We start from the raw sequence: 72,089 nt of genomic DNA, 5'->3' as shown, positions 1-72,089 counted from the left end.
CATCACTATTCACAACTTAGAGAAAAAAAAACGGTTTTAACTGCCAATAAAGACTGATTAAGAACTAAATTTATGATGGATTAACAAAACATTTCAAGACATCAAAAATAACGGATTTTATTGACATCTTCCGTTCCTATAATGTTTTCTTTCCATATGTTACTGCAATTACATCTCACATACACTTACGCCATAGGTTTTATTCATACCATTTGAAAATTACAGACGATTGCTAATCGACAAGGCATTAGTCAAGTGTTTGATTGCAACCGTTATCGGTGCTCTCGCAACACTATCATATGTTCAAAAGGACATCAAAAATTTCAAACATAACACGCGTAACCGTGCATATTAATTGTCTTAATTTGCAATGTTTCATATTTGACTATTCCTCTCAGCTGAAATTTAACGTAATGTTTTTTTTCTATTTGCTAATATGATATGTAAGTAAAGTTCTAAAATTATTGTTATCATGAGTCATGATGGAAATTATTCGTCACAAGAAATAGAATAGTTATCACAAAAACATGTTGTATTTTCTTTTTGTATAAGACTGATTTGCGATGTACAATGGCCTTTCATGTCCGAACCAGCAACTTTCTTCCCGATTCTCTTATTATGCATTCATTGGAAAATGATATATGTTATGCCTTAGCTTAGTAGGGTGTGGCAATACGAAAATTGGCAGCTGATAATTATAATCTCCGCTTGAAAATAACGTTTAGTTAGTTATTCCCTTATTTTATTTTGCTAGAAACAAAATGGTATTGGTCTGAGCCGTGTTTAACTTTGCTCATTACTTTTAAATGATAACTTAGCAATTCATTCATTTGAAATACTCAGATGTTTCAAATGTATGCAAATATCATTATTGTACACAACATTTCCTATACAAACAGAGGAATAATAGCGGTGAAATGAATATACTCGGAGCTAATAGTGAATCATTTCTATCAGTTTATTTGTTACTTGACATGTTTATGGAACGTGTACATGGTTCGTCTTGTCAGAACTGGGATTTGTGGGTAAATACCTTAATTGATTCAGCTATAAGATTAATATGCTATAAATTTAATTATCCTCTCTCATCACATAAACAGTCATGATATGCTTCTAAAAAGTGAATAGCCATGCATATTTAGAAATGAATTGAGAAAGAACTTGTTTGAAATTTCGTGTAATAAAATACGCTGAAAGACATGTATTGATGTGTTAATAAAATTAAATATAAGAATGAAGAGCTTGAAAAGAATTTTTTGTTGGTATTCGCTAATATTGTAGGGTCCTTTGCGACTGTCTGCGTGAGATATATTTGTAACGAGTCTTGACCTATGCTCATTCAGTCATCAATTCGATGAAAGTTTTCTCGTTTTAATCTTTAATATGACATTACGTCTCTGCAATGTCATATAAAATATAATTCAATTATACATATTCAGTGAAATACACTGTCTGTCTGACCCTTGACAGTAACAGACAAACATGTCCACTAAATATTGGTAATTACATTTTCTAGAATAAATTAGTCAAATTAGTCAATGATATATAACACCTGGCTTTACATTTTCTAGGACAATATCAAATATTGGTTTGAACATTTCCTAGAACAAATTAATAAAATATCAAATATTAGTCTTTACATTTTCTAGAACAAAAGAGTCAAATATATCAAATGTTATAGTAAAATATATCATATATAGGTATGTACATTTTCTAGAACAAATAAGTAAACCATATCAAATATATGTAGGTACATTTTCTAGAACAAATTAGTAAAATATATCAAATATATAGTAAAATATCAAATATAGGTATGTACATTTTCTAGAACAAATTAGTAAAATATACCAAATATATAGTAAAATATATCAAATATAGGTATGTACATTTTCTAGAACAAATTTGTCAAAGATTGGTAGATTTGCAATAAAAGCGTTCATGACATGATTGCTTTATGTGCCTGCCTTATCTTAATATATAATACAATACCTGAAATGTAATTATGTATTAATATCATAAACATTTTGTTCTAAATATTTGTTTTTGTTTTTTTAGTTTAAGTGCCTTTTTCGTTTATATAATTTGCATTTGAATGACAGTACACTGAATATTGCCCTGATGTTTTTCTATTTTTATATAATTCAGATTTAAGAAAAGAACCCAAGAGTATTTGAATTTCATTTTATTGAACATAATTAGAAATGTTAATTGGTGCTTGATAATATAAATAATTTAGATGTAGAACTTGTACTCTAGGTTATATCATTTTCAAAATTTTCTGACAGTGTCCATTATTTTCTTACAAGGTTTACCTGAATGTCCTTTGATGCTTCACGGCGAGACTACTTCAAGTAAATGGTCATTTATTCCTTGATTTGTTCTATTCATGACCAATTATTATAAGACTTGCAATCAATTATTGATAGATACAATCCTTTTTTCTCTCATTAGCTTCAATTGTTCAAGAAAATGTCAGGGAACAAGCCCACAATCAAGTGTAATAAAGGGCTAGCATTAAATGTAATTATACCATAGAAAGTACAATAAATTACGAAGAGATAAAAAAACACTGACAACGCATATAGGCGGAGTGCATTGAAAGATCGTTTTGTAGAGTATAAATATAATGTTATTTTACCAAAATATAATGTTCTGTCGATATTTCAGCTGTAAAATCCCTTTTCTCGGTATTCCATGACGCGAAAAATGTATATCGTATACTGACAACATGATCACAAGTGTAACTTTCAAAGTGATTGCTTGATCATTATAATTAATTTCACTTTTTTTTAAGAAACAAAAACGATAATTCAGTTAATACCATGACCGTAAAATAGAAAAGAATAAAATATTGACTATTTCTTTATTTAACTGTAAATGTCACTAAGTACAATAAAATTCGAAATTATGCAGACACAACTTAAATGAGTTTTTTGCAGTGCTTAATACAGTTAACCGTTGTTGCCACATATCACATGCTTCATCAGAATTCAACCGATTCATATTTTCTGATGGCATCGATAAGTGAGCAATTCAGAATGTACTATTTAGCAAATGCATCGCCTTTAAAGGTCATATCTTTTTGATATGGTTTCTGTTTACTCTACTTTTAATTTGAATTTAACCACATGTTTTACTTAAATATTATCGTTCAAAGAAAGGCATTTTTCCAAACACTTGTCATAAATGTTGTAGCAAGGCACGCCCAAACATTTGAAGTTCGTAGCACTTTGGACCTTTAAGTACGAAAAGGATCTCGAGGTCAGCCTAATCTAAGGCCTCGGTTCGATGTTTTTTGATGGCCTAACTGATCGGTCTGAACAGTTTCACAAGGATCCCATTTGTGTGTACAATGTTTTATATGTACCATGTACTTGTTTATTGGCCGTTGCACAAAGATAAAATTTAACCAGTTATAAACGTTTATACTGAATGAAATATGATGTTTATTATGTACTCGTATGTAATGACTTGTTACATGTATTCAATTATATTGAATGTACCAATACAGTTTGTATGTTAATTATAACCAGTTCAGATATTAACCTTTTTATATTGCCTGTAACAAAAGAAAGAAAACACAATAAAATACATAGTATTATTCCCATGTATATTGACAATATATATTTGTGATTATATTAGAGATCAATAAGTTTAGTTTAATTTCTTACCTATAATAATGTCTTTGTTATTAGAACTTGAATATGAAAAACATTAAATTGCGATAAGTTAGTGACTATTTTGTTAAGCATCAAAACATGAATATAAGATTTGAATATCAGCAGACATATTGTCTCACTTATTATTTCCCTTAAATCGCCAAACGTATACTAACAAAGCCAATATACAATAATATGTCTTTCTTTCATCGGTAATGGTACACCAAAGAGTGCCAAATAATTACCCTGAAACAACCCTACAATAGTACGCTTTGATAAAACTTCCGTTTTAAATAATACCTCTGTACTCTCTTAAAGGCGTGTAGAATATTATCTCAGCTTACTGACAAAATTAATTGAAATATTTCTGATTTACTGAATATCCTGAAAATATTCATGGAGGTTAATATAAATTGTATAGATATCTGATATGTTTTCTTTTGAAAATATTTGCAAAAGCATATGCAATGATTTTTAACCACAACAGCTAATATTTTAATATAAATTACAATGATTATCTAAATATCGTAACTGTTGCTTTTCTTCCTTAAGGCGCGTTTGATTCATATTATGTCTTTGCTCGTTTTATGTGCATGTTTGTGCGATTATGAACAAATGCCGATATCATATTAGCTTCTTGTGTAACGGTGGTATAAGTTTTTGTTTCAAAAGACCATTTAGACATAAAGTATTAAAACAAATAATATTTTATTCAGTTATAAGGATTTATTCTTCTTTTGATTACTTACAATCATTATACTTGAAAACAAATAAATTATTGTATATATATAATATTTTGAAGTTAACGTTATTAATCATTGCACCAAATTGTACCATCATTGAAATTGCCCATTCAGATGATATGACGTGTGCTTAATAAGTATTTTTCTGTACGAAATCTGCTGTGGTCATAGTATTATTTTTACAATAGCTTTAGCTTGCAATTTCTAACCATGGTCATGCAACTACATAGTTAGGTAAAGAAGCAGACGCTTGTTTTGGTTGAGTCTATTATGTTTTGTTTAGGGGGTGAGTTGTCAAACACTAATTTACAATTTATGTGCATTTATTTTTTTCCAATGATTGTTATTATCTTAAACGCGTCTTGGATTGTTGTTTTTTCAATTCATTTGTAAATAAGATTGTTATATGTCTATTAACGGAATAATTTTAATGAACACGAAATTAGTTCACACCTTTATGTGTATTGATAACGTGATGGTTTAAGCCAATGAAAACACATCAATATTATTATAATCAGGCAGAGAAAAGGAGTAAATCGATAATCTTTATGTAGCAAACAAACTTTGAATTGCAAGTATTTTTCATATCTTTTCGGCAGGATAAACTGTCCGAGGAGGACCAGGCATTTTCGTATCGTAAAATGGCTGCCATTTACAGTATCAAGTGAATATCCCAAGCACCACCGCGACTTAGCGCGGGAATTATAAATATAGCTAACCTCGGTGCGTCGCATAGGATGGAAAATACCTTTTTCATATTTTATTGTAATAAATATTTAAAAACTGTGTCTTTCGGTTTTTTTATCAATGTATAACCAATAATGATGTTAATATGAATAAATAATCATATCTCAAATCTGTGACTATGACTTACAATGAAATTCTACCTTTAGTGTATTAAAAAGGTTTTTAATTTTCTGTAATTTTATTCTGTGATTATGCTTCAAGGCAGTCAATTGACCGTGAATTTTCTTTTCATATTTTGATTTCCTTGAAATCATCTTTCTCATCTGAGGACTGGCAAGTTTAATAGATCTATTAGGATTACATTTATTACATTCCATTTAAATGCTTAAAAATGTAAAATATCTGATGATATATTTGATCATTTTACAATACACCTTTCATGCAGCAAGCATAAAAAATCTTCACAGAAGTTAGTATGCAATCATACTTATATTACATACGAATGTATGTAATATTTGTCTTGTTTATGTTGGTAGCTGACAGATTGTACAGCTTCGTTTGATTACTTTTGCTTTGAACTATACGAAATAATGTATGAGTTTATCAAGTAATGAATTGTTAAAACATTGAAAAAACTAGTAATAAAACACAAATGTAATTTACACTAAAAGTGTTAAACGTTTCTATTGGCATTAATTTTATTGCCCATAGAGATCGTGTTATTTCTGTCAGGGGAAATTTTTATGTTTCCTACATAGAGAATAGATCCAGAGATATTATGGGTCATTGTATTTGCATACTTAAATTGACAGTGTTTGAACTTCTCAGTTTAGGGAATTCTCAAGCTGACTTCTTCACCAGGATACTGGGATGGCAATGACCTATCTTCAAATGATATTAATGATCGACATTTCAAGCGAACAGTTAATACTTGTTTTTATTGAACTGATTATATAGATTACAATATAAAAATATAATGTAATAACATGTGAATAAAGTCAGTATAGTAAACAAAATCAAATAAGATGGGTATGAACAATTGACAATAATATCATGTATTGATATTGATCTTTCTTTAATGATATTTTTGACACCTGGTATTGCAGTAAATAGTTTTTGTCAAATTGTCAAAATATAAGAAAACAAGTGTAAAGGTTTGCTGAAAAAATCGTTTCCTTGGTGAATATATACTATTATTATATAATCTATAAATAGCTTTAAAACGCCTTTCCCTGATTGGCTAACAAGCAACATTTTGTAAAAATTAACAGGTCAATATCAGTGTATATTCACTGTTTTTCCTAAAAATAGATTTTCAGAGTATATTCACAGGTTTCTCTTCTAAAAATAGATTTTCTGGAAATCCCCGAAAGACCCGAGACTATAACGTGACGTCACGCCAAGTTCATTGATATTCATCTGGAAAGAAAAACGTTGGGTGACGCGTAAATAAGAGTCAAATTAGTATATTTTAGTTACCGTCTTTACATTTTAAGAACATTACGAATTAGCATGCCAATGCGCTCATTTAAAAGGTATGGTCAAATTATGGAAAAAGTAGACAAGCTGAAATTCAAAATTTTCGATTTCCGTCGTACGCAATGACAGATTTGATAAGCCATATAAAAGATATTTATAAATTATATAATAAAACAGATATGGACTTTTTAGCTGGTAATTATGATGTGATATATACTGAAAAATAATATTGACCGAGGCGATACTATCGCCTCGGTCAATATTAATTTTTTCAGTACATGTTACATCGGACGGTAGTTTCCACGGTACTGCACTGGCCAGTACCCTCCATGAACAGGTTCAATCAAACCGAACATTTTTAATTTTACCGTGCTGTGCCTTCTTTAGAGATTCTTATTTGCCATTTCGTAGAGCAAGTTACTCTTGTATGAATCATTTTAGAAGTGAGATTTTATGTGGCATTAAGATTCTTCTATAATGTACGTCAATAACTACTTAAAAAATCATATTTTGTAAAACACTTGATTGAACATTTCAGAAGAGAAGAGTAAGTTTGCGTGTTAATTACATCCATTCCTTTCTAAAATAAATATACGTTGAAAAAACAACAACAAAAAACATAAGTATTTTAACAGGTTGTTCATACTAAACACGTTAACAATGTGCCTTTTAAACATGATGTTATGTTTACAGCCATTTATATCAGATAACGGTCACAAACATCAATTATCAAATGCTAACGTACATCAAAGACTAGTAAGCATGACATCACGGAAGCCTTATAAAGGACACATGTTATTGTATTGTTACACGCCATTTGTTGTCATATTTTTGTATCATTTTCCGATCGCCTATTATCAAGATTGCTATTATAGAATTAAGAGAAGTTGCACACACATGAATATATTGGTGAGAGAATATAATACTTTGTTTCTATTCTACATTCTGTGGAAATATAAAGGTCCATTTTGGGGGTCTATACAAATATTCGCGATATTTTGAATTCGCGAAGGTAATGGCCGAAAATCATAAATTCGCGTAGACCGCTCATGTTAAAAAAAAACAAATAATGGTAGCGAAATTTCAGACCCTGTTGTGCTTATTTGCAAAAACCGAAAGTAGTCAAAACTCCTCGAAAAGTTACTTCCCTTTATAGTACACTAACGCCGAAAAATAAGGGGAGATCACTGCGTAAAGATTGGCAAATGACAGGCGCATTAATTTTCAAGCCTTCTCGGTGAAGAAAAAAGTTCCCGATTGGACGAAGATTTCTAATATTGTGTTATTCTTTATAGTTATACATGCTTATATTAAGCTCCTTGATTATTTACATCAGCGTTAAACAACAGCTTTACCGTGAACAAAATATATCGAAATAATGGTTACAAACCCTATTAATTTAGATTTGTTACTTTATATAGTAACAAAATCTAGGGTATTTCAGGGCCATTATGGCAAGATCCAGTTCTATGCAATTTCGGTCGCCTTGCTACTCGGCATTATTTTTCCATAATGGGCGAGGGAATGAGCGCACGTGCAAAATGACGTAATCAACTCTCAGTGACTTTCAAGATTGCTGCTGACGTTGAATGAACTGTAGTCACTTGCACAAAAAAAAATCAGTTTAAATGACGTAATCAGTCTCAATCAACAAAGCTTAACATTGAAGATTTATAAACTCGAGAAAAGAATACAATGACTCTACCAAAGCCTCTGAATTTCCAAAAAAGATTTCAGTTTGACTGTAGAAATAAGATCGGATCGATGACAAATGGAGCTAGACATCAGTCTCGGAGGCACAAACGTTAATTTAAACTGGCACTAGATCTATATGTTATTCTCACCAAAAATATATAAAGTTTTTATCGATATAAACAACAATAAAAAAACATTGTCTCATATTTGTTTTGTTTTCTCGTGTTTTCAAATGTAATAAGAGGGTTAATGCAGCACGTCTCCAGATTCATGCTAATTTATATGAAAATTTTAAAAATGTATTTGAATGTATGTAAACATTATCAATGGTACTTACAACCCATGTAACCAAAAAGTGGTCAAAATATGCATAAATAGCCCTTACTGCGTTAGCAACGCAGTAGAAATATACTTGTAAATACCGAAAAATCAGTCATTAACCGCACATAACATGTAAAATATTACTTGAATCTTGATTCATTTTACATTTCCTAAAATCGTAGTACATATTTCTCGAGTTTGATATATTAAAATATTTTGACTCATCTGGAGGCATGCAGCTTTAAACTGAATGACATATTTTGTTTACATTGACAACTGTCTGTTTCTTAGTAAGGGCGACAACCAAAATAAGCGGCGAAGTCTAAATGCCGTATTTCGGATATAGGTATTAAAGACGGCCTACGACCCTCTGGCCATTATGCACTCCTTCGGGCCATTATCGCGTAATGCCGAGCAGCAACCAAGTATTAACCTCTAATGAATGTGGTTTTCTTCAGACCATTACCTTATAACTTCCCAGTGACCGAGTTTAATCAATGTCAGTGTCAATTATAAAATTATAGGCATATCTGTTTAAAACAAAACAATGCATAATTAGCCTTTTTATGAATAAAACTAAATTTCTGTACATGATATTGAATCGTCATTTGTCAAGACCTTAAACGTGATATTACACTTTGATTTGCACCGGTTCACCAGGATTATAAACATCATTATAAAATGACAAGAACTTTCGAATTACATGTACAAATTCACTTAAGTTACTTACAAGAAAATTATCACCTATTAGTTAATAAAGGGAATTTCCAGATCGTACACACTGTCATAAAATACTTTGTCTTGAATTAAACTCTCTGTAGTGAAGGCTTTGATTGCAACATCATAAAATATGAATATTGAATAAAACATGGCATGTGTTCTGACATTATAAAATCATCTGTAGGTAAATGATGTTTGGCACATGTTTATTGTTTTGTACATTCATCAATTACCTATCAATGATATTTGTATATTTTTAATTAGCAAATGAAGCAATTGCTGAGTGACCTCGCACAAAGCGTGTTAGTTTACTATGATGGTTTGTTCCATTTGTTGTATCAGCTTTTGCATGTGGTCGTTGACAAATAAAACGAATAGGATTACAATTATGTGTTATTCTGCTAATAATTTCACTGTATACATTCTGCATTCACCATCATAACAATCATGCCAAAATATGTATACATTGTGAATAGCAGCCATCTTGATATAGCGTGATAAGTCACATGACACTGTATTACAATAGTTGCTACACACGTGACCGCTCTTATCTTATTATTAAACAAGATACTATAGTGGGAGGTAAAATAATTCTGCATAAACTGCCTCACTTTAGAATATGTTGTATAAGATAACCTACCCTTTACACGTGTTAATGACAATAATACGTTAGAACGATTATCTTTTTAACACACGAACAGATATAAGAATGCATGTAAGATGTGACTTACTTGAAGATAGATGATAAGGATGTTGGCGGGTTAGAAAAATGCGTACAACGTTGACAAGACAACCGTGCAAAGCCAAGCATTAATTAGTATAGGTTTTAACAAAATAATATTCGAAACATTGCATATATCCAATGTTCGCCTAAGTAATTAAGTCTCATTTAAAAAAAATTAAAATTTATTGTTTTTCATCCATGTACTTAAACATCTCAAAAAAAATAACTGCGATAAAAACAGATTAATAATGTAAACAAAGATTATTTTCGTGATAGTCTAACGTCCAATGTTATCATGCAAATTTGCAATTTTTGATAAAGGATATGAAATTATTTTAAAAGTGTTATGTATTTAAGATGTGCATGATTTGTAGGCTAGAAGTAAATGTATTTTACTTACTGCTGAAATAAATTGTTGTTGTTATTGTTATTTGGTTATTGTACTCTCTAAGAAAACATATATCTAAGAGTGACAGGTTTATACTATTTCATGTTTAAATGTTGAATTCTGCTTAAGCCGGTGCTAGGGGGCGTGGACGGTAACTTGCACTTTCCAGTACCGTTCATGAACAGGCTCAATCAAACCGCGCCTGCAACATTTTCAATTTTGTCGTGTTGGGCTTTCTTTAGGGATTCTGTATTTATCTATTTTATATATACCCCGGCTCACACACTAACGGAAAGGGACATCTATATTTTATCGTCCAACAAATAGTTTTGTCACTTAATATATTTACCCAAGGGATTCCTACCTTGTATTGTGTGCAGCAGCAAATAATTTTGAGTGTGTGATTTGACGACAACGCTGATGACGTTGTCACGACGAACAGTATTCACACCGATTCTGCATTGTTATCTTTGCTTAGATATAGAGAATACGTGGTTGATATCGGAATTAAGAATGACTTATCCTGCTTTTGTTTTGTTTAATCATGTTTTTAGATTATTAAAGCAGTTTCGTTTTTATTTTTTTCACGATAAAACAGCGTTTATATGTATTTTTTTCTTTGGTGCTAAATATGTGACGTAATGATAGGCTAATCACGTGACGTAATGGCTGGTGATAGATAAGTTTACCCGGTAAGGCATCCAAGTTGATAGTATAGACAGTAGCAGGATAAATGCATGTTCTTATTTCGACATAAAAAAATAAGCAAATGAAGAAAATAACCGAAATCTTGATAATTTATATTAATGTTGATATTGTACTACTATATATTAGCATCCAGTGTCTATTTTGTACATACCATTTTCTCCTGACAAAGTATACATGAATGACCTTTGATGCTTTACAGCGAGACTACTTCAAGTAAATGGTCATTTATTCCTTGATTTGTTCTATTCATGACCAATTATTATAAGACTTGCAATCAGTTATTGATAGATACAATCCTTTTTTCTTTCATTATCGTCAATTGTTCAAGAGAATGTCAGGGAACAAGCCAACAATCTAGCGTAATAAAGGGCTAACGTAAAGTGTAATCGTCATTAAGCAAAGAAGATTTAGTATGTTAATTATGTCAACGCAAGTGAGTGGACTGTATCTAAAACTTAATATCTAAACCAGAAATATGTTTCTTGACTGCCACAAGGAAGTAACTTCCAGTTATTGCCAAAATAGTGATATACTGTGCATTTATATAACAGGTATCATTTACTGACCACATGGTTAAAGTGTAAAATATAGTCCTTGGTTAATTTACATCACCTTATATGTTTGTAAATGCCGCCAATTAAGGCAACACAGTACAAAAATGAAATTTTGCGGATAATTCAAAACTTCACCTTTTTCATGTTTGAAAAAATTAAATGGTGAATTCTGCTTATGCCGGTGCTAGGGGGCGTTGATTGTTGTTTGCAATGACCACTACCGTACTTGAACAGCCTCGAACCGAGCCTCCAACATTACGATTTTGTCGTTTTTGTTCGTTCTTTAGGCCAAATTTTCCTTTTTGTTAATGTTTGTGGGCTGACTGTCGGTTCCTATACTTTTATGAGGCTCTCGGTGAAGTGGAAGTTTTCTTTTCGAATGAATAAAATAAACAAGTTTCCTGCCTTCTTTCATGCAGAAAGTACATGATAAAATTGAATAAAAAAATGAATGTAGTGAGTGAATTATGTTGGAATCATTTTATCTACACTAAAAATTTGTCAAGTTACCAATATAATTTTAACAAGTTTATCAAAATAAAAACAATTCTCACTTTAAATTACAAATAGGAGACTGAAAAGAAAGAAAATGAATAGTACCAATTGTTTAATTTTACAATTTATATTTTTGTGATAAAAGGAATAGAATATCAATGAATCTTCCCTCTAAAACAACTCCAAGCCAACAATCCCAAGTCTGTAAGACAGATGTGTAAGAAATCTAAACGTCGAGAATACAGGTAATAATTTTAGTGTGAGATATAGAAATGGATCATTTTATCACACCGGTTTTGTTAAGCATTAATACGAGATTGTATAATTTAAATATCAGCGAACATTTTGTCTGATTTATATTCCTTTATCGCCGACACAAATACTGTCTCTAATCGAAATGTTACAATTAACAACCACTGCTCAATAATTATCGTGAAATAACCCTACAATAGAACGCTTTGATCAGGCTTCCGTTCTTAATGATCCACTTGTACTTTCTAAAAGGGATGAAGATTATGTTCTCAGCTTACCGAAAATACATCATTGTAATATTTCTATAGCTTGTTGGCATAACTGTTTCTGTAATATATTGTTTCGATAATTATTGCAAATTTGTTGCGGGGAGTAATTTTATGTACACAATACCGCATAAAAAGAACATGTTGAGTTTAAGTGTATCGTTAACCGAGCTAGTATTTTCGTCCTTACTACTGTCTTTTTTCCGCAATGTTCATGTATATGTCTGCTTCGATAGAGTTAACCTCCTCATCCCTTTCGCTACTATCTCCAAAATCTCCCTGCTACCACATGAGCACATAAGAAATATGATGGAAATTCAGTAAATTTGATAACAATGCGCACTGACAATTTTTGCCCGTTCACAATTTTGTTTGAGAAGCGGGGCGGGACTTAGAGGACGTTCCATAGTTGACACTTTGCCATAAATTTTATTTTGTGCTTATTTAATAACACATATAAACGTAATTGCAGATAGAGTTGACTCCTCAAAATAAAATAAAGAAAAACATAAATCGCAAAGGAAGCCCAATAGGCAAAATTTAAAATGTTGCAGGCTCGGTTTGATTGAACGTGGACGGTACATGAAAGTGCAAGTTACCGTCCACTAGCAACGACTTAAAGCACGAAAGCTATTTCCAATATATTTTGACTCCGTAGACACTCTAATAGACAATCAATAACTTATCAAAATATTTCGGCCTATCAAGTTTCATAATTATCTACAGCTTACTCAATATAGCACATGTACAGGAATTCATAAAGAAGTGTTGCACATTGAGTGTGAGAGTATATTCTTTTTTTAGTAACACTTACCGAGTTGTCACATCTGGTAAGTGAAGAACATATACATATTTCTACATACAGCACATACTTATAAACTGAATTTTTTATAAAAAAGGCTTCTCTTATGGCGATTTGAAAATTCACAATGTTTTTGTTGCACATTTTTTATCCTTAATACACAATATCTAGCTTTTGTGTTAGTCTTTTTGTTAAAAGAGCTTTTTATTGGTCCACTCAAAAATGAGAATGTTGTAGAACATATACGTATTATACTTTATTGTCTAATATGTCAAACATTATAAATATTATCAAGCTTATTCAAACTTTCAACTTTAATAGCACAGGTTAAACTTTATGCGTGTTTAAATTTTGTAATAAAATTGCTGGGCTCCTTGTCTGTAGTCATGTATTGCAAGGTCATGCTTGGGGATGCGTCCATTGAATGCCACCCTTTCCTCGGTGATGTTGTTTTTTTTATTTCATATATGATTAAGAAAATAATTTTTATGATAGGTGTGGACGATCAAAAGGTAGAAATTATAGAATGGGTTCAAGTTGATAATAATGAATAAGAAAGAGAAAAAACATTCAATTTCATCAATAGTTCTTTTTATCTAGAACAGAATGTTGTGGTGATGTAAACAAAACAGATGGTAAAACATCTGAAAAGTTTTATCCCGTTCTATCAGCATTAATTATATTGCCAGTCGAAATCGTGCTGTATTTGTGAGGGAACAATTTATGTTCATCACATGAATAATAAAATACACATAGAAATAAGTTTTTATGAGTCATTGTACGTAAATACTATAAATGACACCTTTTGAATTTACCATTACAAAGTACTATATATTGGCAACATTAAACAAAACATTTCCCGTAAAAATTTCTCTGGACATACTTTAGGCAAGACATTGCAACTTTATTCCATATTGTTATTGTAATAAAGAAACTTTTTATCATTTTAGCAGGAAATATTCAAGTGTACAAAAGATATGGTCGAACTTGCACTCATTTCTTAGCCAATCAATATTCAATTTCAAAAAACAGAGAAACAATGAATTCTTTTAACTTTATAAGAACGTACATAGTGTCAATATTAAGGAGATATTTTTTCGTTTGAGTGAAATATGAAATATATATTCCCGAAATATGATAAAACGGCGGAGTCCCAACGGCCAGTGTATTATATAGAATTTTATCATATTAAGTGAAAATATATTCTATATTTTTCGAAAAACGAAAACAAAAACGTTTTTCTTTAATTTTACCATCAAGGAAAAAAAGTTGTTTACGAATACACCTTAATGCTATGCAGTTGCAATGGTACAGTGCGCAGTAATTCATTGATTTCAAAACACAATTTCTTGAAACTTTATTTTATAAGCATTACCTTAATTTCAGATGACGAAATGAATAGCTGAAGCTACTGACGGCAACAGAGATATATCTGAGAAAGTTGTCTCAAATAAATATGAAATGTGGCTCCGCCCACTTTCATATTTTTTCATATTTGTTTTTTTCTCTCTCACAAATATGATATATATTTGGCTAATATATAATATATCTTATTTTTAATTTTTAACCCGTTTTGATCTGAAACCAAAGGAAATTAATTAAATGACAAAGTTGAATCCCACAAATAAAGATGTAACTTTCTACAACAAAAACAGATCTAATAAGAACTGATTTATGACATTTGTGTGTAACATTTTTGAATACCAAACGTATGTCATTATTCTCTTTGGATATATATCATGAATGAACAGGTCAAGAATAGACGTTGATATATTTGTCGACATTGGTTTTAAATAGAAATGTATGTCAATGTGAAAATTATGCATTATCTAGGAAAACTGTATATATATGCACACAACATATACATCTAAAATCATACATGTGGCATACGTATTTAGAATTTTATGTAACCTACACACGTTTTGTAACCGTGAATATAAACCATATGCTTAGAAACAAATTATAACTGCTGCATTTACTTTTCGTTTCAAATGTGTTTTTTTCTGAATTTACTCAATTTAGCGTAAAAACGTTAACTTTAGTTCCACCGAACTGACAGATCTTAAGTGAACATTTACTTCACAACAGCAGGTGTTAAGTGCCGTGTGGCAGCTGTAAAAAGTTGCTCCGTACTTCACTTCTGTGTTGGAACATGTAAAGCTTGGTTGAACAGACATGATCAACCAGGAATCGCCCGACCCAACATAGGACCGCCGGTAAAGGGTTTTTATTTGGTGGTAGTATGCACACAACAAAAACTGACCATTCTTGAAAAACGGAGAAAGACTGTGATCTGAAAATTTGCACGCCAGTTACTGGTTCTGACCTTCATCAAATGGTATAAAAATCTCTAAAAACGTTTTCAGTCCCGTTATGTTTAAAAATAAACCTCAGTGCTAGCCATTTAATATTATTATAAAAGATTTATTTGTCTGTATCATCAGATTTATTTCTGACTTATTTGTTACTAAACTATTATCTCGGTAAGCCTACCAGTATGTGATTTCTTAATTTAGCTTCAAGATCGTAAATTTATTATTAAAATCATTAAAACCTGAAAATGCCAAGACTATATTTTGCACTTTTAAACAATGTAATGTTTCAATATTTCTAACTACAAATGACATGTCTTGAATATATACCAAATTTATGAGAGACAATACAAATTGATCCCTGCCATATCTCATTTTCAATAAAATGTTATGCATAAGTACGCTACAAATGTCTTATTGTCTTTCAAATTACATATATATCCTTGTTAAACAATGTTTTTCTGATAATATATTATAATTTGTTTGTAATTTAAACATAAGATATCAGATAAACAAATCACTATCATACAATGTTGTATATTAGCTGTAAATAACTATTACAGTAAATAACAAAATTGAGCCGTGTCATGACAAAACCAAAATAGTGCGTTTGCAACCAGCATGGATCCGTGCAGTCTGGTCAGGATCCATGCTGTTCGCTATCAGTTTCTCTACTTGTAATAGGGTTTGTAAGCGAACAGCATGAATCCTGATCAGACTGCATGGATTCGCAGACTGGTCTGGACCAATGCTGGTCTCAAACGCACTATGTTGGTTTTATCATGGCGCCTCTCATTAATGTAGCTGATATTGTTAACACTAATGTAACATAGTATTATATGATAACAAATAAAAATATCTGGAAAAAAGTCATCTTACGAAAGCATTTAAATAAGCAAATTTACATTAAATTTGCAGACTCAGTTTGACAAAGCCTGTACATCAGGGGTAATGAAAAAGTGCAACATCCTTCACACCCCATGCACTGGCTTTAGCGCTTCTTAATCTTCAACACTAAATGTGATGAAATCTATGATCCCGAAGGTCCAGAAATATATAACATCACTGCAGTAGAGTACTGGGTAACGTTTTACGGCTGCAACACGGCACTTGACATTTGCTGTTGTTATGTAAAAAATATCTTGTGATGTATAAATAAATTTTCCATCCTCATAAACATATTTCATTGGCGTCCGCGCCGAAGCGCGGCGCTCTTATGGAATGAGATCAGATTTTGTGAAAGGGCGACAGCAACTTCTCGAGCCTTTTAGTCGGTCATAATAAAAGCCGAAAATTCCGATCGGTATGAGGGTGCTTGATTATTAAATAAGAATGAAATGTCGCGATATGTTACAATGAATTTTCGCAATGCAAACATTTACAAATGAAATAACCTTTTCCGTCAATAAATCGCGCTCTTCGGGGTTTTTTATTTATCATTTTGTAGTACACAGTCGGTTATCATGTCATGGTATGTTATTGTTGTACATGTATCCTAGAATGATCAGTTGATGACCTAAATATTCCAAAAATCTATTTATAGATATATCTTTATGTACACGGATTTATATGTAATATAAATCCGTGATATGTACAATAATTGAGAAAAAGGTACATTTTTTATGGTATCAAAATGACATTATCAACTTTGAAACATTTTATTTAATTATTCAATTTGTTATCCGTGTTTAGTAAAGATGCCGAGGAATTATTCAAAGTTACAAATTAGATTTTATGAATTATTCAATTGATCGATAATTTAAAAAATGATAAAGAAAAATACAATGTACATGTACATGGTTTAAGAATAAACAATATTATATATTGAAAGATAAACCATAATTTACTGACTTTTTCCAGTTAAGCTTTGACTTATAATCGTCGGTCAATATGACAATTGAATTCTTAAAATTTATTTTACAATTTTAATAAAAAAAGAGTAGTAAAAACTCAGTATTAAAATAGCACATAAAACACAAAAAAGAATAAAAGAAACAATATTCATAAAATTTGTATTTTTTTTAAATTAAAAATTAATAGATATTACAATTATTGTATAATAAACAATTATGCTCAACATGATCAACATGGTAATATAACCAGTACGTGTCATATTTTTACTAACTTAAAGTGTGAACAGATACCTTAAGGGGGTCTTCGCTAATAGCGATAACATGTACATAATAAGGGACAAATGTGTGGTACGTGTTGATCATGCGTTACACATATGGATTATAAATGATTGCATACATGTATATCCGTTGCTATTAATAACCACGATCATAAAGAAATAACAAGTAATATTCTAATCTCTAGCATGCCAATCAAAGTTCATAATGAACAATGTCTTTCGTCCGCTCATTCATAAGTGGTATACATTTCTGGTAGTTTATAAGAATATCTTGTCATCATATGTGTACTAGTTCATCTTCACTTGCTGCATTTCTTGCTTGGACGCCCTTTGATGCTTTGCATCAATGCTTTTCTTGTATAAAATATTGAACTAGTTCACATTTTTTTCTATATAATTATGCTACTGACCTACAAACTAGGCAAACATAAGAGTTGTCTTTTTTAGGTAATGATTGACAATTTCCTTTCAGGTTCAAATACATTTTTCTCTCTTTCTATAACTCTTTACAGTCTCGCTGTTTTGAATATACTATTCAATAAGTACAATATGTATTGCATTAAACATCATATACATATTTCAGACAGAAACACATGATACACGAGATAGCGTGGAGAGATACATATTACATTTTTGTTGTTTAAGATTAACATTTTCTGAAAGAGTATGTGCATAAATAATTGAAAATTGTTTGTAAAAATATTATAAATAAGATCAACAAGAAAAGGTGGCGTTCAATGAACGCAACCCACACGCGAGCCAGCGGCAAGAACCAGCAGCCAGGAGCCCAGGAGGACCCCAAGTAAGTCTCAAAGCAAATAAGCATTATATATGATTTTACATAAGTTTTTTTCCGCTTATTACTTTGGTAATTGTTTGCATCGTAGACAAAGTATTGTAATAACGTTTTAGTATTTTATTCGTAATTCTTTTAATTTGTGACAAATGGGTAGAAAATGCTTTTCGTTTTCATTGCATTTGAGTTGCAGTTTAAAGTATCTAGGTAAGTTAATATATCAACCACGTTCTACCGGTAAACCATATACGAATTCGTGTAATATGATATTTTCTTAATTTTAGTTTTGTATAAAATTGAGAAAGAGTTTTCTAACTTACATTTATGCTTCAACAAACAATTAGTTTTGAGACGAGGAGAAATATTAATTAACAAGTTTGTTTGAGTAGCAACTTACAGGCTACAATTGATTTAATAAAACATGTTAAATCTTCTCTGTTTTTAATACTATTTAGATCAATTTACATATTAAACTGGTTTTGCCAGATATGCATTAGACAATGTTTATGGCGTATATCTTTTATTTCATGGGTTCAATTATTACCATTGTATTTGTGTCCTAACTGTGTGTCCATCAATAATATAATATAGGTTTAAAATAATAATGATTTATTATCTAGGGTGAGCAATTTTAATCCAGTATTGACGTAAACATATACATGTAATGTATGCTGACAGATTTTAAATAATCATTATTTTTTATTGACTGAACATTTTAATCGGAGCCCAGGTATAGCAGTAAATTTGTAAATCATTTTCAATCGATTGTAAAGCTTTTGGGTTATTTGCAAACAGTGCAATATTAGATACATATACAAGGTGGTACCTTCCATGTTATGTGTGTTTTGTTCTTCCCCGATATTTGTAACTCTAACAAGAATTGTGAGTATCCAATGGCTGTTTATTATTATCATTATTATTATTATTATTTTATCTGGAGATATTCACACGAATCATGGCCTATTGTCAACAAAGTCCTCAATTAATCATATTTGTCCACTACGTCTTTTATATTTCAGTACCTTACAAGCTTTATGGCGAGAAATGTCTGTCAAACAATGCCTTAAACATACTTTTTAAACTACTTTTTTCTGTATATTATACATTCCCATTAAGCCATGTATTATACTTATTTGCTTATAAGTACTTTATATTTAAAAAATGTATATACATGTGTATTCATGTTAAGCAATGATTCAATGAACTAATCTGTTTTTCAAAAAGTCAATATTAATCTTTTACTCTCCGTTTAATATATGTAACTATTTGTAAAACAAATTTTAGAAAAACCAATAAACCGAACGAAAACAATTCTTCTATTGAATGTTGTCCAATTCATCAAATTTCTGAGAACCGGAAAACCATTTCCTTGCCTTTGTACTGAAGCATTATGGAATGTGATAGCGTTAATTGAGTATTTAAGTGGCTACACATGTCTCCATTGTTTCATGCCATACTTCTGTCTAGAATTTCATATGTAAATATCATTAACATTTATGTTAGTTATTGTGTTCTTTGTTAGGTCGCTTGCATACCAAATGAAAACATATTAAAAAACATGAAAAGATTTTACTTAATCCGGAAATCATAACTCAGACTTTAGATATCTCATGTTTTGTTAAACTATTGAACACTACACAACCTGTCATGAATGGCGTATTTTATTAAGCATTTAATGTCACTAGTAGTTTATTCGTCAAATGGAATAAACATTTAAAATGCAGTCATAGTGATTTAATTAATCAAAAACAGAATGTTGGAAAAGTAGATCAAAAATGTATTTCCTTCTGACAGAATGATTTGGAATAAGAAATTTTCATTAATTAAATATTTTGATAATTTGATTTGTTCAGTTTTTGTTTAACATGAACACTTTATAAATATCAAAATTAATATTGACACACTTTTATGTTTCATATTACATGAAACAGAAATACAAAATCCTCCTGAAGCAGTGCTGTTAAAGACATTAAGTTTGTGGCGTATATTTTGTGATATTCATCTATAAGTTTATCATTATAATTATTAAATTGTGATTACAATATTAACAAATAAGCTGAGTTTACATATGAACGTAACAAAAAAGTAACACAAAGGTAACAGGGCTGTATAAATAAAACTTACAAACAAAATATAAGCAATATAGGTTCTTCGAGGACAAATATTTGGAATGTAGAATTTCACAAATATTTTCTATCAACGATTTCGAATCAAATTTGTTTTATTTTGATTAAGTTCGTGAGAAATAAACAAAGCGAGCGTTATGCATTGACAAGAGGGTATGGAACAGAATCACCAGTTTCATAAATGTATGATTTCATCATCAATGTCATCAATGATTGATATAATCTAGAAGGTGATGAGTAGATTACCATTAATATTACTTTTTTTCAGGATTTTGACCATTGAAGTGAGTTAAAACATAATAAATGATACTTATTGCAAAATCGTTAAGCCCCTTAGCACTGTTTTTTTATTTCTATACTAATTATTTAACTTATCAGTATTAAAGTATTCTAACTTACATTGAGTAAGAGTTAAACATATTTTGTTTTAAGTTAGACGAATTTGTTGAGACATTTTGTTATGTTGCTTTTACCTATAATCGCTGAGTTACTTGTTGTTACACAATATCATTTTGGAAACAACGTGTATTTGATTAGTAGATGTAACGAATGCATTTTTATCAACTTAAGTATCATAAAGTTCTAAGAAGATTTTACACATTACATTTCAAAAAGCATAAGTAGAAAATTATATCAAAAAGCTGCACTGTGTGTGCTTCAAGTTTATTTCATGAATAACATGTACATTGTTGTAAATAACGGTGAACACATATTGTAGAGCTTTATTTCCGTAATAAGATCATGTTATATCAATGTTAAACTGTTCTCGCTTTGTTTAATACTGATACATCTAAAATGACGAGAAAGTGTAAAAACACACAAAAAACAACAACAACGTTAGAACAAACGGAACTCCATTTGTCTTCAAGATTTTTTTATTGGCCAAGGAATGTGAGAAAACCGGAAATACTACTTCCTCGCCTTATGGTTAAAGTGTTCTTGCAGGTGTAAATGTTAATGGAGTAAGTGCCTACTGCCATATATTACAAATCGTTCTCTTCCCCTCAAAGTCGAATATTAGCTTTCTTTGTTGTTATGTATTTACTTTAATATATTTTATAAACATATAAAATAATTTATAACATTGTTGTACTTTTCGTGAATTGAATTCCCTTCCACTGATATGCTATTTTAGGAATTACCATTAGCCAATCAGGGAGTACAATGTTATCACATGACTTTCTTAACCAATCAAAACCCGGCATCTTCATTCTTAGCCATTATTTTGCAAAGGATAATACGCTTACTCATTTTGCTCAAGATTCTTTCATTTACGCTATAATCAAGTCATATCTTAAACAACATTATACGGTAATAATTGATAAAGGTGTTTTTACATCATATTAGAGGTAAATCCCTGCAGCACGGATATGTTGAAGTGATAAATTTTGACGTTTTTGTTCTCGTTACTCAAGTCAGTGCGTTTCGCAGAGTCAAGATGGCCGCTTCCATCCAAATATTTGGACATTCATTTGTGAAACGTCTGAAATACTTTCTACGCGAGCAAGTGCAGCTGCGTTTCAATTTAAACTTATCTTCATCTCCTCTGGTACAATATTCTGGCTATTCCGGAGCAGTGGTCGGCACATTACGGTCAAATTTAACGGACATTGTGGATTTTTCACCTGACATTGTTGTTCTATTGATTGGAACAAACGATCTCTTTAATCCAGAGGTAACGGCAGTTTCCCTTACGTCATCGATTTTGGATTTAGTTGACAGTCTGATATTCTTATGTCGAGTCAAGAAAGTAGTGGTCTGTCAAATTCTGCATCGTCAACCGACCTCCACGGGCAGGTACAGAGTGGACACAGAATGGTTCAACAACCGGGTCGATGAGACGAATCATTTGCTCTCTTCCAGAATTCAAATGCTTCCACATGATCACGTCATCTTCTGGCGTCTCAAAGGGTTTTGGTCACCTGAGGCTACAAAACAGTCCTTTTCCTCGGATGGAGTACATTTATCTGATGTGGGCCAGAAGAAGTTGTATTCAAACATCCGTGCTGCAGTGGTTCATACATTGAACAAATGGCTTCTATAAGAATCAAGATATGTATATGTTTTATATTTCTCACTGTTCGCTGTTTTGCGATGACTTTCAAGTTGAGAACTATATACAGCCTTTTATATTATTTATATCTAATGTATACAGTTTAAGTCACAACTACAATATTTTAAGCTACGTTACTCTTTATTTCAAATACGGATAATGTCTTAGTGGTTCTACGTTTATAATGGTTGTGAAATTATGCTTACCATTACACACAATCGTTCACTTGTGTTAGGGTTAAAGAAATGCCAATTTTTTATGATATAGGTATTTCACTTGATGATACTGTACCAGTCAGTTATGTCGGCACTAAAATGTCACTGTTTCGTATGGCTATGTTTGGATAAACGTTTTTCCGATTGCTATGAAGTAAATGTTTCTTCAGACAAAGCTCCAACGTATTTGTGTCGGGACTATGTGTTTTTGCAGGCTATATTTTAACTTTCCAGACCACGTCTGATGTATTGTTTGTCCAGACTATGTTCTGATGTTCATGTTTCCAGACTATGTTCTGATGTTCATGTTTTTCCAGACTATGTTCTGATGTTCATGTTTTTCCAGACCATGTTCTGATGTTAATGTTTTCCAGACTATGTACTGATGTTAATGTTTTCCAGACTATGTACTGATGTTAATGTTTTCCAGACTATGTACTGATGTTAATGTCTTCCAGACTACGATCTGATGTTAATGTTTTTCCAGACTACGATCTGATGTTAATGTTTTTCCAGACTAAGATCTGATGAACATGTCTCCAGACAGTGCTCTGGTGTAAATGTGAATACGTTCGAACTGTTTTATGTATATTTTGTCAGTCTATGTTATTATATACATTACAATACTGTAGTGTAATTCTATTCTAGGTTCGGCACTCCATGTTAATTCAGGTTAATTGGTTCATTTATAACCCATCCCTCTTTTTTCCTAATTTCAGATGAAACGCAACAAACGTACGGCAACAGTTAGTAAATGTCTGTTACCATGTTGTACGGCGGGTTCATCAAGCCATGGTCCAGGGGACGATGCCATGCACAATGACAATGTGACAACAAGGCATATTGCGAAACGAACAAAATCTAACAATCCAAGTAGACGCAACAAATATAAACAAAATGCAAACAGTCCACCTACGCCGTCACGGCCATCTTCAACACACAGAGAACCTACACACAGCCATCCGCCACCACCACCGTTACAGGTCCTACAGAGTTCAGACACCAGCACTGATTCAGAAGAATCTGATGACCCAGAAACTGATGATGACTTTTTTAATTTAGACAGTGTAGTTAATAATCACACATATAACCTGGCAGGTAACATTGGCTTGTCCCAATTTGAAGAGCCCGTTTCCACGCCTATTTCACATTCTATTCCAAACAAAATAATCAGGAAAATTCAATCAAACAAATTTGTAGATTTTGCCTCTCTTTTGCCAAACATGGCACTATCAATGTCACATCAGGACCAATTTTCACTGACTGTTAATTCCAAGAACCATTTGAGCCTGGTCCCCTCAACAAATACTAAAAGAATCCATAACATTGACTGTTGGACGACTGCGTTCTTAAGGTTTGTGGCAGTCTACTCTGCAACCTACCCGCATGAGACCCCACAGTTAATGAAATATGGGGAAATTGTGCGGGACCTAGCTAGCCGGAGACCGGGCCTTGCCTGGTCTTATTACGATTGCCAGTTTCGTATGTTCCGGGAACGGCAGGTTATCCCCTGGGACAGAATACACACCGAGTTTTGGGTCATGGCCACAACCCACCAACCATTTCCGGTCCAATTTCCTCCATTTCAAGGCAATCGGCCCTTTCGTTCAATGCCCAACAGGTCATTCAGGTCAAACCAAACCTCAGGACGGAAACAGTCCAGATTCCTTGAGAACACCTGTTGGACATACAACAGAAGAGGTGTCTGTCAAACCCCACGATGCCTACGGCCCCACATCTGCGGCTTTTGTAGAGGTCCACACCATTCCGGCCAATGCACTTATTCCAGCAAAGAACAAGCTTTGTCAGCGGTTAACGCCCCAACATCCACAACTACCCACACAGCCTCAACAGTCCGTACTCCAAAAAAGTAGGTTAGACCACTGCCTCACAACCCCCATTAAAGTTCACACACTAGCTCAATTCTTAAAAGGTTACCACAATTTTGATTATTTGATCAACGGTTTTACACATGGTTTCAGTTTGGGTTACATTGGTCCCCGGGAATCAACTGTGTGTTTTAATTTAAAATCATGCATAGAGCTTCCAGAAATTGTTCTCACTAAACTTCAAAAAGAACTTTCAGCAAAGCGAATAAAAGGCCCTTTTTCAGAAAAACCTTTCAACAATTTTCATATCAGTCCCATTGGCTTAGTTCCAAAGAAAACACAAGGAGAATTCCGATTGATACACCATTTGAGTCATCCTAAGGGCAAGTCCATAAATGACCACATTGACCCACAACTGGCTACAGTTAAATATGCCTCTTTTGACGACGCTGTAACAGCCCTGTTACAATTTGGTCCAGGCTGTTATTTTGCGAAAACAGATATTAATGATGCTTTTAGGATAATACCTATACAACCGAAAGACCATGATCGGTTAGGTATCTTTTTTCAAGGCAATTATTACTATGACACTTGTTTACCAATGGGAGCGTCCAGTTCATGCGCTATATTTGAAGCTTTTAGCTCTTCCTTACAATGGATTAGCATAACAAAATTTGAACATCCCTACCTTAGTTCTCATTTTAGATAACTTTTTATTCTTTGGCCACACTTTTAATGAGTGTCAGGGTTATCTTAAAAAAATTCTTGCCATATGTAATGTCACCGGGGTTCCTATTAAGGACGAAAAAACTGAAAACGCTCGTCAAGTCATAACTTTCATGGGTTTGGAACTGGACTTACATGGCAAATTTATATTTACAAGTTTAAACTTTCTAGGCATATAAAAATAAATTTGCCCCTTTTCAATCTACAACCTTGTTACTTTTCTATTTTCCCATACATAGTACACAGGGCCGAAGTTTGGTTGTAAAACAGATGAGATAAATATATTTTATAAACATATAAAATAATTTATAACATTGTTGTACTTTTCGTGAATTGAATTCCCTTCCACTGATATGCTATTTTAGGAATTACCATTAACCGCCGCCTCCCTTTTCCTCCACCTCTTATTTCGTTTACTCTCTGTTTGGCTGTTGGTGTTTATTATTTCTTATAATTTTGACATCACTTCTCTTTGTTGTTAAGTCATATATATGAACTTTTTAAATTTTGAGATACAGACAATTATGTTATAAGTACTTATATTTACTTGTTTAAAGGGCGGTTTTCGTCGCCCAGATATGGAAAAATATGTTATATGTAGTTATATTTACTTGTTTGTAGTTATATTTACTTGTTTAAACTTTCATGGCAAATTTATATTTACTAGTTTAAACTTTCTAGGCAAATAAATAAATTTGCCCTTTTTCAATCTACAAACCTTGTTACTTTTCTATTTTCCCATACATAGTACACAGGGCCGAAGTTTGGTTGTAAAACAGATGAGATAAATATACCGGCTGTTATAACATAATGTTATCTAAAGTTAGCAATCATTTACACGGGGACTGCAATGTACTTCCTTCTGATATTGTTTTATTTTCTCCAGCATGTTACATTTAAGAACAGAATTTAAATTTATTTACATTTATAAAATTTCAATCAATTCTCTCTGACATTTTAAAAGCCCTAGCCATTTTAAATAAAATATATTGTTAAACTGACATTTGATATTAATTAAAAGAGTATTTTAAAGAAGGCAAAACATGTTCAGCGCAAAATCTATTTGAACGCCTTAATAGGAATACCTTCTATTTGTAAAAGAGACAGTTAAATCAAGGGTAATGCGAACAATATTTAACTAATATAAAGATAGTTGCTGACTTTTTCTACAAATAGATGTAATTCGACATTAACAATCACTTAATTTATTAAAGTCCTGAAAATGTAATACAATTTTCATGGTGTACTTAAAATTGTAACACATTTTAAAGGGATCTTAGTTATATATCAAGGCCTGGTAGATGAAACGTAACATATATCAATGTCTGGTGGATGATATATTACATATATCAATGCGCACTTGACATATAACATATACTTATGCATGGTAGATGATGATTGACATATACCAATGTCTAGAGAATGATATACAACATATATTAATGCCTGAAGTGTCGATAATTTACATTGATAAAGGTGTTATATAAGTTTTAACATTTATTTTATCCCGACCCCAACATTTACACACTTATGAATAAAACATACTAATAATAGACAATGATTAAATATGAATTAAAAATACTTATGATACTAGTGGTCATTTCTTTTCTTATCAATACAAACAAAAACTAGATGTTTCTCATTTCATTGTGTTAAGAAAATATGCATACATTGTGTATTTACAAAATGGAACGATTGCACATTTTCGTTCCTAATGGAAATATTGAAAGTTAATGCAATAATTCAAAAGTCTTTTACATAAGTGCTCAGTTTGTTTGTTTAATTCACTGTTCTTCAAATGATGCTACGACTATTTCATGTAAGATTCGTTAAATGTGATATATTCTAATTGGATACTTATTTTCTCATTATCGTCGTAATTGGACTGTTTGATGTTTAATGTACATAAGCGTGTCTTGGAAATCTGCATTGACTTAATTACGTGTTTGTATGATAATGTATTTCACAACCAGAAGTTGTCCACTTTTAAAATATGAAATTCCACTCATTGTCATACATGTATAATGTGTTCTGTAGATTGTAACAAATAAGTCAATAAATTTTTCTAGTAGTTCTATATATCTCTCATCATAAGAGATTGCTACGAGTTATAGTTATAGTTGCAGGTTCATCCGATAGTAAAAATTTTCAACTCTCGATTTGAGGTTTTAACTTGTCTATAGTTCAATTGTTTAGGGCTGAGAAGTTCAAAACATTACAAACAAATGAACGACTTAGTTAAGTTTTCAGATTTACTGTTTTAGAAACTACACCGATTTATTGTTTACTTTTTTAATCGGTTCTCTAAGATTTATACAAACTGTAAAATTATATGAAATTTGCTTACATTGAAGTCTTTGAAGTTGTAATCTTAGAAATTTTGTTATTACAGTAGTGTATGTATGTTTGATATTTGTAAGTAAACCTGGTAATCCTTTTCCATACAAACTGGAAATTGGCTGTGTGACCCCTAATATGATTATTTAAGGGTAGACCAAACTGCTAAAAGATACTTTTATGACATAATAATCTATGATGGTGCAAGGGCTAATAGTGAGAAACAGTCAATGAATTTAAGACTAGCCCGAATTCCAGTTTTGAATTTATTCTACTATATAATTTAATTTTGCATATGGACAGAAAATAACATTGTCATTGTATTAAACCTAAGTATGCAAAATATAATATTCAAGAGCCTATGCAAACACTAGAACATTCAGTTTTTCATGCAGGGAAACCGCTATGTCTTTTAAGATTTCAGGCTTTACTGCGGTAACTTGCGTGTAAAAAAGGATCTGTTCATAATCAGCCTTGATAGAAAAATATACATTGCATTGATTCCATGCGTAAATCCGACGATATTAAGACCCGATGGAAAATTTTGACACTGAGAAGGGGCAAACCTACGTACTCGGATGTTGCATACCTTGTCTATAACAATATAACGCATATAATAACAATTAAAAAATATTATAAATTTCTTGTTATGTATGGATATATTTCTTGTTATGTATGGATATAACATTACATGAATAACAATATTAATAAATTTTAGGTCAAATCAATTTGACTAGCACCTTTGAACACCCCGAGGACTAGTCTTCCCTACGTGATTGAGTCAGAAGGGCCTATAAGTGCCATGCTAGCAAAGAGTGTAAGCAAAGAACATTTAAAGTATTTGCTCGAGATGTTGCTTCGAAGGCAGACAAATTGACGTTTGACGAAATTAGTGGTAAATTATTATTTTCTATGTTTCATACATTTGACATTTCTAAACATGAGACAAGGAAGCCAAAAAGAAATTGGTGAGCATCCAAACTACAGAATGCCATCACGAGACACCCAGCCAGAAAGACATTTTCACAAAACAGATTCTTCCCCACATATGACATGGCCTTAATTATGAACAGTGGTTAGAAAAAAATTTGTAAAATGTAAATTCTTCAAAGTTGTGTAATTGTATTAGTTAAACAAATGGATTACCTGATGTACAGGAGGCCAAGGCGCTTGTCGCAGATTTGTCAGTCAGACTTTATATTCCCGTTTAAACCGTCAACAACTTGTATAAGTGATTTTAATAAGACAAATTCTTCTTTATTTTCTCAAGATAATAGAAGAATGTCTAGAGCATAATATAACGCTTCTTCCATTGAAGCTCGATGAAAGGCGCGCTTAAATAGATGACAAAAGCAATTAAAATATATAATAATCTTTTGTGCTGTATTTTTTATATATTTTAAAGGCATTCATCAGAAATAAATTATATAATTTTCTTTAAAAAGTTTCAAATGTTTTAAGAATGAAACAGAAGCATGATACGCTCTCATCATTTGAAGAGAGAAATGTTTGAAGTGAAATAATGTCATAGATATAGCAAAATGTCAAAAGTGGTATTTTGACTTCCATTTAAAATGCCATATTTCTATAACTATCCTAATTACTTTTATAACATAAACAGCTGCGCATATGCGCAGGAGTGTAATAAAGCATTTTAATAAAAACGATATTACATAGAGGATATTTGTTTGTTTGTGTGTAAGATGAAATTTTATTTCATCGAGTGGGCTCTAAAAAACAGTATTTTTGAGAATACTGTTTTTAAAGTTCACGAGATGATATAAAATTACATCTTACACAACAAACAAACAAATTTTCTTTTTATTTTATGCTTAAAAAACAAGTTAAAACGAAATTTCCATAATAGTAACGTTAATGTTAAAATCTGTTTCCCCATTGAGAGCCCCATTTAGTCGGAATTTCTCATTAAATACAAGAAGTCTTGAGCTGAGAAATTTATTTCGCTATTTACTCGTACATCAAGAACGAATGATCATAAATTAGACTTATATATGTTATAAAAATCTATAAATGAAATTTAAAACTGAGATTGTATATTTATAAACATACTGCACTATGCGACCTTGTTTCTTAGTGCAGAAAATATTTCTTGTCCTGAAGATGTTATTTTATAGTTGAAATCTCACAATTAGACAAGCTTCTGGAATCCATAAACTCACATTATGCTAGATCTTCACTTTTACTGGTTAAAATGTAATGATTTGGCATTAATACTTTGTATGATGTTTGTATGTTTATGTATATATTATACAATATGTCTGTCTTTGCCATATATGTTTATTGTAAATATGGTCAATGTCGATAGCCAATAAATTTTGAAACCTTGAATCAAGTCTTGACTAACAGAAAATATCTTCTTAATTGATAACAGTTCTATATAATTATAATATATATATATATATATATATATATATAATATATATATATATATATATATATATATATATATTACACGAAATCGTATATGTATTTAGTAATAGAAAGAGCACTGAAACACGAGGCTATTTTATTTGTTCGAGGGGGCATAGCCGAGTGTTTTGCCGAGTGTTTTGCTGTTCTTTCTCCTTTGTATCATAATCAAACACGTTCCCTGTTGCCAGAATATGAAACCCCAGAAAAAAGAAACCAATGAACGAGCACCTGAATATAATATTTCTGCCGCATTCCCTTTCTCTGCCGTCACAATAAGTAAACCGCAGCATTATTGAGCCAAATCAACGGGCATGATCTGGAGTGCGGGTAACTGCACTCCAATTAACGCACTGTGCATGAATACGTATACGATTTAACACTTTTAAACAGAAAGGTCCCCCAAAATATGATACAAGAGTGTAGTTAGATAACCCGTACACTATAATACCTTAGCTCATATAATAGTTTATAACATCTTTCATTTATATATGCAAGCATTAATGTTTAAAGTTAAGGATATTATTCATCTAATAGAAACAGGGACTTTGTCAAATCCGTGCTTATATAATTTTAAAAAAACTAAATAAATTACATGAAGAAAAAGACAATAAAATATGTGTTATTCATTTATTTCTTAGATTTATGTTGTTTTTTTTCAAAATGAAACTCCATCAAATGCTAGCCCAAGTTATTGAAGTATTTAAAACACAGTCATGTAATAATTAAAGCATAATTTTCATTTTGTTATCTTACCGAGACAGCTATCTCCCTCAAGGCGGCATTTTTGTTGTTGTATATTCCATACTCCGTTGTTTTATTTTGTTGTTTTAGTTTTCTTAATGTTGCTTCTTGAATTAAACAGTGTTCAAAAGACACCATTTATGAAAGGTTAAGAAATAATATAAACCGTGTCAGTAGCAATGATGGACAATAAATATGCTGTAGTTATACGTATATCTCTCTTGAAACTATGGCAGAATATTTAAATCAACCAAACTGACGAATCGCAGCATTGAGAAATGGATTAATTTATTATATAGCAAAAGAATCTATATTGAAATGTGGATGTCATTCTGTATTAATGGAGCGTTGAGACTGGATACAGTGTCTATTGTCATATCTATAATTGTATCTACCATTACATTTATAACAGGAGACATATTTACATATTTTTCATTTGTTATACAGTATGCAAGTGAGATCTTATTGAAGAAGTGTGTCTTATCAGTTATCGGTAAGCTTCCGCTATATCCTGGACACCGTACTGATATATCAGTATATGGCTTTGATTATAGCTCCGATAGCAAAAAAACTCTTTCAATTAATAGTATAACATTATATCTATGGAAACTATCAAGGAAGTAAAACTAGAAAGTCTTGAACTAAACACTGTAAAATTAAAAATTGTTGTCAAAAAATTGTTACAAATGAAACATTAATTTATTAAGTAATGGATTAACAGATTTTTGTCGGAGGGTATTCAACTTAAATAAATAAAATCAAAAACCCTTTGCATTGGAAAATAAACGTTTACGGAAAATTTTGTTTACTATATGAAATAATTTCATATTTGGAGAACACGAGACATCGATTAAATGAAACTGTTTTATACCAGTAAGTAGATATACCGATATAAGATTACATTATTAACGATAAAAATCTGGAAAAAAGTGATCCCTCGGAAGCATTAATCGCAACTAAATTACAAGAAAATTGCAGACTCGGTGTGATTTAGCCTGTGCATGAGAGATAATGAATAAGTGCGACATCTACCACGCTCCCTAGCACCGGCTTGAGCGGTACTCAATTTTCAACACTTAAAAGTGCATCAATGACCCCGAAGTAGCAGAAAAATATAACAACACTTAAGGGAAGTACGGGCAACTTTTTACAGCTGCCACACAGCACTTGACACCTGATTTTGTGAAGCCTTCACGTTCCCTTGTATAATTTCAAACATATTTCTCAAGATGAAACATTCGTTGATATTTCAACTTTCACAATCAAATACTGACTCATGTGTTTATGTTAAGTAGCGCCACTAGAACTGGTGATAGGAGATGTGTTGCTACCGTTCATGAAATGTTCGGATCAAATCGAGACTTATTGTTCAACGAAACAATGGCTTGCCTTTGAATGGAGCTTGAACCCACAATACCAGCAGTCGTAAGATATTCAATCCAACACTCCGTCACGCCACTATATATTTCAGCATAGTGTATTTACACTTATATTCTTAAAGTAAGCAAATCGATCTTAATAATTAATATTTCAATTATTTTCTAACTCCGAATTTCCAAATGAAACTTTTTGAAATATCACATACCCTTCATTTGGATTTATAGATAAAATGCCTTAAACTGAAAACTGAAAAGCTTCAATTGATAATTGTTCTAGCATTATCTCATTAAAATATGTTAGATTTGTTAGCTGCTTTATTTTAACGTCGACTCTCGAGGAAGCATTAAGATAGTCTTACTGCCAAAGAAATTGTAATACGGCCAATATCGTAGCAAATCGGTTATTTCCGGAACGCTATTTTTTTTTAAATCTTCGGCATTAGAATACTTACAATCGCTCATCCTTTATCGCTATGTACTAAATTTCTGTTATAAATGGTTAACAATTATTGAAAACTGAATATTGTGAAAAATAACTTTTCGGAAATGACCCCATCTTTTACGGTATTGGCCGATGTTAGAAATGCATAACAGTATGACTATCTTAAGCCTTGGTAAGGTTGTCTTATTATAAACGTGCATGTATAAGAAGGAAACATTTACCGTCTGAGGAATATATGGCTATGAACTTCTTAACTAGATAAAACAACAATGTATATATAGACACAATTTATTTCAAGCTTAATCATTCAGAAGGGCACATCAACATATTAATATGTTCTTTTCTCTTTATATGGAAGTTTGATTGTTTTAAATGTTTAATTCTTCAGTTATTTGCCTTCTGTCTATTCTCTAGCAAAATAACGGTGTTTTATTCCTCTAGAAAATTGCATTATGATAAAATGTCAAATTTAAAACGATAATGACTTAAAGGATTGTATTTTATTCATTTAAAAATACTCATGCCTAGATCAAACTGTATGGTCAATGTACATTAGACACAATAAAGCCGCTTAACTACACTCATGTTAAATCTTCTCTGTTTTTAATACTATTTAGATTAATTTACATATTAAACTGGTTTTGCCAGATATGCATTAGACAATGTTTATGGCGTATTTTCTTTTATCTTTTATTTCATGGGTTCAATTATTACCATTGTATTTGTGTCCTTACTGTGTATCCATCAATAATATAATATAGGTTTAAAATAATAATGATTTATTATCTAGGGTGAGCAATTTTAATCCAGTATTGACGTAAACATATACATGTAATGTATGCTGACAGATTTTAAATAATCATTATTTTTTATTGACTAAACATTTTAATCGGAGCCCAGGTATAGCAGTAAATTTGTAAATCATTTTGAATCGATTGTAAAGCTTTTGGGTTATTTGCAAACAGTGCAATATTAGATACATATACAAGGTGGTACCTTCCATGTTATGTGTGTTTTGTTCTTCCCCGATATTTGTAACTCTAACAAGAATTGTGAGTATCCAATGGCTGTTTATCATTATTATCATTATTATTATTTTATCTGGAGATATTCACACGAATCATGGCCTATCGTCAACAAAGTCCTCAATTAATCATAGTTGTCCACTACGTCTTTTATATTTCAGTACCTTACAAGCTTTATGGCGAGAAATGTCTGTCAAACAATGCCTTATACTTATTTTTTAAACTACTTTTTTCTGTATATTATACATTCCCATTAAGCCATGTATTATACTTATTTGCTTATAAGTACTTTATGTATAAATGTTATATATTCATGTTAAGCAATGCTTTAACAAACTAATCGATTTTGAAAAAAGTGAGCAAGCACTTGTTAATCAATGTTAATCTTTTACTCTCCGTTTAATATATGTAACTATTTGTAAAACAGATTTTAGAAAAACCAATAAACCGAACGAAAACAATTCTTCTATTAAATTGTGTTCAATTCATCAAATTTCTGAGAACCGGAAAACCATTTCCTTGCTTTTGTACTGAAGCATTATGGAATGTGATAGCGTTAATTGAGTATTTAAGTGGCTACACATGTCTCCATTGTTTCATGCCATACTTCTGTCTAGAATTTCATATGTAAATATCATTAACATTTATGTTAGTTATTGTGTTCGTTGTTAGGTCCGTTGCATACCAAATGAAAACATACTTAAGAACATGAAAAGATTTTACTTAATCCGGAAATCATAACTCAGACTTTATACATCTCATGTTTTGTTAAACTATTGAACATACACAACCTGTCATAAATGGCATATTTTGTTAAGCATTTAATGTCACTAGTAGTTTATTCGTTAAATGGAATAAACATTTGAAATCCAGTCATAGTGACTTAATCTATCAAATACAGATTTTTTTAACTATGAAAGTCGGAGAAGTAGATTAAAAAGTCTTTCCTTTTGACAGAATGACTTGCAATAAGAAATTTTCATAAATTAAATATTTTAGAATTTTATTTGTTCAGTTTTTCTTTAATATGAACACTTTATAAATATCAAATATTGACATACTTTTATGTTTCATATTACATGAAACAGAAATACAAAATCCAACTGAATCAGTGCTGTTAAAGCCATTGAGTTTGTGGGGTATATTTTGTGATATTCATCTTTAAATTTATCATTTTAATTATTAAACAATGATTACAATATTAACAAATTAGCTCAAGTTAAATATAAACGTAAACACACAAGTAACACAAAGGTAACAGGACTCTATAAATAAAACTTACAAACAAAATATATGCAATATAGGTTCTTCGAGGACAAAGTTGAATGTAGAACGGTTTTGAATCAAATTTATTTTATTTTGATTAAGTTCATGAGAAATAAACAAAGCGAGTGTTATACATTGACAAGAGGGTATGGATTAGAATCATCAGTTTCATTAATGTATGATTTTATCATCAATGTCATCAATGATTGATATTATCTAGACGGTGATGAACAGATTACCATTAACATTTTGTCCAGAATTCTGACCAGTAAAGTGGATATCTTGGAAGCAGTTAAAACATTATAAGTTTATTGCAAAATCGTTCTGATCTTCTCGCGTATGATGAATAAGCCAAACACCCCAAAGCCCCTAAGCACCGTTTTATGTTCATTTTTATACTTATTATTTAACTAATAAGTATTAAATATTCTAACTTACATTGAGTAAGAGTTAGACATATTTTGTTTTAAGTTAGACGAATTTGCTGAGACATTTTGTTATGTTGCTTTCCCCTATAATCGCTGAGTAACTTGTTGTTACACAATATCATTTTGGAAACAACGTGTATTTGATAAGTAGATGTAACGAATGCATTTTTATCAACTTAAGTATCATAAAGTTCTAAGGCAATTTTAGACATTACATTTCAAAATGCATTAGTAGAAAATTATATGAAAAGGCTGCACTGTGTGTGCTTCAATATAGAAAATAGGAATCGCTAAAGAAAGCCTAACACGGCAAATTTGTAAAATGTTGCAGGCTCGGTTTGATTAATCATGTTCATGGACGGTATTGGAAAGTGCAAGTTACCGTCCACGCCCCCCTAGCACCGGCTTAAGCAGAATTCAACATTTAACATAAACTGTTACAATTTTGAATTTTGAAAAACATCCGCAGATGTGTTCATATGGCGGTTATCATGGAACCTGCAATATGACACGTAAGTGCCATTCTATAAAAAGCGGCATATTGTCCCCAAGTAAAACAGATGCATGTGCCCTAAACGAGAAAACAATGGGCGGAACTAAATAAAATGGAATTTTGAAAGGGGGTCAGAGGTTTTGAAGCCTGCATATCACATATAAGACGTCAAAAGACAAATTTAAAAAACAGGCCATATATCATAAGGGTGATTATACAGTATTCAAGTGAGGAATACTGGACTCACCCAACAAGAAAATAGCCGAAAAGAAAAAAACAAAATTACCACAAGCACAACAATAATGTCGTGCTGAACGATCTTTAAGGATCGGAAATACAACATCTCTGATTGAATGTACGGGGCGACTTTTTACAGCCTCCACACGGCACAAACAACGCTGATGTGGTGATAAAGTAGAGAAAATAAGAATCTCTAATGGAAGACCAACGCGGCAAAATTGTATGCAGGCTCGGTTTGATTGAGCCTGTTCATGGACGGTACTTGAAAGTGCAATTTACCGTCCACGCCCCAAAAAGGTGCTTTTTTGTAAATAAAGGTGAACTCATATTGCACAGCTTTATTTCAGCTGTAAGAAATATTTACCAATCATGATATATCAATGTTAAACTGTTCTTGCTTTGTTTAATACTGATACGTCTTAAATGACGAGAAAGAGAGAAAAAAACAACAAACAACAACATTAGAAAAAACGGAACTCCATTTGTCTTCCAGATTTTTTTTATTGGCCAAGGAATGTGAGAAAACCGGAAATACTACTTCCTTGCCTTATTGTTAAAGTGTTCTTGCAGGTGTAAATGTTAATAGAGTATTTAAGTGCCTACTGCCATATATTACAAATTTCTCTTCCCCTCAAAGTTAAATATAAGCTTCCTTTGTTGTTATGTATTTACTTTAATATACCGGCTGTTATAACATAATGTTATCTAAAGTTAGCAATCATTTACACGGGGACCGCAATGTACTTCCTTCTGATATTGTTTTATTTTCTCCAGCATGTTACATTTAAGAACAGAATTTAAATTTATTTACATTTATATAATTTCAATCAATTCTCTCTGACATTTTAAAAGCCCTAGCCATTTTAAATAAAATATATTGTTAAACTGACATTAGATATTAATTAAGAGAGTATTCTAAGGCAAAACATGTTTAGCGCAAAATCTATTGGAACGCCTTAATAGGTAAACCTACTGTTTGTAAAAGACACAGTTAAAGCGAACAATGTATAACTAATATAAAGATAGTTGCTAACTACTAATACAAATATTTAGAAATCACATAATTGATTTAAGTCCTAAAAATGTAATACAATTTTCATGGTGTACTTAAAAATTGTAACACATTCTAAAGGGATCTTAGTTATATATCAATGCCTGGTTGATGATATATAACATATATCAATGCCTGGTAGATGATATATTATATAAGCAAATACATGGTAGATGATACAAATCAAATATAAATGCCTGGTTGATGATATATAACACATATCAATGTCTGGAAGATGATATATACCAAATATCAATGCCTGGTAGATGATATATAACATGTATTCATGTCTTGTAGATGATATATAAAATATATCAATGCCTTGTAGATGATATATAACATCCATTAATGCCTGATAGATAATAATTGTTATTACAAAATACAAATGCCTGGTAAATGATATATAAAATATACTAATGCCTTATAGAATATGTATTACATATGTCGATGCTATAATACATATATCAATGCGCGCCTTTTAGATGACGTATAACATATACTAATGCCTGATAGATTATGATTGACATATACCAATGTCTAGAGGATGATATACAACATATATTAATGCTTGGTAGTAAGAAAAGTGTCGATAATTTACATTGATAAAGGTGTTATATAACTTTTAACATTTATCTTACCCCGACCCACCATTTACACACTTATGAATTAAAAATAATAATAATAAATAATGATTAAATATGCATTAAAAATACTTATGATACTAGTGGCCATTTCCTTTCTTATCAATACAAACAAATAATAGATGTTTCTCATGTCACTGTGTTAAGAAAATATGCATACATTATGTATTTACAAAATGGAACGGTTGCACATTTTCGTTCCTAATGGAAATATTGAAAGTTAATGCAATAATTCAAAAGTCTTTTACATAAGTGCTCAGTTTGTTTGTTTAATTAACTGTACTTCAAATGATACTACGACTATTTCATGTAAGATTTGCTAAAGGTGATATACTCTAATTGGATACTTATTTTGTCATTATCGTCGTAATTGGACTGTTTGATGTTTAATGTAAATAAGCTTGTCTTGAAAATCTGCATTGACTTAATTACGTCTTTGTTTATCATATGTGTACTAAATTTCATTTAGTAATGTATTACTTCAAGTACTGTGGATCAATTGCTTTCAGCACCTTTCTTAGAAAAAGACAACTTGTATTTTTTATTGTGATTCTCTTGTCTCTTATTATTGTTATATAGAATGATGACTGTGTACATATACTGTGTGTACATAAATAAATAAATAAATAAATAAATAAATAAATAAATAAATAAATAAATAAATAAATGAATGAATGAATGAATGAATGAATGAATGAATGAACGAACGAACGAACGAAGGAACGTACGCACGAACGAACCAACCAACGAACAAATAAACAAACAAACAAACTAACAAATAAATAAATAAACAAACAAGGGATTGGCTATTTACAATACATTGTTTCAGTTGTTTTGTCTAGAAAATATTGAATAAGATCAAAAATGTTGCTGCTGTTTGCTATAAAATATTATGGATAGGAATATGAAAACTATCTGCTGATAACGTCTGATGAAGAAAAGTTCTTGGTAAAACATTATGCAGGTATGCAAAGTTCGATGTGTCACTTATCATAGAGATATTCGAAAACTGACTTGATTTACTCCCCTCTAAATATGATTCTTGGAATAAATACTCATTATATGGGATGATTATTGAAAGAATTATATATTTTTGTAATAAAATCGTAATTTTAAAACGTATATTTGAAAATAGAATACTTATAAAAAGTATGCACATTGTATTTAAGTGTAGAATTGCAAGATTAGAAATATATTAAGAAATGATTCAGTACATGTGCAAACAGTTATATATAATAATAATTATATGTATCAGAACTTCACAACGAGTCATCAAAAGCAGTATAATTAAAAGCCGTAAACAGACGTTATTCATACATACTTCATAAAATATCCTTATGAACCGTGGACATTTTTTTAAAGCAAGGATTGTCTTTCTGGTATAATGATTTTGCATTTCAGAAACAGAAGTTGTCCATTTTATCACATTGCTTTCATTGTAATACATGTATAATGTGTTCTGTAATTTGTAACAAATAAGTCAATAAATTGTTTTAGTTGTTCTATATATCTGTCATCATAAGAATCATAAGAGATTGCTACGAGTTATAGTTGCAGGTTCATCCGATAGTAACATTAAAAGAGTATTTTACTCTTGATTTGAGGTTTTAACTGGCCCATAGTTCAATTGTTTAGAGCATGGCGTTTGTATCAAGTTCAAAACAATACAAACAAATGTACGACTATGTTACGTTTTCAGATTTAATGTTTTGGAAACTACGCCGATTTATTTCCACTTTTTAAATCGGTTCTGTAATATTTATATCAATTGTAAAATTATATAAAATTCACTTACATTGAAGTTTTTGAAGTTGAAACCTTCATACGACAAGAGGAGATTTTTGTAAAATTAAGTATAGAAATTTGAGAGCATGTAACATATTCATTATATTCGTAAAAACATAATAATTTATTTTAGAAATTTTGTTATTACAGCAGTGTATGTATGTTTTACATTTGTTTTGCATATGGACAGAAAATAAAATTAACAATCTATTAAAAGTATGCAAAATATAATTTTCAAGAGCCTATGCAAACACTAAAACGTTCAGTTTTTCATGCAGGGAAACCGCTGTGTCTTTTAAAATTTCAAACTTTACTGTGAATCAGTTAAAATACACCGAAACAACACATATTTTTTTTAAATCTTTACTAGTTTCGACTGTTGTCTTCATCAGAATAACGTACAAAATCTATGACGTCACTTCCGTTAGGACGCCAACGTCAACGTGACAAAATTGCGCAAAAACGTGAATGTAAAGTAATTAACAAATAGAAATGGATCAAAAAGATACAGCGGGTATTTATAATAGAACTATATTTCTACAATATAAAGCAGAGAAAAATGATAAAACCCAACATACCTATATGTCAAAATATATCATATAATTTTATATATACACATTCACTGGGAATTAGCGAGAAAGCATTACTTTAATTAGCCAGCAAATTATCTAGAATAATAATAAAAAAAATATAATAATAATAATATAATAACAACAACATTATCCATTACATATAATCATCATCATCATCATCACACTAACACAAATAATAATAAAAATAATAATAATAATAATAACACCACCAATAATAATAATAATAATAATAATAATAATAATAATAATAATAATAAATAAAAAGAATAAATGAATAAGAGAATTTGTAAAACTAATTTGTAAAATAAAATCATAAAATAGAAGGGGGAAAATTATTTTTTCAAAAATAAAGGGAGGTAATGAAAACAGCAAAAAGTACAAGAATAGACACTTTGCATACAATAATGAATTTTTTTATAAACTTTACTGTGGTAATTTGTGTGTAAATAAGGATCTGTTCATAGTCAGCTTTGATAGAAAACTATACATTGCATTTATTCCATTCGAAAATCCGACGATATTACGACCCGATGGAAAATTTTGACACTGAGAACGGGCGTACCTTTAATTTTGTACTCGGCTGTTGCCTACCCCGTCTGTAACAATATAACACAAATAAAAACAAATAATAATGAGAAACAACCACTCTATTTGATTTCTTTTTAATGTATGGCTGAAACATTACAGGAATAACAAGATTAATCATATTTAAGGTCAAATCAATGCGACTAGCATCTTTGAACACCCCGATACTAACAATCTCTACGTGATTGAGTCAGATAGGGCCTATAAAGTGCCTTGTAAGCAAAGAGTGTAAGCAAAGAACATTTAAAGTATTTGTTTGAGATGTTGATTCGAAGGCAGACAAATTGACAAAATTATTATTTTCTTTGTTTCATACATTTGACATTTCTAAACCTGAGACAAGGAATCCCAAAAGAAATTGGTGAGCATCTAAACTACAGAATGCAATCACGAGACACCCAGCCAGTAAGACAGTTTCACAAAACAGATTCTTCCCTTCATACGACATGGTCTTAATTATGAACAGTGGTTAGAAAAATATTTTGTAAACACCTAAATGCTTCAAAGTTGTATAATAGTATTAGTTAAACAAATTGCTTATCTGATTATAGGAGGCCAAGGCACTAGTAGCAGATTTGTCAGTCAGGCTTTATATTCCCGTTTCAATTGTCATCAACATGTATAACTGATTTTAAGAAGACAAATTATTCTTTATTTTCTCAAGATAATAGAAGAATATCACGAGTATAATATAACGCTTCTTTCATTGAAGCTCGATGAAAGGCGCGCTTAAATAGATAACAAAAGCAATTAAAATATATAATAGTCTTTTGTGCTGTATTTTTTATAAATTATCTCTAAAAAGGCAGAACTTGTTTTCACATTTTTTAAGAATGGAACAGAAGCATGAAATGCGCTCATCATTTGAAGAGAGAAATGTTTGAAGTGAAATAATGTCATAGATATAGCAAAATGTAAAAGGTGGTATTTTGACTTCCTTTTAAAATGCTAAATTACTATAACTATACTAATTACATTGTACTTAAATGCCATAAGAGCAAAAGATGACTGCTATTTGTCCAATAAGCTCTATTTAGGAAACTAAAACAAAACAGTAAGAGTGAAATGCTTTTGAAAAATATGAATTTTAGCATTTTTAAACCTCAAGGAGCTTTTAATGAATTAATGGCATTTAAATCGAGAAATATGCCTGAGGAAATGAAACGCAATAAGATAATTGATATGCATGTTCACAAGTCTACGATGCAAGGAAATAAAACGGGCTATATGTGCGACTTTCTTGTCCTCAAACAGTATAAACAGCAGTATACAATTTATATAAATATGTATTTGGATTTATTTCGTAGAGAAACATTACCGCGCTTTCTCGTTGTGGAACAGTTGTTCGTTTACTCCGTCAGAAACCAGTGATATGACATAAATTATGTTTTTATACACATCGAGAAAACAATAATATCAAAACTTCACATTTAATTTGTCAAATTTTTTGTTTTTTTTTTTAATACTTTAAGAAACAGGATTGTGATGTATCGTTATCGCGTTTTGATATATTCTTAGTGACCTTGCTCTCTTAAGATTTACTCCTTAATGAATGGATTACTTGATTTATGATATCTCGTAATCCTTATATAAAACTGAATTCATATAATTCATTTATTATTAAATTATTTATTTAGCAATTTACTCGTACATCAAGTACGATTGATCATAAATTAGACTTATAGGTGTTATAAGAATCTATAAATGAAACTTAAAACTGGCTCAAAAAGAACAAGAGTAATGTATAGTACATATGGTAGAAAAATGAGATTGTATATTTATAAACATACTGCACTATACGACCTTGTTTCTTAGTGCAGAATATATTTCTTCTCCTGGAGATATTATTCTTTAGTTGAAATGTCACAGTTAGGCAAGCTTTCGAAATCCATGAACTCACATTATGCTAGATCTTTATTTTAACTGGTTAAAATGTAATGATTTGGCATTAATACTTTGTATGATGTTTGTATGTTTATGGATATATTATACAATATGTCTGTCTTTGCAATATATGTTTATTGTAAATATGGTCAAAGACATTTTACATGTCGATAGCCAATAAATTTTGAAACCTTGAATTAAGTCTTGACTAACAGATAATATCCTCTTAGTATATAACAGATCTATATATATTACATGAAATAGTATATTAAGAGTGTAGTTAGATAACCCATAATACTTTAGCTCATATATGTTTATAACATCTTTCATTTAAATATGCAAGCATAATTTTGTAAAGTTATGGATATTATTCATCTAATAGAAACAGGGACTTTGTCAATTCCGTGCTTATATAATTAAAATAAAAATACATGAAGAAAATTACAATAAAATACTCGTATGTGTTATTAATTAATTTCTTATGTTTTTTTTTTCAAAATATAACTCTTTGAAAGGCTAGGCTATGTTATTGAAGTATTTAATACACAGTCATGTCATAATTAAAATATAATTTTCATTTCGTTATCTTACCGAGACAGCTATCTCTCTCAATGCGGCATTATTGTTGTTGTATATTCCATACTCTGTTGTTTTATTTTGTTGTTTTAGTTTTCTTAATGTTGCTTCTTGAATTAAACAGTGTTCAAAAGACACCATTTTTGAAAGGTTAAGAAATAATATAAACCGTGTCAGTAGCAATGATAGACAATAAATATGTTGTAGTTATACGTATATCTCTCTTGTAACTATGGCAAAATATTGAAATCAATCAAACTGACGAATCGCAGCATTGAGAAATGGATTAATTTATTATATAGCAAAATAATCTATATTGAAATGTGGATGTCATTCTGTATTAATGGAGCGTTGAGACTGGATACAGTGTCTATTGTTATATCTATAATTGTATCTACCATTACATTTATAACAGGAGACATATTTACATATTTTTCATTTGTTATACAGTATGCAAGTGAGATCGTATTGAAGAAGTGTGTCTTATCAGTTAACGGTAAGCTTCTGCTATATTCTGGACACCGCACTGATATATCAGTATATGGGTTTGATCATAGCTCCGATAGCAAAAAAAACCTTTCAATTAATAGTATAACATTATATCTATGGAAGCTATCAAGGAAGTAAAAATGGAAAGTCTTGAGCTAAACACTGTAAAATTAAAAAGTGTTGTCAAGAAGACTAGTCCATGATCGGGATATCATTGTGCATGATGCCGTCCACGCATACTAGCACCTGCTTAAACATAATACAAAATTTAAACTGGAAAAAAAGTCACTTCTATGGGATTTATTATCATCCACAGGAAAATGATGTATTTATGCGGCTTTACATCGAGGTTCATGTCATTTTATAAACAGTGGCATGAGACCCGGAAGTAAAATAATTCATCAAGTTTTTCTTTTCATGAAACAGTACTAGCTATAAATAAGATCACTGATAAGCAGCCTTCAAATATGTGTGATCATGTACCAGTATTGTTTTTTAACATAGACATTTTCGTTTTATTTTCTTTCACAATTATTTCATATTTCAGACGACTTGAAATTTCTTAAGTAATGGTTTAAAAGATTTTCTGTAGCGGAGGTTATTCAACTTACAAAAAAGTCATAACTGCTTTGTTATTCGAAAATGAAGTTTTAAAGAAAGTTTTAACATGTGTATGAAATAAATGATATTTGAAGAACACGATACATAAATTAAATGAAACTGTTTCATACCAATTGGTAGATATACTGATATCAGATTACATTATTTACGATAAAAAAAATGGAAAATGGTGATCCCTCGGAAGCATTAATCGCAACAAAATTACATTAAAATTGCAGACTCGGTTTGATTGAGTGCATGAGGGATAATGAATAAGTGCGACATCCCCACGCCCCTATCACCGGCTTGAGCGATACTCAATTTTCAACACTTAATAGTGCCGGCATCAATGGTCCCGAAGGACTAGCAAAATATAAAAAACTGAAGTGAAGGTTTTCGGGGGAACTTTTTTTTAAAACTGCCACACACACTTGACACCGGGTTTTGTGAAGCCCTTTACGTTTCCCCTTTTAAAATTTCAAACATATTTTAAGATGAAACATTCCCTTTATATTTTTAATTTTCAAAAATTTAAAAAGACTGATTGTTTAAAGTTTAAAAAGCGCCGCTTTTAAAATTTTGAAATGAGAAAGTGTTGCCTTTTATCCCTGAAATGTTCGGGTCAAATCGAGAAATAGTTGACTAACAAAAGGCCCGGCCTGGGAAATTTTTTTGAACCCCAAGACCGCCCTCGTAAGATTTCCCAATTTGACACTGGGACACGTCATATTTTTATGTCTTTACACCCAAATTTTTTAAAATAAACAAAACCCATCTTTAAAAACTCAAAATTCATTTTCTTTGTAACTCCATTTTTTTAAAAAAAATTTTTTGAAAAATCACAGACCTTTCATTTTGATTTATTAATAAAATGCGTTAAACTGAAAACAATAAGAAGTTTAAATTGATATTTGTTCGAGCATTATCTCATTAAAATATGTTAGATTTGTTGACTGCAATATTTTGACGTCGACACTCAAGGAAGCATTAAGATTAAGTCTTACTGTAATGCTTTTCCGCCAAGGAAATTATAAAATCGGCCAATATCGTAGCAAATCGGTAATTTCCGGAACGTTATTTTTTTTTGAAATCTTTGGCATTAGATTACTTACAATCACTCATAGTTTATCGCTATGTTATAAATGGCTAAAAATTATTGAATACCGAATACTGTGAAAAATAACATTCCGGAAATTATCACATTTTTTACAGTATTGGCCGATGTTAGAAATGCATAACAGTTTGACTTTCTTAAGCCTTGGTAAGGTTGTCTTATTATAAACGTGCATATATAAGAAGGAAACATTTACCTGCTGAGGAATTATATATGTGGCTATGAACTTCTTAACTAGATAAAACAACAATGTATATATAGACACAATTTATTTCAAGCTTAATCATTCAGAAGGGCACATCAACATGTTAATATTTTCTTTTCTCTTTATATGGAAGTTTGATTGTTTTAAATGTTTAATTCTTCAGTTATTTGGCTTCTTTAGCAAAATAACGATGTTTAATTCCTCCAGAAAATTGCAGTATGATAAAATGTCAAAGTACAAACGATATTGACTTGAAGGAATATCACCTGATTACACTCGCCTAATAACTTATCTCTTGCTATGTGAGGTTTTTGATTTACACAGTAAGTTTGTATTATCTTGTTTTTATCATAAATTAAAAAAATATTAATTTTTTTTTAAAAACAAATAGTTTAACACTACAGAAGTACGAATATTAAATTTTTCCCCCAGTTAAAACGTCTGTTAAAAGCATTTGGGATTTTAAACATCACGCTTCAAATGAGAAAAAACTATATTTGAAGAAAAAAAAAACAAAAAATTTTAGCGGGCTCTGGGAAAATAAAAATGTGCGCCTGCTATTTGGGGGAATAAATGCCCCCACAAATTTCCCAAAATTTTTAAAACATTAGATTTTTTAATTACAGGGAAAAAAGTTTTAAAAACTGACGGCTTGTTTTGGGATAAAACTGTTTGGGGTCCTTTAAATTTCAAAAACCCCATTTTTAAAGGAAATGCTTGCGGACTCAATTATTTCCTAGATCCACTCAACTAGATTCAATCCCAAGTGTATAATGATGATTTCAAAATTACTAAGCAAGAATTGTCATCAAAAATGTTGAGAGGTGTATTTTTATCTGCATATTTCGATCAGGGGTAAAGTGTGAAATTGACATGGAAGGAAAATCTCTGTATGCATGTTTTCTCTCTATAGTCCGACTGCTAACAAAATGTAATTAAGATGAAAAGAAAACGCTCGTCATTTGTTTACAGGTTGTTAATTGGAATAATTAGGTTTCAAAACATTTTTATCCACTACCCTTGTTATACCTGTCTATGTCTACAAACACGTTGACAATAATCGAGTTATTCTCTCAAAATGATCTTATGTGATAAAAAAAGAAATAAAAAAAATCATTGATCTCATTCTTTTAAATATGATGATGTTTTTTTTTTTCAGTAATGAATAGATTTTATGCAGCTGTTCTTTAGAAGATGAATACAATTATAAACATCTCTACCTTTAATTTTGTAAAACTGCATGGCCATGTATGTATATTATATATGTGGCAACTCTAGTGTACCATAATTAACATTTTAACAATAAAGATACATGACTGTGATCTTGTAGAAAACATTCAATATATGACATATTATTTAATATCTTACATATACATGTATTATAAAGAAATACCTATGAATAGATTGATAGTATGTTACTGCTTTTGCATTAAATCTTTATAGCTGTATACATTTAAGCTAAATTAATATCACATCATTTAAAACATGTATTGGTTTTATTTCTCACATTGACTGTAAAAATACTTTGATCTCTTTCAGGTTTATTGTTCCAGTGCAACGTCCTTATTTTCTTCAATTTCTTTTCCGACATCTTCCCCTTCGCTCCTTTTATAACGATGTATACCAAATCCTCCGAGAGAGTCCAGCTCACGTTTTTCATAATCATTATTACTATCACTTCTTTTAAAACCATACACATTTGCTCCACCGAGTGAGCTAAGTGTGCGTTTATATGCGTTATGTATATTAGTGCCACCTAGCGACGATAATGCTCTCTTGTTGCCACCATTGTGAATATTAGAACCGCCGAGCGAGCTTAAAAAGCGTTTGTAACCGCTATGCAAATTTACTCCTCCGAGATTGTCAAATCTGCGCTTGTAAAGGTTACCGCCTCCAAGTGAAGACAAATAACGCTTATCCATATTTCTTTTGTTTCCTCCGTGAATGTTACCTCCACCAAGAGACGAGAAGTATCTTTTGTAGGGATGGACAAAGCTACCACCTAGTGTATCTAAAGCTCGTTTGTATCCATGTATATTTGTTCCTCCGAGAGACGATATGAAGCGTTTATAACCGCCATGTAGATTTACTCCACCAAGTGTGTCAAACCCTCTCTTGTATCCATGTAATTGCATATTACCAAGTGTATCAAGAGCGCGTTTATAGCCATGAATTTGCATATTACCAAGAGTGTCAAATGATCTCTTCTCTTCTGCATCATTTTCAGAGCTTTCAACATCTTCTTTCATATCAGATACCACACCATTTCCATCAGAATAGAATTCTATTTGCAACAAATAATACGTGTTTAACTTTTGGCACTTTATTGAAAATAATCATATAAGCTAGAATGTTCTACATCCTTCCGAAAAAGGAAAACAATATCAATATAACAGTTATATATTCAAATTTTGAAAAAGAAATAATGAGCAATTTATATAAAATGTTTTACTGAGCAATATGCTTTAGATGATGTTACTAATAAGAAAAAGATCGTTTGAATTCGGTAACAAACCTTCATAGTCTCTTGGCATACGGTAGTCGTAAATATAAGTGCCCCCTAACGTGTCAAGCTGCCTTTCTTTGTCATACTGAAACGATATTTATTAAGTTTATTGTAGCGAAAACCTTCAACATGATTAGAGTCATCCAAACCTGCCACTAGTCTATAAGTACCTAATTTTTGTTTTCTGACATTGAATCGATTAAGGTCATCTTACTGTAATGCTTCCCGACAAAAAATTCTCAGAATGTTAGAATTCTTTTGGCGGGAAAGCATAGAAAGGATAGAATAGACAGTTACAAATTGAAACAGGAAAAATATATTATGTGCACGAATAAGACAAGTTATTTCTACAAAATTTAACTTCGTACATAGAAATGGTTTGCAAGGTGTTTTAAAAAAAAAAGGTTACAGCAGTTAAATAATCGGAATACCACATATCACGATCATTCATTTTTGTGTTCTCCTTTCTTTCTTTTTTTACGATGCAGCAATAGTACAGCTTTTTATATGTATATAGTGTTAAATTACTTTTATATGTATAAAATGTAAAATTACTTTTATATGTATAAAGTGTAAAATTACTTTTATATGTATAAAGTTTAAAATTACTTTTATATGTATAAAGTGTAAAATTACTTTTATATGTATAAAGCGTAAAATTACTTTTATATGTATAAAGTGTAAAATTACTTTCATATGTATAAAATGTATAAATACTTTTATATGTATAAAATGTATGACAACTTTTTTAAATTTACAAAGTGCATTATTACTTTTTATGTATAAATTGTATAATTACTTTTATATGTATAAATTGTACAATTACATTTAGAAATAATGCTTCCATAAATAAAAGTACAAAACAAGCAAAGAATGTATTATATAAATAATGATAATTCCGGTTCTTAACTTTATTCATAAAAATAGTTTTTTCTTCTTCAGTGTTACATGCCATTTCTGCAAATATTAAAAAAGGGGTTTTATTTTATTTATATTTTCTAATAATAGTTAACTTAATAATAATGTTAAAATGGCGTATTGAACTATGTTACCTTTTCGTCGTCTTCTCGTCTTTGAATTGTGGATACTGGTGGACCATGTGACGCCATTAGGCCCCAGTCCCAAATCTTATATGGTCTAGGCGTTGTTGCTAAGGACTGAATAGCTTCACTTTGCACATAGTTTCGTTTCTGATAAAGACACAAGGACACCATGTGTTAACAAAATACTATTACATGTGTATTGACTGAAAGACTTTACAATTTTATCGACACATATGACACATATGATTTTAATACAACGTAATGTCTGTAAAGACAATAGTTTAAACATATTTTATTCCTTTCAATTTTTACAATATGTACAATGCAAATATATAGAAAGAAAAATATATAAATACATTTTGAAAGAAAAAGGGTTGGACCACAAGTTCAAATAACATTAGTAAATCGGTCCGTCCCTAAAAGACAATATGATTGTCTTATATTCTAGTTGCATTAATATATTTAATATGACTAGCAATATATGAAGTATGAGTTGAAATAAATGAAAATAAAATAAAACTCGATAATTGCCGATGCTAAGTAAAATAAGTGTTCAAGATAAATATGATATTTATAATCAATATTTAAATCAGTGAAAAAGTATTGACGGCAATTATAGCCATCAGACGGTGCATTATCACGTTATAGCGTTCTTAACAAATATTTCGTTTACATTTCAAATAATAATATCTGGAATATTTATATGAAAGTGTTTAAACAGGCAGCTAACTAAATTACTTATTTCAAAATGTTTCACCAGTTAAGAATTTTATAATGATAAAACCAAACAACTTTTTCTTCTAAAAACCGGCCTTTTTCATTTTTTCAAAACAATCCCGACTCAGGTTTAATATTTAATGATATTGTTTTAATACTTTTACTTTTGCAGACGATATGACAATTATATATAGGCAAAAGATTTATTTGTTTCATCGATATTAGATTATTCATGTGAAATCTTGGGATATACTAAGTCTAAGGAACTAGAAAGAATACATTTCAAATTTTGTAAAAGGTTATTAAGAATTCAACCTAGCACTTGTAATGCTAGTGTATACGGCGAAGTGGGAAGATATCCCTTATATATTCATAGGTTTGTAAGGATAATAAAATACTGGATAAAATTGTAGACACTGATGACATAATCCTTAAGACAGTATATAATCAAGCTCTAGATGATAGCAACAATGGTCTTAAAAATTGGGTTTCTAATGTAAAAAGCTTTTGAATGATTAAGGATTTTCATATGTATTTGATAATGTTAATATTATTGACAAAAAATATTCTTATATGAATTTAGAAGTCGTGTTATTGATTCTTTGAAACAGGAATGGTACGCTACTTTAAAAAATAAATCTGTATTGTATATGTACAAAAATGTTAAATGTAGTTTTGAGTATGAATTTTATTTGGATATCTTGCCAAGATGTTTTAGATTTTATTTCTGTAGATTAAGAATGGGTAGTTTGTCTTTGAGAATAGAAACTCGCAGATATTCTAGAAATAGAATTGTTAGAGAAGAGTAGTTGTAATGCCTCATACATTGAAGATGAATTTCATTTTGTGTGTATATGTCGTTGTTATGCAGAGTTAAGAAAAAAATATTTGAAAATTAAATATACCAGAAACCCATCAGTTTATAAATTTCTACTTTTATTGAACACAAATAGTAAACATGAATTAATTCAGTTATCAAAATTTGTTAAAGAAGTACTTGCTTTGAGAAAGCCACTGTTAAATGTTGAGCGTTAAACATCATACTAGTAATTGCTCATTCTCCTCTTCGTATGTCTTTACTTTTTTTAATTCGTGGTATACACATTTCTTATTTAATTTTTTTCTTACTAGATAAATAAAGGTTTTGAAAAAGTCATGATTGCTGTTACCATTATATTGAAGTTATGCTTGTAATTATTATTGTATCATAGATTGTGTACATTGTACAAATCTTAATAAAGTATATGTCCTGTTCTGTTATTTATATAGATATATTATTTGGGTGTCTCATGTCAATAGTCAATAGAAAATTCGTTGAATAGAGACAATATCTGAGAATATATGCAACTTGAAACATAAAATTGTCAAATTGTTAAATATGTTTCTCTGTTTAAAGCAGCATGCCTTCAGATTCGAGTCTTTTAAAAAAATGTATTCAAAAATAACATATTGTATAGTGAACAAAGAAAGTAATTAACATATCGCTAAAGACAGTATTAATTTACGTTAATTATCAAACAAAGAGGTCAACATAGGTCAAAATAGCAATTTTGGCGTAAGCCATGGAATGGAAATATTGTGATAAATACGGCCGAATCAGTCTTTGGTCGCATATAACATATACATTATTATTCGAATCTGGATCCCTTAAGATATATTATAAAAAGTAGTACATTTTTCTCAAGTTTGGCGCACCTCTAGATATGCATTATATCTCAGGAAAGCCTTTATTTTCATTTTACAAGAGTCTCTGTTTTTGGTGTCCTGTTAAAATAGGGAAAACAAGAATCCGCAAAGAACGCCCTAACGTAAAATTATGATTGTTTCATGCTTGGTTTGATTGAGTTTGTTCGTGGACGGTACTGAAAATGCAAGTTACCGTGTATACCCCCTAGCACCGGACTATGCAAAAATCAACGTTTAATTATAATGGTAAAATTTGGAATTAAGTCACATCTGCAGATGTGTTTTACGGCAGATTGAAATTAACATGGATTGCGAGTGCTGTTCAAGTTATTCATTTGGCATTTTTCTTTACCATCTACTTCTTCTGTTGCTTTTTGGCAAAAACTATAGATATAGTGAGTAAGCTTTTTGTATGGAAGTCAAAATACTACTTCGCATACAGTTTGCTACTCCTACGAACAAATAAGTTTACGTTCGGCGTTACTAACGTCAGACAATAAACATCTACCATGATCTTAAACAATTATTTAAACATTCTTTAAAAATCAACTTTTCCCTTTCAAAGGAATGATTTTTCCAATTTTTGAGACATACTGTGACTTTACGGAAACACTGCCAGAGTCATTAACTTGTCTTTACTTTATTTGTTGACATTGCTTTGTGTCAAAAAGCAAGTTAATCTTTTGAATCGGTTTTGTCTTTATATTTCATATGGACATTCCCACAAGAATAAGCATTTTGCACAAACATCTTTCCATTAAAGTTATTGTAAAGCAACATTGTAACAAAACTAATATGATGGTATTTTATGATGTTGTTATCACACAGCAACAACAAAACGTTGCTTTTCCTCGACGACTACAACAACAATCTCATTAAATTAAATTCTGCTTTATTGTAGCAAGATCATGTGAATTCCTGTAGTAAAGAAGACATTAGCTTTTTTCTCCTAATCGTATAATGAGCATCGGTGTATTTTTCTTGGTGTTTATAAGTCTTTCATCAGGAATATTTTTAACATTATATTCATTTTAGCCTCAATATACAAGTACATGTGTCTCAGTCAAATGATCATTATTGATGCTATAACATACTCACAGTATATAAACAAATCCACTTTCTGTTATCGCAAGTAAGATACACGTTATACCACATGTATCTAGGCTCCCAAGTTAGATACAAGTGATCGGAAGTAGCTTGCGTTTTTACTCGCAAATCAGGGTAAACATTGAATTCTATAGACTCACAAGATAGGGTACAGTGATTTTGTTTATATACTTTGACGCTAAAAACTTAATACTCTAGTAGGTAGGTAGATTATTAAGTCTCGGGTTTCTTTCCTACGTTCATGACAATGTTACAATAAAAGAAAAGAAATTCTTACTGATAACATTCATTAAAACAAATTTATTCTTGAATGATTGACTGTTCAGAAGGGACCTCTCTGTAAGATAGATTACACAGTTTGTTTAACAACACAATTTAGACACGTGTCATTTGTAAGACAGTTTTGTTTCCTCGGGGATTGGCTAATTTGCTAGTTGACAGAAAAATGCTCTAAAATGCTACATGTTAAGACATTACATTGCTTACACGTTTTCTAATTAAATAGGCATCAGGCACAATGATTGACATGTAATGTCCACTTAACAGCGGATTTTATTCAGATGTAATGTTATCTTTCCTTATATGTTATACATAAACTACTTCGGTGAAAGTGTTGTTTTTTATTCATTATTATTATTGTTATATTGCTCATTTTGATAATTTTTAAACGTTAGAAAAGTAAGATGTGAAATAAAAGGTATTTGATTGATCAAATCTAATTTAAAATTGATGACAATTATTTATTTTCAAGATTTCTCAATGTGTCAGCGGTAAACACTGGGAAAAAGTGATCACTCGGGAAGAATAAAAACAACAACTAACATGAAAACTGAAGATACAAAATCGCTCACGCTCACAGTACCAGCTAGGTAACCCGAAGTTTCCTTGAGCAAGAAATTATGCACTCATTGCCCAGTACTGGCTGGTTCCAGGAAGAGATTCAAATTAGTATATGTACGATTATAGCTTCACAATTTAATTTAATTCATTCTGTATAAACGATGTAGCCGGTATATCTTATATTGCTTCCCTGCGCTTGCTTATATAAAATCTAACTTTATCATTATACAATTTATAGTAAACAGAAACGCTTCATCTTTAAACACGCGACTATATAAATAATAGTACAATTGTTATAGCACATTTTGTATTTATAATTCAAGCATTGAAATATGGTGAAAATGCCTTTTAAATTCAACATAAACATGTACCTATCTTAGAGAATATGATGATAAAGTAAAACAAATTTTCAGAATTAAACATTTTTGAAAAGAAATTGATACAAACATAGCACGATACTTATACATTGTTCTAAGGATAAAGAAATAAATATTAGAATATACAATAATTAAATGGCATCAATATTTAGTCTATAGATAACAAGCCTTATAATAGTTGTACGGTAGATATGGTGATTATGGAATGCATTAGTTGATGATAATAGTGATTGCCCATTAAGATAACAAACGGAAACTGGCAAGAAACGATTGCCGTTGAATGGGAATGTGAGAGGATGATGACTATTGTGGCAATCATGTAATGGAAGTATCAAATCAAATAATACAACATGCATCAATTGCAGACAAACATGATAACATTTCTTCTCGATTTTCATCCTAGTAAAACAAGTAAATTTACTGCAACATTTTATAAATTGAACCCTAAACCCATCTTACTTCATCAAAAAACAAAATCATTACATGAAAAGTGTTATTTGCTTTAATGTATTTGAATTTTATGGATTTATTTTGACCCAGCAATAACATGTATGATACTTTTCCATGGATCGCAATACATATTTGAAATATGTTGTAATAATGTACAGTAAAAAGCATTTAAAACTTTACAAATCTTTTTTTAATGTAATATCATATATCTATTCAATATCTCCAAAAACATGCGTTATTCATGAATAAATCAATAAATGAAATTTGTAATAAAATGAATAAGCTCAATCAAACAAAGCATGCGATATTTTCAAGTTGCTTTTTTATACGTTTTTTATGGTCTCTAATTTGAGTTGGTAATACAAATCATAACAACAGAGTCTAATGTATCTGTCAATGTTGATTTGCCTCTTACCCAAAGCAAATAAAAATAAACAGAGACAAGATATCTGAACGTTTGTAAGTTGATCTTAGACAGGTTAAGCCTTTAAAGTGAATTACTTTAATTGAAGGTGTATATAAAGTGACAATTACATAGTTTGCTTGTTTATTTAGCTCATTTTTATCGTTCAACTAAATCTTGCTAATTGCCTTTGAAAGTTCCCTTTGAACACTTCTGGTACAATTATTTGTAATCTTAGGTTAGAAGTACTCGGTACGTTATCTGCTTGGCTAATTGCTTAATAATTGACAAACACAAAATTCGCCTTAACTGCAGTAGCAGTATTGTCCAAATCACATTGATACTGTATCAGAAGTTCCACAATGGTATGTGTAAATGGTCATGGGTATTGTATTGACCAATATCTTGATAAACATAAAACTTGGCATAACATAACATTCAAATTGCCTTTCAATGGTCTCATCTGAACAAAATAGATACTATCAAAATGGACATTTTTGGATGACCATCTATCTATAAGCTGACTTGATACTTATTCCGATCGTTAAAATAGTTTAAAGGAACACTGGAAAAAAAGCAAATTGTGATGAATCTTTCACGACAAAAATATGAAATATTGAACATATCGTATTAGCTATGAATATAACATCGCGTGTTATATGTAAACCTTTCTTTCTAATTTTCTTAGTTTGTTTTAGAAGGTTAATAGGTTAATGCAATTTCTTAAAGGTAACTGCATATTTGTATTTCATATTTTTTCATGAAAATCAAATGAAATACAATGATAAAGTTGAAAATTGTAATTTTTTTAGGGATATTCTTTTTTTCATTTGTTACATATTATTAAACATCAGTTTCAGGTTACTCAAACATAATGTAACCGCCAAAGTTTTAAACAAAATGTAACCTCTAAAGTTTCAGCTAAAGTTTCAAACATAATATAACCTCAAACGTCTCGAAGCTTTTATTAAAAATTGTGTTGCTTCTATACATTGTTTATACCTTTGCCAGATAGAACATGAAGTTGTATGCATTTCCCCCCAGTTCATCGAAATATTCCTGCATGATTAATAATCAGTATTAAAGTTTATAAATTTGCGATACGTTACAAAACTTCAGTTAAAAGTATCGCTATTTTTTTATATAAAATATACAATATTTTTTTTAATTTTAATTTCTTTAGTTTAACAGTTTTATCTTAAATATTTACACTATATATAAATATTAGAAAGGCCGGGGAAAATCAAAATAAATAGATAAATAAATAAATAAAAAAATATGTATCCTTTAGATGGTTATTAGGGAATGATAGCAAAGGTTAAATTTTTATTTTCTTGAAAAGAAAACAAAAAAGATAAATAAATAATAAAAAAACGACAAAAAAAATCCTCTAACAAGAAATATACCAGTCACAGAATCCTTACCATTTGTTCGCTGCAATAAATTCCGTCCGTTACTATTATAAATACTGCTAAAACGTTAAATATGCACCTCATTGTCTGTAATATTTCTTGATAAAATATAATAAAATATAGAAATTTGTTATCAAGTTTGTTTAAATAATTTCAGTAAAATTTTGTTATGGCACTAACGGCGTTATTCGACACCTAAAATTTTCCGTAAAATATTTCGTTCCTTGACGTTAAACCATTTTCTCTAATAAAAGCCAATAGTGCGCTCACAGTGGTTATATATATAGCGGTGTGAGGGACGATGCTGGCACACCAATAAACCGTTCATTCGATGTTTAATAGCTGCTAGCCAGTTATAATGAACTATCGGCCTATGACAATGCAGTATACGCGTCCATTATTGATGCTTGTTACTCATTTATATTTACAGGCTAGTCCGTGACGACAACGCTAGAGGAGTTATTAACATGTGCCACATCGTGCAATACAATTAATCTGCACGTGCTACGTGTCCTGATAAGTGCACAGAAAAGTTACAGTTTATCGTGCCGTTAAAAGGTTAATTTGCCGAACATAGATAGCAGAACATTGATTGAATATCAGTATTATCTAATCACATTGGTGACATTATCAATCAAGCAGAAATGTATCATGCACGCGTTACTTATCTTATCTATATTATACTTACTATGAAAAATCACTTTCTTTTCCCCTTTCTCTTGAAAATGTCTTAAGCTATTAGATACGAATACCATACTGTCGTGCAGTGAAACATTTACTTCATGATAGCCATTGATAACAATCAGCTTGTGCATTATCATTCAATTGCTTCAATTCCTCACAAATAATATTGTCTCCGTTTCAAATTATATAATCTAAAATAGCTTTTATTTGAAAGTATTTGAGTGCAGCAGCAAATGTCCCTGCATTTTTCTAACATTGAGGATAACTTTTCAAGTAGGTAGTGTCGTATTCATGAATATTTATGTATTATTCAGAAAATGTCTGTATCAGATATTCGTGAATATTTATATACTGTTAAGAAAAAGTCTATATCGTATAATATTTGTGTTATTAGGAACAAGTCTAAATCGTATTCATGAATATTTATGTGTGTTGTTAAGAACTAGTCTAAGTTTTATTCAAGAATATTAATGTATTATTAAGAACTAGTCTAAATCGTATTCATGAATATTCATAAATTATTAAGAACAAGGTTATATATATATATATATTATATTCATGAATATTCATGTACTACAAGAACATGTTTATATCGTTTTCTTGAATATTTTTATATTGTTAAGTCAAAGTCTATATCGTATTATTTATGTGTTATAAAGAACTAGTCTTAATCGTATTCATGAATATTTCATATTATTATCAAAGGTCTATATTGTATTCGTAAATATGTGTATTTATGTATAATTGTGTTTTAATTAATTTGTGACTGTGTTTCGTGTTTCAAATGGCACCACTCCATTGTATCTTCGTGAATTGTTCACTAAATACCAGAGTCAGTACAGGAAAAGACTGAGATCCTCATCATCTAGCCACACTCGGTTTGATATACCATCAACAAATTCAAAACTTGTTGATAGATCTTTAGCTATTGTGGGACCTAAATAGTGGAATTTATTGCCATACTATCTGAAGGACATTACTAATGAAAATCAGTTTAAGGCCAAACTTAAAACATACTTGTTTGGACTTTTTTTCAACTAGAGTTGTAGATTGGCTGTGTCATCGATACTGGGTTTGAAAGTGTCTTGATCAAGCCTATGTGTATATTGTCTTAATACTGTACAGCGCAATCGAATATTTAATACATTTTTGCGCTATATAAATGTCTTGTATTTGTATTTATAATTAAGACAATGGCTATATTATATTCGAGAATATTAATATATACAATGTATTGTTAATCGTATTATTTATGTGTTATTAAGAACTAGTCTAAATCGTATTCATGAATTTATATGTATTATTAAGAACAAGTCTATATTATATTCATGAATATAAATTATGTATTTATGTATAATTAAGAAAATGTCTATATTGTATTCGTAGATATTTATAAATTGTTAAGAAAAAAGTCTTTATCGTATTATGTATGTGTTATTAAGAACTGGTCTAAATCGTATTCAAAGAACAAAATTATATCGTGTTCATGAATATTTGTGTGTTATTACGAACATGTCTTTATCGTATTCGTGAATATTTAGGTGTTATTAAGAAAATATCGTATAAATGAATTTATTTGTATTATTAAGAACATGTAAATATCGTGTTTGTGAATATTTAGCATATTCATGAATATGTATGTATTATTAAGAAAATGTCTATATCGTATTTATGAATTTATTTGTATTATTAGAACATGTAAATATCGTATTTATGAATATTTATGTTTTATTTAGAACATGTCAATAGTTGTCATTAACTATCTTGTATATAAATTTTCTTTGAAGACTTAAATCATTAAATCAGATTACTATACCTTGCTATTCTTAAACAGAATCACAATATTTTCAAAAATGTGTATAAGTAAGCTCGATATTTTGGAAAGTTTCATGAGAATAAATACAAATAAGAATATAATTTTCAGCTTTATGTTTCAGATATGTGTATGTAGAACACATATTTTAATGCATACATTGGGCATTGATTTACACTGTATGCTACAATTTTTACTCTAATTGTGAACGCTGCTTTGTGTCAAATACAAAGACGAATGTTAATCTATTATACAGCCGAGTTCATGTTGTGTTCTCCCTAAAGAATAACCTATTGTACTCATATACATATATCAGCGTATTATTGTCAATATTATACATGAACGTAATATCTACTGGTATAGGCTATAACCAAACACAATAACATCGAATATTGTGATAAGAGTGTATGAGAACAATAAGCAAAGTATTGTCAATTTGCGTGATCATTTCAAATGACGCTAATAAGCTATATGTGACATGACATCACATTTCAATATATTATAAGAATATTTGTATGACATTTTCCTGAATAACTTAAGTAAAATACAATGCGCAAACATTAAATTTTATAATTTAATTCATTCATTTAATTTAATTTAATTTAAATAAAAATTTACAAGATATTAAACAATTAGCATTAGCTATCGTTAATACCCACGTTGAGATTATATCAAACCTTAAGTGATAAACAACGGAGATTCTATTTGTTAAAAAGAGAAAAACGGAATCCCTAAAAGACGTCCAAAATAACAAAATTGAAAATATTGCAGGCTCGGTTTGATTGAATCTGTTCCTGGACGGTACTGGAAAGTGCAAGTGACAGTCCACGCTTCCTAGCATCCGCATAAGCAGAATTAAACATTGTGAAATTTTGAATTTAGAAAAATCGTCAACAGTTGGCTTTGGTTTTTGTAAACGTATGATAAATGTTACTTGTTATATCATGACATATACAATAATGTTTGACGCACTAACACGAACAAGCTTCATTTAATGGGGAATGTATTTAATATCTTAAATAGTTTTATTCGGTAGATTTATCCGGTGATACAAAACAATTTGTTTTAAGTCTGTTACATTTTTTATTAAGACTTAAAGTGTTCTTAGTTTATATTTAAAATTAGCTTTGATGTTCTGCATTGCGGAAAATCCATTTCCTGGCTTTGCTTTTAGTCATGTAATGTGTGGCATGCATTTTTTCTTTTCAAATAAAATTTACTAATAATTTTTCTGGTTTTGATAGGTCCTATCCTTAAGAAACATTTCTGAAATTCAAGCCTTCTTTATTCATATTTATACTTTACAAGATGTGGCCACGAGATACTATGTCGTGGCAACGAGATACTAAGTCGTGGCCACGAGTTACTAAAAAAACGTGGCCACGAGATACTAAGTCGTGGCCACAAGTTACTAAGTCGTGGCCACGAGATACTAAGTCGTGGCCACGAGTTACTAAGTCGTGGCCACGAGATACTAAGTCGTGGCCACGAGTTAACTACCCAATCAGAATACACTATATATATTATGATTTTTTTAAACTTAACAACTTACTTTTACATGCAACATTAACTTTTGAAAATACTGAAGATATTCACTTTGAAATCACATTCCAAGGCCTATCAAACATTAATTTTGACTATAGCTCTTTGTTGGGACAACTTTGTGATCGAATTGGTCAGTTTGTATGTACTACGGCCCGTTTACCTTGTTTATACGATAACATGAGAATGAATAAGTCCTGGTTTATTTTATTTGGAAGGGACATTGCCCATGGACTATAGATAGCCTATAAGGCAAAATCCTTGTCTGATGAATAATTTAGAAGGGATAAGCCATGGTTTATATAACCCAGAAAGATCGTTGCACTTGATCAGAAGATGACATCTAATAATTTCGAGGTCACTGGGTCAAAATTCAGGGTCACAGTGACGCTAAATGTAAAATTATTGACAGGTCAATAAGTTGTATAAATGGCACTTTTACAGAATGGTGAAATAGGGGCATCCTTGTACTATAGCACATGTCTAGTTAATCAGGGAAATTCATATAAATGTTGTAATCTGATTGGTTATTTATCTCGTGGCCACGACTTAGCTATCTCGTGGCCACGACTTAGTAACTCGTGGCCACGACATAGTATCTTGTGGCTACGACTTAGCTATATCGTGGCCACGGCTTAGTAATTCGTGGCCACAACATAGTATCTTGTGGCCACGAGATAAATAAAAACACACATATGTCACCTTTGTGCTACCGTTCGTACGTATGCCCTTCAAGTATATTTCTGCATATGTTATAAATTCAAACTGATAGATATTAAATAAATAATGAGATTTAATTTCATGTACGTAATGGTTATCCAGTACACTTAATGTTCATATAACATTCTTATAAACATTGTGAGTGCATAGATTTTCATCATAACCATATCGACGCTTACTTAATGAACCAAAGAAGTTCAAGATCCATACATCTAAAGAAGTTCTAAATTGAAACATGAAAGATCGATAAAATGATATTCTACATTTTGACAATATGAAGAGGTTCTAGAATAATAATGTGCTATCTTAAATAACTAACTTTATAACACAATTCAAATATTTCTATATGCAAACATCTTGTTGAACATTCAAATGATGAATAATGTGTACGAATATTTCTGTGTACGAATATGTCAGTGTACTTTAAACATGCTCGTCTGTATTACAATCAAACTCGTTCCGTGAATGTAAATAATTGCTTGTTTCATTATATACTGTGTTAGAAAATGACTGTAAACAATTGTTGTCTCATACTATGTTAGAATGTAGCATAATATTAATAACACACACTTTCGGTTCTTCTATGCCCATTGGTCGTATTAGAAAGTGTCCTATTATAAAGATAATATATAGATATCACAACGTAATTCATCGGCGCTACAAATTATTAAACTTTTATTGTAGATTTATTTTTCGTATTACTCATATATCTATTAACAATTTAATTTTTAATTTGTGAGAATAAAGTTTGAACAATAAAAAGGATCTGAAAGTAAGTTATAATGAACGAGAAATATTGTCTCAAAACATGTCAAACGAATATCTTTTTGAAAAGAACTTTGTCAGTTTTTATTCACTGCAAATGGTATAAAGCTGATTGTAAGATGTTGAGCATCTTTATTTATAAAGTAACTACTATTTAAGCCAAAACAACACAAAATTTAGGGAATTGTTGTGTATACAAATACTTGTATCAATGTTTCACATTTTATAATGGCTTTTTCTTCCACAGCAAAGGGCATAATGCTGTGAGCTATGGGCAATGTCCACAAGGCATTACTTTATAAGGGTCTTTCAAATAGATTTCTATTTGAAAGAACCTGTTTATAATAAAGTTTAGAATAAAAGGAAACATAAAATCAGTATGATTGTTTCTGTAATTGGTTGTTTAATATTACATTGAATATTATTATACATATTTTATCATGCAATTAATATAGCTTTTATTACTTTTTGCCAACAATTATTTTCTTTTTTCAATTGCTATCGTTCCAATATTTGATTACAGATGGTAATTTATCATATCAATTAGCGGGTCAATTTTGTCGTGCCATCGAGGGGATGTAGTCGATACCATCATTTAGTTAATGATTTAAAGACACAGTTATACATAATAAAATTAAGGTTCGGAATATTTCACAGTAATAGTTACAATGTATCTTCCTATTAATTCACGCCTCTATGATTGATGACTTCTAAAAGGAAGTTTTATGATATTGGTTCATACAATATGTATAACAAAATTGAATGACATCAACTCATTTGATTGAAAATTTCGAGTTAAAGAGTTGTTTCATATTCAGTAATTGTTTGAAATTGTAGTTTAGGTAAAACTGTTAGTGTGTATATACATGTATAATATTCAATATCATAAAATGATCACCATATTGATGTAAATGGTATCTTTTGATTGATTAAATACATAGATAGAAATGCGTCAGACGCGAATACATTTGTCTTTTTTTAGAAGAGACAAATATGAGTTTCATATTGTTTAAATAACGCTTTTATAACATTTTAGATGCTTATCAAGTTTAGAAAATATCGCTCAATGTGCCATTATTTGTCATAGAAGTAACAAAGTAAACTAAAGGCAACTCAAGTCAAAATACATAATTCCTATAACTGTATGTACTACTTCCGAGAAAACAAAAGAAGCAAAATATGGTTAGGGAATTGGTCAATGGGTATCTGTTTGGGAACTATAAGAGGATACGAAATCTAAAAAGCTTTGAGAAATAAAGATAAAACATTTATAGGGCATAATTGGCCTTTATAAAGATAATGATGTAACACTTGTAATAAAAAAGGCGTTTTTATCAATTCAACATTATCAAAACGTAAGTCATATCTACGTCATATGTTATTACCTATTTATCATGTTACAACATGACATAACGTGACAAATCTACGTCATATTTCATAATTTATTTATTATATGACAACATAACGTGACAAATCTACGTCATATTTGATTATTTATTGATTATCTGACAACATAACGTGACAAATCTACGTCATATTTCATTATTTATTCATTATCTGACAACATAACGTGACAAATCTACGTCATATTTCATAATTTATTTATTATCTGACAACATAACGTGACAAATCTACGTCATATTTGATTATTTATTGATTATCTGACAACATAACGTGACAAATCTACGTCATATTTGATTATTTATTGATTATCTGACAACATAACGTGACAAATCTACGTCATATTTGATTATTTATTCATTATCTGACAACATAACGTGACAAATCTACGTCATATTTCATTATTTATTGATTATCTGACAACATAACCTGACAAATCTACGTCATATTTCATTATTCATTATCTGACAACATAACGTGACAAATCTACGTCATATTTCATTATTTATTGATTATCTGACAACATAACGTGACAAATCTACGTCATATTTGATTATTTATTCATTATCTGACAACATAACGTGACAAATCTACGTCATATTTCATTATTTATTGATTATCTGACAACATAACCTGACAAATCTACGTCATATTTCATTATACATTATCTGACAACATAACGTGACAAATCTACGTCATATGTCATTACTTATTGATTATCTGACAACATAACCTGACAAATCTACGTCATATTTCATTATTCATTATCTGGCAACATAACGTGACATATTTACGCCATATTTCATTATCTATTTTTCATGTAAGAACATAATGTTATATATCTACGTCACGTTTTTTTTATCTATTTATCAGATAAGAACATAGCGTGACATGTCTTCGTCATATTTCATTATCTATTTATCAAGTAAGAACATAGCGTGACATGTCTTCGTCATATTTCATTATCTATTTATCAAGTAAGAACATAGCGTGACATATCTTCGTCATATTCATTATCTATTTATCAAGTAAGAACATAGCGTGACATGTCTTCGTCATATTTCATTATCTATATTTATCAAGTAAGAACATTAGCGTGACATATCTTCGTCATATTTCATTATCTATTTATCAAGTAAGAACATAGCGTGACATGTCTTCGTCATATTTCATTATCTATTTATCAAGTAAGAACATAGCGTGACATGTCTTCGTCATATTTCATTATCTATTTATCAAGTAAGAACATAGCGTGACATATCTTCGTCATATTTCATTATCTATTTATCAAGTAAGAACATAGCGTGACATATCTTCGTCATATTTCATTATCTATTTATCAAGTAAGAACATAGCGTGACATATCTTCGTCATATTTCATTATCTATTTATCAAGTAAGAACATAGCGTGACATATCTTCGTCATATTTCATTATCTATTTATCAAGTAAGAACATAGCGTGACATGTCTTCGTCATATTTCATTATCTATTTATCAAGTAAGAACATAGCGTGACATATCTTCGTCATATTTCATTATCTATTTATCAAGTAAGAACATAGCGTGACATGTCTACCTCATATTTTGTTATTCATTTATTATCTGACAACATAACGTGACAAATCTACGTCATCTATTTATCATATAAGAATATAATGTTACATATCTACGTCATATTTTATTATTTATTTATTATCTGACAATATAATGTGACATTTCTAGAGTGTGCAGTTAACACTTAAAGATTTTAAATTGAACGTTGTTGAAATTTCGAACATTATTTTCTATCAGTTTGAAATATCTGGCTTAAAACAGTAGCTTAAACAATATATATTGCACTTAAATCTTCTGATATTAAGATGCATATTTAGAAGTTGTCGCCACTCAAATTTTCTAAAACTTGAAAGCATTTTGTTTTCAAATTAACACATTTAGATTGTTATGTCACGAAATTAATGAAAGCTTTAGCTTCATGGAAGCTTTTATAATTAACTTATAAAACTGTATACACTGAATATTGCGGAAGAATAAATATATGTGTGACTTCCAATGTGTAATGTTATAACAATATTTCAGAAACTAGTATACACGTGCATTAATGATTATATTTATTTGTTATTTCAAACAAATCATTGTGGTATGATCCTTTTACAGGAAAAAGACCAATATCACTATTTGATCTTTTTTTAACTTATATATAATACACAATATGTTTTAATCACCATTTATTCAATATCATGTGTGTAAATTGTAAAACCCTAAAAATAAGGGTCGTGTGACTTGTCTCAGTCAGATTTCATAAAAGTGGGGTGAAGTACTTGAATAGTGAAATGGCTTAATGTGAAATATGTGAGGGATGTAATGTCTGTAAATTGTCTGTCAATTAATAAATCAATCAATTAATCAATCAATCAATCAATCTACGCCTCTTTTCATTTAGGAATATAATACAAACTTTATGGATTGTAATCTAAACAGCTAAAGTTACACTTATACAAAAATGTATAAGGTGAAAAATGACAACATCTCACAAATATTGTTCAAAAATTTCAGGAGATATCAGTTTAAAATGTGTGTTTTTCACATCAAATCAATCTATTCAAATATTACTTAAAGTATCGCTATCATTAGGACGTGTAATTAGAGTTTAAATTGTTGAAAACTGCATTAACAATTAAAAAAACGAAACGCGGTAATCAGCCCTTGGGGTATTATTGTATGAACTCGTGTCTTTTTTGTGTTCAAAAGGGATTCGTTGTCTGAGTATTATCGGCAATCGTGAATAAGGTCATTATAGCTTCAGTCACCTTTAGTATCAATTTTAGCATTAACAAGAATACTGGTGTCCGATTTACGAGCTGGGTGTTGGTGATTTGTACAATACAGTGATTAACGGTTACATTAACCATGAACAGGACGCGAACGCCTATAAAATATGTTAAATATCGTAATAAATGTCATTAAAAATATTAATATTACTTCACCAGGTTATAGATATCAATGCTTTAGAAAGTCAATTTGATGCTGTTGCAAAATATAGATTCATTAATAATTGTAAAATCAGGTGTAAAAGGCTTCATGAAAATATAAAACAGATGTCAGAACACTAAATAATTGAAACGGATGTGTTAGAACAGGAGATTTCATTATATTCGGTGTAATTGCTACGTAGAATTTGTGCAGTTCATACAATCAGGAAGCTTTATTTTAATAGTATTTTGCAGTTTTGAACTCTGTTCAATATATAAAGTTTATTAACTTGGAAAAATTAAATATACTATTAGCGTTTTGCTCAAATAAATTCACCTTTTTTATTTAAAATTTATTATGAACGTTTCAAATCGCAATTAAACAATAAAATATGACGCTCAATGCTCTGAAGCACATCTACTAGACTGTAGAGATTAGAAAATCTATTTAGTATGACTTTAAGTGCAATATTCAACATTTCCGAAAATTATTATATACTTACAGACAATTGTCTTATAAGATGATGAATGATTTCTATTTAAATGTATAAAAAGAACGATTGCAAGAGTCCTTAATGACAGTCGTTATCTGACCAATTATTGGAATTATACCCAAAATGAAGAAAACACTAGTCAAATTTTCAAAAGAGCAAATACTCACGCAGTTATTGTATAGATGCAGATGTGTACTCATGCTTTATATGTCAATGCCGCCGCCCGATCTAACGATTTTTACAACATCGGCGGCATTGACGAATTTGCGAAAGCCGGGGGATTTTAAATCTGATACCTTGCGTGGTCATGAATTTAACTGTCGCCGGGCGAATTTTTTTTAGCCGCATTGTTGTTACAGACAACATTCATAGACCGGGCGGTTGCCGGTCGATGTCCGGACGGCGTCTTTGCAGTTGATAAATGGATTGGACGGTCGCCTCGTGAGGCGCGGGCGGTAAAGGCTTGACATTTTAAGATATTCTTTTAAAAATCAGTCAGTGGTCAATATGCCAGCAAAGAGGGCAGTCGATAGAGACAAGATGAAGACCAAGCAAAAAATGCAACAACTGTAGTTTGCTTTCGACTTAATACTTATCCGCGTAAATTTTTTTTTAAAAAATCGCAGAAACATTTTAGGCAACTACAAAAATCTCAAGCCGCAATTATAAAAAGAACTCAAGCCGCGCGATCGCCGTACGACAAAACGATGACCGCCCGGTGCCTGTGCATGAATCGTCATTCGGGCACCGGGTGATGTTCGCCTTGGTGTCTTTAAAATCGGACGATTTTTTTGTATCGAAAACAATCGTTCGATCCAAAAAGCGGTCAGGCGTCGGCCGGCGACAGGGCGATGCCCCAAACACCAACAATTATCGTCCGGACGCCGTTTGCTTTTAAGAAGTACTTACAACTGGACAGCGCCCGCCCGTTGATCAAATCAGCTGCTGCCGTCACGTTGGCCGGACGGACATCCACCGATATTACGATTTTTGGAGAAATAGACGCCGCCCGGTGGCTATTTATCATTGTAGGTATTACTATACGCTGTCAGACACGAAAGTATAATGGCTAACATTTGTGTCTGTAGATAAGAAGCTCCTCAAACGATATCTTGCATTTTCCTGTTTTTTATACCAGCCGTTGTAGTGACAGCGTCATTTGTGCGCACATTATATCAATTTCCTGTAATAAAGACTAGAAAGCTTTAATATACACAGACTGATCAGGAACGATGAGGTTAAAAAGTACACACATTTTCCCCACCATAAAATACACAATTAAATATTGCGTGTCTAGCTTATGCCTGGAATTTAGAAATGAAACAAACAACAAACATGATGGCGCAGCTGAAATAATAAAAAACATTGACCATAGACATCAAAATAAACTCCACATTAGTCTTTTCCCGAAATAGGATATATGGACAATAAAGCCCGGCACAGAAGAACATGTTTTTCCTAAAAAGAAAACACTTTTAAACATAATGCCTTATAGGTGGAGATAGTGATTACAGTAAATGTGTTGTATCTCAAGTAAAATGTGTTTGGTTGAACTGTTATTCAGCTGAATACTGTCTTTTGCGGCATTTGTCTTGAATCAAAATTTATTTGTGTCATTTATGCATATGGATTTATAATTGAATTACATTTATTCTATAAGAATCATAAAAAACAATTAATAGTCGTTCACATCGTCAGGGAGAAACTTCTCCAGGATTTGATTTAATTTTCTTTTCGCAACAGCCTGGGTCACTGGAAGCCTGCAACTTTTCTACACGGATCTATATTGACAATTTTTGAAAAATATTATTTAAATGAATTAGAAGACAAACACATAAACAATACTTACAAATAGCCTTTTTACAACGTACCATCCTTCTATCTCGGAAATGTCGTTCGCTCAGGTTTCAATACACCTTAATTTTGAAGTATGGTGTAACTTTGCCAGGCGTGATTAAAGCATAGATGTTTATGGTTGTTTTAAAAATTCACGTAATACTTTAGAGAGTAATACCAGTTTAACATTACCATAAACATTTATAATGATTGTTTAAATTGTGTAACTGCATTAAGTTTTTACAGCTGCGACATGTAACAGGGATATTATATTCGGCGTTAAATGCCCTCTAGGTGAATATTGTTCATTCTTTTTAAATCTTGATAATACGCATTAGAATTTGTACTTTACGGGCCTCTTTTATCTGAGAGTTATGGGGAAAAACAAATCAACGTGGGTGAGTGACATCGATAGTTCAATGTTTTTGTAACTATTTTATAGTTATTACATTAAACATGGACAACAATACCAAATACAGAAATTGAAAATGTTGCAGGCTCGGTTTGATTGAGCCTGTTCTTGGACGGTACTGTCATGTGCAAAAATACATTTCACGACCTCTAGCACCGGCTTCAGCAGAATTCAACATTTAACATGAACTAGTACAATTTTGAATTTTGAAACATCAGCAGATGTGTCCATATGGCGGTTATCATAAACCTTAAAATAAGAAATGAGAAGAAAACTGATTTTTTTGTAACATCATTTGTTTTCTCTCAGTGCCAGTAAGTTTATGTATACGTATTTTGTCCATTTTTAGGTTTTAATAATCAATGTTGTACAGCGTACACCGGAACAAGCCCATCAAAACACCGAAAGATTTACGGCGAGTTCACCCAAAGTAATGTTTCAACTTATTTCTCCATCATTTCTTAATCGACTTTTCCAAACTAAACAATTTTTAGCTATTTATTACCTTGGGTGAACTCGTCGTACACCTTTTAACATTTGTTTTTGATGCTTTGATGGGCTATTTCCGGTGTTGTACGCTAACAGCAGTGATATACAAATCAAAGATAAAGCAAAAAAAAAAAAAAAAACCCCCAGGGTATTGTTAGGCGGATTAGTAGTCTTATGGGGAAATAGTGATGTCATTATACCTGATGTAGTTAGTCACGTGCAATTCCCTTGTTATTTATAACATAACAACTGGATTTCATTTAGAATCAATATTATCTTATTAAAATGAAGTTCAAACTAGGATACGGACAGTAATGCCATTAGAGAGGATGACAATTAAGTTACAACTTATTGTGGTAACTTTATTGATACATTGTATGATAAATCTCTTATAAATGAGTTTAAAAACAAGGAGAACTATTTTTTAGATGTAAATTAAAACAACTGCATGACAAGAACATAGGCGAGTTAAAATGATTATTTTTCAATGAAAGAACATCTTTGATTAACTCTTAATCTGGTATTCTCTCATAGAAATATTTTTTCAGAAGAACGAAATTTATTGATAAGTATTCTTTTATATGCTTCTCTTCAGTTTAATATCATGGATAACACTAAAACATATAGGAATATATGCCCATGTATGACATACAATTTTACATTAAAGCATGATATTCAAAGGTGGTATAAAATTATACATTCATGAATGAAAAAGGTATAAAGCTTTATTATGAAAAGTTTTTAACAGTGCCCCAACTATTTACCATGAATAACATATTTTTTGGTTATAAAGTTGTAAAACATTGCCCAAAAAAGCATTAAAAGGGCCTTATCAGTATTCAACTTATTTAAAATTTTAATTCCAGTTTTTTGATATTTTTACTAAATTTTATCTTATTCAACTCTAATTTGATTTAATACCTTTTTTAAAACATCCAGGTATAGGTGTGTTTCACTATAAATTTTGTTTTTCCCTAAAAGAAACTAAATCTACAAATTTCAACAATTAATCAGATGGACATGACCCTTATTTTTTTGTATATAAAAACCCGTTTAAAAATTAGGGTCTAACACAAATTTTAAATAAATATTACAAATAATACAAATACAAATTTTATAAGCCCCAAAAAAGTATTAAATATTCGATTCGCGTGCATTTTATCTATAACACATATGCTTGATCAAGACCTCCCAAACCCCCGTTTGAGGCACAGCCCAAACTAAACTCTAGTTGAAAAATATCCCAACAAGATGTTTAATTCCTTAAAATGATTTTCATTGGGAATGTCTTTCAATAGTCTGGGAAAGAATTCCACCCCTTTTGGGCCCACACTAGCCAAGGATCATCAACAATTTTAAATTTTGTAGGGGAAAATTTTCAAACGAATTGGCTAGATGAAGGGGATCTCAGTCTTTTTTTAAACAAACCCGGGCCCAAAGTGAAAAATTTTACAAAATTTAAAGGGACCGGTTTCCTTTTGCAACACTAAACACTTCACAAAAACTTTTTAATATTCTTCCCCCAAATTGGAAGCCATTTGGAGTGATTAAAAAATTTTCGGGCAGGGTTTGATAAAAAGCAGTTCCAGTGAAAATTTCTGCGCTTTAATTCTGCCCCACTTTTAATTTATAAAGTTGAGGGGGCTGGAATATAAACCCGAAAACCCCTTTTGAAAAAGTCTAAATGTAATAAAATAAACCATTAACAAAATTTCTGAAATTTTCGGGATTTGGTTTTTTCTGTTTCCCTTTTAAAATTTTTTTAAATGCTTTGGGGCAATCTGCCCACTTTTTGAAATGGATGTCAAAACTTAAAAGTGCGGGTCATCTGACCCAAGGCTTTTTACTTTTGTAAACACATTTGATTTCGACCCCAACCCCATCTTGACACTGGAATTTTTAAATTTTCCCTTCAGCTGATGTATTGTACCATAATTTTTCTTTTTCATTTCAAAACTTAAATCTGCATCTATGACACAATATCTTTAAAGACAGCAGGGGTTTTTTGGAAACCAATTTTTTCCCCCCCCTTGGGGATGGCACCAGCTCAAAATTTTTAAAATTGCCCTTTATCGTCTGCATACCCATCCCAATTCCGCCGGTTTTTCGGGGGAAAAAATTTTTTTAAGGGAACAAATTAGGAAAATTTATCCCCGGGCCCACACAAGAACCTGAAAAACCCCCAAACTCAGTGGTTCAGTATCGATGAAGACTTTTCAACGAAAATTTTTCATATCACTTTTGGGAAAAATTTAAAGATTTTTTAAAAAACCCTGTAGGGAAAACTTTCGTTGGGTTTTTAAAGTAATTTTGTATTCAAATTTATAAGGGCCCGGCACTTAAATCAATCATTACAACTATTTTTTCACATGGGGGGCTATCAGCTGTTTCCAGATTCATTGTACTTTTCCATCATAGCAGACTAAAACACTGT

General features: G+C 30.7%; 2 protein-coding genes across 2 annotated transcripts; one reads left to right on the top strand and one right to left on the bottom strand.

Annotated features, from left to right (window-relative positions):
• The first annotated feature begins 21,917 nt into the window (after positions 1 to 21,917).
• Positions 21,918 to 25,806, top strand: LOC132738159 (uncharacterized). Its single transcript, XM_060725616.1, has 2 exons — positions 21,918 to 22,169; positions 23,846 to 25,806. The coding sequence occupies exons 1-2, from the start codon at positions 22,023 to 22,025 to the stop codon at positions 24,998 to 25,000; spliced, it is 1,302 nt and encodes a 433-aa protein (XP_060581599.1). The 5' UTR covers positions 21,918 to 22,022; the 3' UTR covers positions 25,001 to 25,806.
• Positions 25,807 to 46,678: 20,872 nt separating this feature from the next.
• LOC132738158 (feeding circuit activating peptides-like) lies at positions 46,679 to 56,822 on the bottom strand. The gene is made up of 4 exons (XM_060725615.1): positions 56,542 to 56,822; positions 49,547 to 49,684; positions 48,504 to 48,579; positions 46,679 to 48,272 (listed from the first exon to the last, which is right to left on the bottom strand). Exons 1-4 carry the CDS (start codon positions 56,611 to 56,613, stop codon positions 47,530 to 47,532), a joined length of 1,029 nt encoding a protein of 342 aa, XP_060581598.1. The 5' UTR covers positions 56,614 to 56,822; the 3' UTR covers positions 46,679 to 47,529.
• Positions 56,823 to 72,089: the final 15,267 nt, after the last annotated feature.

Source organism: Ruditapes philippinarum, unplaced genomic scaffold (genome assembly GCF_026571515.1).
Source record: "Ruditapes philippinarum isolate M1 unplaced genomic scaffold, ASM2657151v2 ctg1600_1_1_1_1, whole genome shotgun sequence".
In the NCBI taxonomy this organism is placed as follows: Eukaryota; Metazoa; Mollusca; class Bivalvia; order Venerida; family Veneridae; genus Ruditapes; species Ruditapes philippinarum.
This window is presented reverse-complemented; position numbering and strand designations above follow the sequence as displayed.

Coding starts and splice junctions, on each gene's coding strand:
- LOC132738159 (XM_060725616.1), top strand. CDS start 22,023: ATGTTATCACATGACTTTCTTAACCAATCAAAACCCGGCATCTTCATT. Junction 22,170..23,845: donor ATCTTAAACAACATTATACG/GTAATAATTGAT, acceptor TCCTAATTTCAG/ATGAAACGCAACAAACGTAC.
- LOC132738158 (XM_060725615.1), bottom strand. CDS start 56,613: ATGAGGTGCATATTTAACGTTTTAGCAGTATTTATAATAGTAACGGAC. Junction 49,685..56,541: donor TTTATTGCAGCGAACAAATG/GTAAGGATTCTG, acceptor TGTCTTTATCAG/AAACGAAACTATGTGCAAAG. Junction 48,580..49,546: donor GACGAGAAGACGACGAAAAG/GTAACATAGTTC, acceptor ATATCGTTTCAG/TATGACAAAGAAAGGCAGCT.